General features: G+C 37.6%; 1 protein-coding gene across 1 annotated transcript; it reads left to right on the top strand.

Annotated features, from left to right (window-relative positions):
• The first annotated feature begins 30,348 nt into the window (after positions 1-30,348).
• Positions 30,349-71,353, top strand: ps (RNA-binding protein Nova-1-like protein passilla). Its single transcript, XM_083137932.1, has 6 exons — positions 30,349-30,507; positions 37,625-37,771; positions 40,014-40,168; positions 56,267-56,420; positions 65,740-65,970; positions 68,208-71,353. The coding sequence occupies exons 1-6, from the start codon at positions 30,390-30,392 to the stop codon at positions 69,170-69,172; spliced, it is 1,770 nt and encodes a 589-aa protein (XP_082994058.1). The 5' UTR covers positions 30,349-30,389; the 3' UTR covers positions 69,173-71,353.
• Positions 71,354-72,089: the final 736 nt, after the last annotated feature.

Raw genomic sequence — 72,089 nt, 5'->3', positions numbered from 1 at the left:
TCTTCCAAAGGAAATTCTACAACAAAGGCTAAACGAATATATTTTTCATTATTTAATTTATGTATTTGATAAGTTTCTCGGGGGGGGTCCGGACCCCCCTGGACCCCTAAATACGTTTGATGTGCGAGAGGGTGAATGATTTTTTTTTTTAAATAATTAGCTACGTAGTATTAAATGGCTTGGTAGAAGTTACCATATATTTTTCGCTTGTGACACTTGCGTGTCAAAAGTAAACTAAGATTTTTGTTTTTGTATCTCCATTTATATCACCTTCCACACTAACGTGGAGCTAAATCTAGCTCTTCGTTGTAAAATAGTAACGTTTTCCTAGAAACCCATCTTCATCGCCGCGCAGGTGAAATGTTGAGGCCGAATTGGAAATCACTCAACGTCCCGTGACATGCTATCCAGCTTCTCAATAACGATGAAATAAGGCATAAAGTTCACAGTGCACATCTACAGCGGTGAATAATTTACAAAAACAACGCGAGGAAACTGTGGAAAATGCATTGGCAACAAAAACCTAACTAGTCTAGCCTACTAAAAATGTATTAATAGCAACACCACAGAACCTAACTTGCTCGACGTGAAAGGTGCCGTCATTTGTCTATGAAACAACATAAAAAACAATTGCCCGCTACGCATCAATTAGATTGATTGATTAAGTTAGTGTCTTTAGTTCACTTTAAGCAGAGTAAGGCTAATTGGGACTGGGCCTACAGTTTAAAATGGGATCCGAACCACTATGTGCCTCCACCGGAACGGAAGCATTAATTAGAAAGTGTAGCCGATGCACATTATTTTTGCCAAACTTCAGGGTTTTTATGATGTAGCAAATCAAGAGACGCACATCTTTACAAATACAAACAATAACTCGTCTCTCTTTTATTTTCCAGGGCTCACACAAGACCATCTTGAGGTTCAGAACACAGCGCTCAGTCAAGACGTCATCATCTGGAGGCGATCGTCTTAACGCTGTAAACCCCTTGTCGTAATTTTACCGTAGATAATTAAGGTATATTTATTTCTTTTATGAAGTTAAATTTTGACATTTACCCTCCCGACGAATATAGAAGAAAAATGTATAATATTGAATATTTACACCAAAATTTTCATTCAGGCCACCACAAAAATTCCTACCATAGCACAAAGAAAGAGTTGATAACCGTTAGAAACTTCCTGGCGGAAAAATTTAAACATTGTATATCTTTGAAAAATATTATCGGGAATATTTGTCAGCTACAGTAAAACTCGTAACTGCTTTTGTATGAACTTTTGTATGTAAAATCAATTGATTAAATAAAAAAAGCCATGTTAGGTTGACCGTAACCTTTCCAAGTTACCTAATTAATTAAATTGTCTTTAATTCTACCCAAAACTAATCATCCAGATAAAACAGATATTCTGCTTAGCTATACAATCTCAATACAAAAGATTAATTTCTATATCCTTGCAGCAAAAGCGAAACAAATTGGTACAAGGGCAATGTTACATTTCTGTAAAGACTAAACCTAAATCATTTGTCATATTGTAATTTCGATCCTATTGACTTTATTGAACGAGAGATAATATACAAATTGAATATTTTCATTGTCGTTAGTAAGATCTGTGACAATAACTTAAGAGTTTCATTGAAAAGAAGCAGATTAATATTTCGATCTTAGCGTTCACTTGGGATATAAACATTTGGAATATTTCCTTACACTGTTTTTACATTCTGTTAATAACATCGTGAAGAATGCTAATAAATTATGAAACACTAAACATTATCACTGATTTAATAATCAAAGTTACGAACATTGAAGCTTGACAAAGACAAAAAATAAAAAGCAGTTCATATGAAACAGTTTTATAAAATTTAGTACATTTGTAGTTCATATTAACATAGCTAGGTAACAAAATGCTTTCTGTGTGAAAACATTTGTATTTGAAACATAAGTAATATATTCTTGGATAGTATTTCACACGAATATTTCATCGAAGTTCTTGTTACACATCGCACCCTTGTATTTGAATGTACAACATATCTTCAGATTAGTATAAAGAACCATAAAGCGGGATAAAATAAGAATGTAAATGTACACATGTATCAACTTTACACCGTTGTATAGCGGTTTTTCATTAAGCACATTTTGAAACTGAAAATTTGTGTAAATAATATAAAAATTTTATCGAATGCTTGCATAAAATTTTCACTAACCAATTGCTTTAGTAGACACGAACGTAATATTTTAAACGTTGGCTAAATCTTGAAACAAATTAATTGGCAATCATAAACAATAATATTAACGTTAACCACCGTTTGTAATTCAGGGTAAATTATTTGATATTTCTAAAAACAAATGTTGACAAGAGATAAAACATGACCACATTTAGATGCCTATTCCGTACACATGAAATGTTTACCTCATGAACTATTACTCTTATTTATTTATGAGTATAAAACCTTTGTTACTTAACTTGTATATTTTCGTAGGGACCGAATCACATGGAATTGCCCTAAACATTTCTCATAACATCTTGAAGAAATGTAAACGTTACTCTTACCTTTTTCATCATAATTGCCTCTGTAATTGAGCACACAACACTTATACACCATACCTCTTGCACATTTAAGCATATTTACAAGTCATGTAAACTCGATTACAGTTCCTAAATTTGCATTACAATTCCATATTCACTAAAAAGGTCCATCATTGATTCCGAAGAAGCAAATCAGACATGGCGGCTATCTCGCCTCCAGTTGATGACGATTAGTCACGTGACCGGAGCAAGCCATGAGGCTTTCAGATTGAGAAGGTAATGGCTCACATCGTGTTTTGAGAGTATCTTGTCGGAATGCTGGAGGGTTGCATTGGATTCCTGAAGTGAGTGATCTCAGTCCTCAACATCTCTTCGTAAGCGGCTCTGAGACTCACCCAGCCCTGAATCACTAAATTTTCTGGCATGACCATAGAAATGTACACTGGGATGCACAAGTATTACTCGGCATATTGCTCATGACCATTTTCATTAAATTTTCTCTTGAATCCTACATGGATTTAAGGAGTGGATTTTTATGTGTACTGGCGCAGAGAATCTCAGTAACTTGTATGACATATTGTTTCAATTCATGAAAATTACATTGCATAAAATAAAGGGAATAAGCGTGGTGATGGGCAATTTGCTTGATAATATATATGTATCCCACTGTACAAGCGACTGGGGAGAAGCCCTTCATCACGTGCACAACTGCCGACATTGAATGTTTATTTTCCGTTTAGATCGGAAACCCGTTCTCCATAAGAATATTAGTATCTCAAAGGACACTAGAAGTTTCTTTCCACGGATACTCAACGCCCAGAAGGTGGGCCTTCCCTTCCCTATGGAAATATACAAGTCTAAACACAAGTTAAGGCCGAATCAAACGTAACTGGATTTCAGTAGGATGTCCTAGTTGGCGCTGGACGGGCTTCCTGGCTGAAAATTATGCCTGTCTGGCTGGATGCTAGACTGGTTTTCACGACTAGACCATGCTCTAATTGCACTGGCATTCTCTGCTATAGATTCAGAGGGTCAAAGACAAAGGGATGTGTTCCGAAGTGATATATACGAGGGCAAGAAATCGTGTGTAAAATAGCTGTTTCAAGAAAAGAAGGGATAGAGTGTGAAGGGGATCAGAAACAAAAATAAATGAGTGAAAGAAAGAGGGGAGAAAGAAATGAAACTCGAGAGAAAGATAAATAAATTAGTAAAAGATCTAAAGAGAGGGAGATAGAAATAAATTAAGCTGGAGAAAGAGAAACAGAAAGAGAAAGAAAATAAATATCGAAAAAGAGGGAGGTAGAAATAAAAGAAGCAGAGAAAGAAAAGAAATATCGAGAGAGAGGGAGGTAGAAATAAAAGAAGCTGGAGAAATAGAAACAGAGAGAGAAAGAAATATCGAAAGAGAGGGAGGTAGAAATAAAAGGAGCTGGAGAAAGAGAAACAGAGAGAGAAAGAAAAGAAATATCGAAAGAGAGGGAGATAGAAATAAATGAAGCTGGAGAAAGAAAAGAAATATCGACAGAGATGGAGGTAGAAATAAAAGAATCTGGAGAAAGAAACAGAGAGTGAAAGAAAAGAAATATCGAAAGAGGGTGAGGTAGAAATAAAGAAGCTAGACAAAGAGAAAAGAGAGAGAAAGGAAAGAAACGCGGTAGAGAGAGAGGGAGGGATAAAGGAAGACCAAGAGGAAAAGAGAAGATAGGAGAAAATTAGATAGAAGACTGGAGAGAGAATGAAGTAAAAAGATCATCAAGAAGAGAGAGACAGAGTATGGAAGATGAATTTGATTCGACGACATAGGGAGGAAGGAGAGAAGAGAAAACTAGAGAAGGAAAGCCAGATAAACAGCGGGAAGGAACAAAAATGCAGAAAATTAATAAAATGTAAACATTTAATCCATGTTTGGAAAAGAAAAATGAAATGCCAAAGAAATTAAATTCGGTGTAAATGTCCAGAAATGCATTAGTTGAACGCAATATATTGTATCTATCTATGTACGCACCTTGCAGACACAACATACAGACGTCTCGAAGATGCATGGCCTAGTCTTAATACGGTGAATTTCAAATCTGGCATGGAAAAGTTCAACATACAAGAAAATAAATATTAGAATTCGCTAACTAAAATGTAAAACAGCGTCACAGCAAAAGGACATAAAATAACATTAATGTTAGTCTTGCAGCCCAAAATTTATTTGAAGTCGGAGCCACGCAATGTACATTAAAATAATCGCAATATAACATGTAAACTATAAATTTATGATTTCTGATTTCACAACACGCTGTTCAACTCACCACACCACAGAGGGCAGGCAACAAAATAGTAGTAATTCATAACAATAACCTCCAACAATGAATGCAACGGAAACTTTACACACGATCACGCAGCTGAATATTCAAGCAAGACATATATATGCTATTTTATTTATCTGTTTGTTTATTAAGAACAGAACAGGTGACTGTTCAATTGCAGCGTTCGAAATAAAACAGTCTCGGAAAATCACAAACTATGTACAAGAGCTAGTTCCATAAAATTAGTAAATATTTTCAATTTTCACAAATTGATATAGAATAATGAATTAAAGTTATTAATAAATAATACACAGAACAATAAAAGGGACATAAAGATAATTCAATTAATTTCAAGAAATCGATTAATAATAACATATTAAAGTGGGCATTAATTGTATGGTAATATATCTTAAATATATAGTACATATCTGTACAATACATATTATTAGCTGATATTTCATTCATTTCTTGTTTGTTGTTCGTAATGGAATGTATACTGATAGGGTTTCTCTAAATTATTTTACTCATAGAAAATATGTCAATGCTTTTATTTATAACCAATAAATTGTTATACCTCTTTCACATTCTACATGTTGGGACATTCTTATCATGTGAGATCTTGTTCGTTTGAATTGTTGAATTGTTGTTTTAAGTCCACTTTATGCAGATATGTGCTAATGGAAACGACCTACAGTTTAAAGTGGAATCCGAATCACTGTGCAATGTACCTCCACTGGGTATCAAATCTTTGATTACAAGGCGACGATTAAGTTTAAGAACAAAGTAATTGATCTTTTATTTATTTTATATAACAAACAATAACTTGGAATATTGAAAAATTCGGACCATTTCATATCCACTGGCGAAAAATTATTATTGCTATATACAGCGACAATGAATACGACGCCGTTCAGTGTCCTACAGGAGAATGCAGCGAATCGGTGATAGAATTGTCCTTGAGGTTGCTTCTGGAATTCTTGCGGTTTCCTTTGCTAGATGCATATCATGTTTTCCCCTTACTTTCTCACACGTAATAGCTGCCTAGCTGGTATTATAATTTTTCTTCACTCAGGCTACACCACAAAGACTCCGCCTATTATTACGTCATTATTTTGAACATTTATGCTATTGTCTTTTTGTATTAAATATGCAGAGACAGGTTAATCAGGATTGGACCTAAGTATAAAGTAGGATCCGAACCAGTATGCGCCTCCACCGGGTATCCAACCCGTGACTCCTTGATTTCAAGGCAACGTGAGAGAGCCGAGGTGCTACAGCTGTCGACATTCGTGGCGGAGTGGCTAACACATCGTGCTACAACCCCAGGCGTATAGAGTTCAAACTCTTGGTAAGATGAACGTTTGTGTTTGTCTGTCTTCAATGAAAAAGTTCACAATTTAATCAAATTGATGTGGGGGAAATTGCAGTATTTTTTTATGAAGATCTTTTTTTATAAAAAAGTCTGTAGGGTATCTGACTGTCACGCGGGGGAAACGCGTTCGATTTCCAGGGTGGCTGGTTCCAGGGGGGAAATTTTCCAGCAATGTCCTTGCATGAGAGACTCTGCGGTTCACCCAGCCTCTAATAAATGGGTAACTGAGGGCAAGCGTGGACGTCGGAGCGTGGTGCTGAGCACATAACCTCTCCATATTGCCCATTTTTCTTTTAGTTTTTGTTTTAAGCTATATTTTTATACATATGATACATACATATTAATTCATTGATTGATTTTAAAATTATGTCCACATCACCCAATATGGGGATAAGCCACTTTTTTCACTAAAATAAAAATTGAAGACATGACCCTAACGAACAACATAGCTGCAATATTGAAGTTATAGAAACTTATATTATAAGAGTAGTTATTATTAGGGAAAGGTGCAAAATTATGGTCGGGACATGAAAAAAAAGGTTTTGAAAATGTCTTCAAAAAGGTGCTGATAACATGCCTTTATTCAATGCTTTATTTTTCTGCGCCTTCTGTATATAATGAGCGCGGACCGCAGAGAGAACTGTGTATATAATGCGCGCGGACCGCAGAGAGAACTGTGGTTCTGCCGAATAGGTTTTGTTGAAGTTTGTGTTTTCTCTCGCAGGTTTTGCTGCATTATCTTAAGAACTATTGGGGCTGCAATGATTATATTATACCATTTTATAGCTCTCGTTCTGCTCTACAACATGAAACTATAGGATTTTATGTAGCTGCTCAAGAAGAGTGAATATAATTTATTTTTCTGTCCATTTTTTAACAAAACATGAGGGCCTCCCTGATGGCGCAGTGGTAGCGTCGTTGCCTTGTAATCAAGGGGTCGCGGGGTTCGATACCCGGTGGAGGTATATAGTGGTTCGGATTCCACTTTAAACTGTAGGTCCAAACCCGATTAGCATCTCTGTGCATAAAGTGGACTTAAAGCAACAATTCAATTACAATTAACAAATTATGAAAGAAAAGCAAGGAAAAAGGTGATGAAGAATCAAGGAGGGCGTAAAAAGGTGCTAAATGTGCTAATCTCACGAAAAGGTGCAACAAAGTGTTCATTTTACTTGATTTCATGTCCTAAAATACATATCTCAGACGCTCGGTATGAAAACAGCTATATCTTTGGAAAGGTGCTGCAACTTAAAATCCGTTCCCTTTTATGTGGTTTACTTGGTTGGTGAGCGATGACCCTTCCTAAAATATATTTCTAGATACGTGCCTACTCTTAAGCAATAATTTTCGTCTTGCCAAATTCCTTGGCACGTGCGCCGTTACTAGGTCTAGTGATTCTCCAAAGTCTTGAATAACGCCATTGTTTGTAGAACAAGAGAGCATCAAATACTTTGCCTAAAAGAAGGAAAGGAATTGTTTTTCTTTAACCTGGCGGACTCTTATCTGGTTGTTATTAACGTGTGAACCATTCACCACAAAATGCAATTGTGAAATCAGATATAGGCATGGAACAAAGAAACGAGAAATGAATTACACTCTGTTTCAACAAGGCGAATGGTTTTCCATTGTGTTCGACGTTTTACGTGCTCTGAGAGCTCTGGACAAATATGTGTTTCATTGATGAATCGTGTCAGCTGCAAAGGAACATTGTATTGGTTAAGAATAACATTTGCATGACACAGGATATGGAGCGATAACTTCCAATCAGTGGCGGCAATTAGGAGGGACGAGGGAAGGCAGTTGGCCCCCTTCTTTTTATCCAATTTTTGCAATCACACTATGCTAAACCTTATATACCAAGGGAAAGTAAACTGTCCTTGCCCCCTCCCTCCAGTTTTGGCACCTTGCTCCCCCAGTTTTCGAACCCAATTGCCGCCACTACTTCCAATGGATATCCCCCCCTCCCCCGCCGCCGAAATATCTGTGAGATAGTAGTGCTACAAATGAAACCATGGTGTGCGGCACCTTTTAATTTTCTTCCGCAGCCCTTCAGCACCACTTTTTAAAAACCTACTTTCAACCGAAAACAGTTAACTCTTACAGCGACATATTGTCATATGATAGTCCCTACGTAACTTGTGTCTGAATATTTACACTCCATGACCAATTTATTGGAGTTAAACTCACAATGTGTGGCATTGGACTGCCCTCAAAAAGCTGTTACTTTCAAACTTCCAAACTGGGAGAAAAACGACGTAAAATAACTTATTTCAGTCAATCAAATTTCCAAACATGTGGTTGATGTGGTAAAATCAAGCAAAAATTAAGCAAGTCACTAATATTCTTAACTTTCATTGGCATATTATCATAGATCACAAATGCCTACTATAAGTTGAATTGTATTTGATGTATTGGCTAAAGATTGCATGCGTCTTTCATTTTCCTTTATTTTCAACATTGCACCCCGAAATTTAATTGTACAGTCAACGGCAAAGATAATGGTAGGAAAATTGTCCACCGCTATTTTAATACTTTCTTTCCTACGCCCTGTGTTGTTTTAAGGAATTAAACTATGTTGGTTCGACGCAGGCATTGTTCTCTGCTTATTGACGCCATTATTTCAATTCATTGTCATCACAATGTGTAATACAGACCGAATTAAAATGTTGGTGGACAATTCGCCTACTATTTCTTTCGGCGTTGGGTGTACATCCCCTCAGCATCCCTAGATGATTAATCCTGGCGCACAGGTAAAATTAGCTTCCTTCGTGCAACTTCTGTAATTCGAAATATTTATACAAATTGCAAAACTTACTTTTATTACCCACAGATGGAGTGGAATTGTTCGGCTATATTAACAGCTGACTACACATAGAAACTTTCTCCACTTAACTTTTGACGAAAATTCCTTGTGGAAATTTTGGCACTACACCACTGCCTACATACTATGAAAGAAAATGTGCATGCATATGTGTATATTATGCCTTCTCAATGACCAGCGCGTTGGATGAGATACACATTTCCCTGTGGACCTTTTGAAGTTTCGGTATGACCCAGAGATTTGACCATTCTTCTGTTGCTATTTCTAATTTGGTTATTTTATGACGCTTTTCTACTTCTTAGGTTAATCGTGATGATAAGGATGAATGATGGGACAAAGACAGGGCTCGAAATTGGGACCTCTGGCTTCGTAGCGCATTACATTTACCACTACGCCACGGAGATCAGTGTTTGTCCGTCCATTCTTGTCGGTTTGGGTATGTAAGGATGTTATTAAGTCTTAAACCCGACGGTTTATGGTTGCAGTAACACAAGCCTTCCATCTGTCCCTATCCTGGGTAAAATCAATCTAATCTTTTCCATCCCTACCGATTTCCTTTACGTCCATCTGAACCTTATCCTTCCTTCTTCGTCTTGGCCTTCCTATAGGCCTCTTACCATCAGGTTTCCTAACAAAAATCCTGTAAACCCTTCTTTCTTTTGTAGGGATGCTTTTAGGGGTGCAAATACAAAGTTAACTCTAAATGGGCACAAGTAGTAGGTGATTTATCCACACAAACACCCTTTAACCGCCCCCCACAAATGTTCTCAACACTCCCCTACAATTTTTCACAATGGCCCCCTTGATGATTAGCCTATTTTGGCTCCAAATTTTCAATCGGGCTGAGGTAAATTTATATGTAAGGGTAAATTTAGAGCAAAAATGACCGTAAATTGGACCTGTGTGAAACATTTTGGGAATGTTGAGGAAATTTGGAGTGTGTTGGGGTATTTGAATTAATCACTGCCCCTGGGAGAATGTCGGGGAAAATTTGGGGCAGGGCTATTCGGGGGGTGTGTGCGTTCATATTTCTCGCAAGCTCATCTTCCTGATGACGAAAACATAACGAGGTATTTGACCTTTTGAGAACGTGTTAGCTAAGTCATTGGGTTCACGGAATCTTGGCTTAGCATCAGTAGCTCTGAGATATCAATAACGGACAGGCGAACGAACCCAGACTATCATATTTGCTTATAATTACCCAGAAAAAGATCGCTTTGCCCTTGACCAAAGAAGGTAAAAAGTGTGACTAGGTATATGCATACAAACGAGACGTGACGCATGCTAATACTGCAACACTATCCAAGGTCGAATGACTGGTTGAGCATACGACCTATAGCCCCTGGCGTGAATCGAAACTTGCTGCACACTCGCTCCTCCTGCCTGTACCGTATGGTTTTTGCAGCTGTGGGCTCTTATCGGAAAACAATCCCTGGCTGTTTACAGTTTTACCCTTCTAGCCATCGCTGTAGAAAGCTGCTACCTGGACCACGGGAATAAGTTGAGGACAACGAACTGTTATGAACGCACCCGAAATTATCGTTTGAGGACGTCAGGGTTGGTTTCTAAGTGCACTTTGTGAATGTTACAGGGGAGGCCTAAATTTCAGACCGTAGCGACACGCGACACATGTCGCTTTGGAACGGGCCAATCATCAGCAACGTTTCACAGCGTAGCGGCATGGCAAGCCGCACAAGCCTGTTTTCGTTTGGTGAAATCCTGAAGCGAAAAGATGCAAGCGACAGGCGACAAGGGACATGAGCCCATTCAGTCTAAAGCAAACCATTCACCGCGCATGCGCTAAGAATATCACGAAACGACATGATGCAGAGTAGTGAGAAAACAGCCCAGTCCGAGCGACACGTGCAGCTTGCCGTGTCTCTTCGGTTCGAAATGTTGTATTGATTACTAAGGGTTCGCTGCCAAGCGACACGTGTTGCTTTTCTCTTGTCGCTTGTCGGTGTAAAATCTCCCTAAGGGCCGCCCTCCTTGGGTCGTCAAATCTCTTGAGCAGCCTCAAAATCATATTTCTGATTGTGTAAGCGTTTTAAAAAGAGTTGGCTTTTTGTAGACAAAAATTAATTGAAGATACTCCTGTACAATGGCGTACGCAAAATTTATTTCCGTAGGAGGGCTGGAATTTTAAAGGTGGCTATTACATAGCTGTGTTCTAGGCGGATGGGAGGAATATATTTAGTCTTCGTTTTAAAAGTCATTCGGACAAAAATTGTAATTGGGGGTCATTCTAAGGGGGTTGAACTTACCACTTCTGTTTCTCCCAGAGTTCATTTGAAAAGTTTGATTTTTTTCAAAATTTCGGAGGGCTTGCAGCCCCATTATCCCCCCCTGCGTACGCAAGTGCTGCTGCATAACATATTGCAAAATCATGTAGCAATTTAAGCAGAAATTACTATTATTTTTGTATCATCATGTACAGGGTGGGAAATAACCTTTTGCTAGGGGTCTGCAGGAAAAAGTAACAACAATTAAGAAATTATGGTAATGCCAAATGTTTACTAGGACAATTGTGGTTACAAAAACAAAATTAAAAGTTAGTTCACGACAAAGCACCTTGCTTCAAGGCAAATGCGAAAACCAAGACCTTCTTCGGCGAAGTGGCATTGACTTCTTCAGCAGTTCTGAATGGCCGGGTGCATCACCGGACCTGAATGCAGCGGAGCATTTTGGGGCTATTCTGAAGGACGCAGTTGAGTCCTTGATGATAGTGGAACGCGGACCGGACCGCTATTCCCGGCCAACACTCCTTGCACATCTGGAACAAGTCCTCCGTGACATGGAATGGAATACGGACTGTTTGCGAATCTTCTGAGCTCCTCCCCTGATCGTCTTCGTGCTGTGAGAGAAGCAAACGGCGGACATACTAACTTTTAATTTTGTTTTTGTAACCACAATTGGCGTAGTAAACATTTGGTATTACCATAATTTCTTAATTGTTGTTACTTTTTACTGTGGACCCCTAGCAAAAGGTTATTTCCCACCCTGTATATATCAAAGACAATAAATGTATTCTTTAACAACAACGCTTAAAGTATTTAAAAAATAAGGCTATCATCTTTAATCGTTAAAACTTTAAATATATGTCCATGTATTTTATTGAGTGTTGGAAAGTAGGTGGACCTGTGTGGAAAGTTAGGAGGTTGCAAAGTAGAAATTGGGGCACCAAAAATCAACCTCTTCCGGGTGAGAATTTTATCTTGAGCCGCCCCTGCTGTTAGGCTAATTACGAATGGACCTGCTGGTTAAAGTTCAATTTGCAAAATTATACACATCTACAATGCAATCTTTTCAGAGACAAGAGTAGATTTTTTTTTTTTACACAGATCTTTGGGGTGGTTTCAAAATCACATCAACTGTTGTTGGTTCTTTTAATGTAAGAGAACATAGCAAAAATCTGCAAAACCGTCAATCGCTTGCGCGAAATTGTTTGTGAGTGGATAAATGATATACTAAATACATTTTGCCATTCACAATAAGTGTGCAGGTACGTTGTAAAGAAGGAGCCGGGAGACCAGGCCCATGAAACTACTAGTTGCTTCACCACCCGAAAAAAAATTCCATGTCTCAAACGAAACTTCAATATTGAAAACCCGCCGAATTACATATATTTAGAAAACTTTTCATGTGGATCGCAATCGGTATAGTCTTTTTGAGCTATTGTACGTAGTTGCTGGGATATAGAATATGTTAAATATAAACGCAATAGTAAAATTGTAATAGTTCTTCTTGCAAATATTCGAAAAATAGTAAATGTTTAATTTTTCAATTCATAAAGATAAAGACCCAAATTTCGCTGTTCATGTTATATGTTGTTGAAGTCTTAAATACCATCTTTCTATTTATATATATATATATATATATATATATATATATATATATATATATATATACAGGGTGTCATTTTATTGGCGCCCACGGACCACGGAAACGTATAGAGGACATCAAAACAAACAACTTTTCTCCGTAACATTTTTCTCGTTGGCGCATCGTTTCGGCGCTACAGTCGTTCAAAAAAGCTCGTTTTGCCGCCTGAATGCTGGTAACCACACACAACATTTGATTGCATTTGTGACGTCATATCCCGTCGTGAAGCGATGCGTTCCAGGGTTGCCAGGAACACGCACCTAACAGGAAGTAAACAAACGATACGAAATATGGTAGAAAGAAAATAGATTTCAAGTGGAAGTAGTCATATCGAATTTTGTCTTCGCTTACATATCAAATATTTGCAAATCTAGTTACCAAGTTGGTATCTACAATTTAGTCTATTCACTTCGTCCTTCTGATACTAGTTGTCTGTGACACACTGAACAGATGACAAATTATAACACCATTAAGCCTTGTTTCCATGATTATGAAAAACTAAATAAGCTGACCAAGGCAGTAATTTATTTTATTAAAAACATAAACTAACGTAACGTTTCAACCTTCTAGCAAGGTCTTCGTCAGACTCTGTATCAAGTACAAAAGTAACCAGATACAACAAAAGGGCAATATATATACACAAACATTACTCCCTCCAGACTATTTAGAAAGTTGTTTGGAACTTTCTAGCAGATGACTTTCACTTCCCAACTTTACTTTCACCTAAAAGGCTAAACACAATTACTTCCATAGAATGTGGTTGGACTTTTTAATCTCACGCTCTTTTCCCTTCATTTTTCTTCCTTCTCCTCTCCTCTTTTTCTCTTGTCCTTTCCACTCTTTCCAACATCTTCTTCCATTCTTTGTTTAACTTCAGTCCCCCATTCCAGTTCATAGTGTCTTCTTCACCTTTCTTCTCTATTTCCTTGGCTTCCTTCCATTTTCTAACTAGCATTCTCTTCTCCCTTCCTATCTGCTTAGCCTCATCCCACTCTATGTCATGTCCTGTTTCTCTCGTGTGTTTAAATATTGCATTTCTCTCTCTCTTAAGTCGTACATCATCCCTATGTTGTTTCAACCTGTCTTTCAGCCTTTTTTTCGTTTCTCCTATGTACACACTCTGACATTCTTTACATTTTAACTTCGTAGATAATCCCTTCCTCTTCTTCTTCTCTGTTTTCCTTTTTTCTTGTTAGCATTCCTCGCTATTCCTAAGATGCTTCTCCCTCCCTTCCTGTAAGTTTTAATTCCCGCTTTCCTAAGCACTTTGCATATCTTTTCTGTGGTCTTCCCCATACTCCTTATTCCAAACCTTCTCTCCTCTTTTTCTTTCTCTTCCAATTCTCCCCTGCCCGTTTTCTTACTTTTTCTGTTTATGTCCAGTCTATCCTGCTTCTCATAGCCATTCTTTTACAGCTGTTTCCATAGGCTATTTATTTTGCCTTCTTTTTCACATTCTTTCATGCATATTTTCTTGATTCTGTCCTCCATATTCTTTATAAAATTTATTTTTGTCGCCTCACTTACATCACTTCTTTTGTGGCAGAATACTCCTGCTGCACACTTCTTCTGATGCCAAGCGGTTTCAATTTCTTGTCCTCTTTTCCTTTTCATCAATATATCTAGATAGCTTAACTTGTCTTCTTCTTCTATTTCAAGTTCCAATAATATCCCTCTTTCTTCATCTTGAATTTCTTTGGCAAAAATGTCAAGCTGCCTCTTCGTTCCCTTCCATATGCCAAAACAGTCGTCCACATATCTGCAAAACAGAATCATTTTGTCACCTCCCTTTTCTATCACTTTCTTTTCCCATTCATTCATAACCAATTCAGCCAATGCTGGGCTTAGACTGGAACCTATATTTAGTCCTTCACTCATTAACATTATTTTATCTCCCATTATACTGTAACCGTTATTCCAAATGGTTTCCAGCGCCTTCACTACCCTTTCACTATCCCATTCTCCTATAATTTCTTGTCCCATTCTCTTTTTAATAATGTCCAAAACGTGTCCCCTCTTGATGCTCGGGAACATACTTTTCACGTCTAAGCTAAACATTGTCGTCTTCATCTCATTTAACTTAAGTCCTTTTATGAGGTCTACTACTTGTTCACTGTTCTTAACTGCTCTGCTTTCTTGCTGTGTTACTAACACGTCAATAACTTTCTTTAATTTCTTTTCTAAGGGTTCCAAAATATTGTTTCTGCAGTTCATTACTGGTCTTAACTTTATCTCCTCTTTGTGTATCTTTGGAAAGCCTTTCAAACTTGGTAGTCTTCCTGTCTCCTTTATGCATTTCTTGAAACCACTCCTCCTACAGTCTTTTATGATTCTTTCTTTTATAGTTTGTTCTTCACCTGTTCCACAAATCTCCTCATATCCATTTTCTTTTAGGTCTTCAAACTTCCTCTCGTACCATTCTCTTTCCATCACCACAATTGCTCCTCCTTTATCTGCCTTCTCTATCACCACATCATTTCTTGTTTTGATTTTCTTCATCCCTTCCCTTTCTTTTTGACTCAAATTATCTACTTTTCCTTGTTTTCCCATTTCTTTCTTCAGTATGGCTGCTGTTCTTCTTCTAATCTTGTCTCTTTCTGGTTCTTCTTTTATATGGAGCACTGCTTCTTCAATGTCATATATAACTTCCTCATAATCTACATTTCTTTCTTTAACTTTGAAACCTCTGCCTAGTTTTAAAAAAGCTTCCTCTTCTTTTGTTAGGTCTACATTCCCTATCACCACAACTCTTCTTCTGGTATCCTCTTCTTCTTCCTCTTCTCCTCTTTCTTCTTTTCATCCTAGTCCCTCTCCTTTCCTCTTCAATTTTATTTTTATTTTCTCTCTAAATTTCTCCTGCCAGATTTTCATTTCATGAAATGTATATTCTCTCGTAAAAATGGTGAGACCATCTTCAATAGCTTTTTCAATTCTTGTCAGGTTCTCCTTTATTATCTTTATCTCCTTTCTTCTTGCCCTTATTTCATTCCATATCAGTTCTTTTTCCATTTTCTGAACCAATATCCTCCATCTCCTGGTGTTGGGAAGAAGGGAGTGGTTTGCAACACCAGGAGATGGAGGATATTGGTTCAGAAAATGGAAAAAGAACTGATATGGAATGAAATAAGGGCAAGAAGAAAGGAGATAAAGATAATAAAGGAGAACCTGACAAGAATTGAAAAAGCTATTGAAGATGGTCTCACCATTTTTACGAGAGAATATACATTTCATGAAATGAAAATCTGGCAGGAGAAATTTAGAGAGAAAATAAAAATAAAATTGAAGAGGAAAGGAGAGGGACTAGGATGGAAAGAAGAAAGAGGAGAAGAGGAAGAAGAAGAGGATACCAGAAGAAGAGTTGTGGTGATAGGGAATGTAGACCTAACAAAAGAAGAGGAAGCTTTTTTAAAACTAGGCAGAGGTTTCAAAGTTAAAGAAAGAAATGTAGATTATGAGGAAGTTATATATGACATTGAAGAAGCAGTGCTCCATATAAAAGAAGAACCAGAAAGAGACAAGATTAGAAGAAGAACAGCAGCCATACTGAAGAAAGAAATGGGAAAACAAGGAAAAGTAGATAATTTGAGTCAAAAAGAAAGGGAAGGGATGAAGAAAATCAAAACAAGAAATGATGTGGTGATAGAGAAGGCAGATAAAGGAGGAGCAATTGTGGTGATGGAAAGAGAATGGTACGAGAGGAAGTTTGAAGACCTAAAAGAAAATGGATATGAGGAGATTTGTGGAACAGGTGAAGAACAAACTATAAAAGAAAGAATCATAAAAGACTGTAGGAGGAGTGGTTTCAAGAAATGCATAAAGGAGACAGGAAGACTACCAAGTTTGAAAGGCTTTCCAAAGATACACAAAGAGGAGATAAAGTTAAGACCAGTAATGAACTGCAGAAACAATATTTTGGAACCCTTAGAAAAGAAATTAAAGAAAGTTATTGACGTGTTAGTAACACAGCAAGAAAGCAGAGCAGTTAAGAACAGTGAACAAGTAGTAGACCTCATAAAAGGACTTAAGTTAAATGAGATGAAGACGACAATGTTTAGCTTAGACGTGAAAAGTATGTTCCCGAGCATCAAGAGGGGACACGTTTTGGACATTATTAAAAAGAGAATGGGACAAGAAATTATAGGAGAATGGGATAGTGAAAGGGTAGTGAAGGCGCTGGAAACCATTTGGAATAACGGTTACAGTATAATGGGAGATAAAATAATGTTAATGAGTGAAGGACTAAATATAGGTTCCAGTCTAAGCCCAGCATTGGCTGAATTGGTTATGAATGAATGGGAAAAGAAAGTGATAGAAAAGGGAGGTGACAAAATGATTCTGTTTTGCAGATATGTGGACGACTGTTTTGGCATATGGAAGGGAACGAAGAGGCAGCTTGACATTTTTGCCAAAGAAATTCAAGATGAAGAAAGAGGGATATTATTGGAACTTGAAATAGAAGAAGAAGACAAGTTAAGCTATCTAGATATATTGATGAAAAGGAAAAGAGGACAAGAAATTGAAACCGCTTGGCATCAGAAGAAGTGTGCAGCAGGAGTATTCTGCCACAAAAGAAGTGATGTAAGTGAGGCGACAAAAATAAATTTTATAAAGAATATGGAGGACAGAATCAAGAAAATATGCATGAAAGAATGTGAAAAAGAAGGCAAAATAAATAGCCTATGGAAACAGCTGTAAAAGAATGGCTATGAGAAGCAGGATAGACTGGACATAAACAGAAAAAGTAAGAAAACGGGCAGGGGAGAATTGGAAGAGAAAGAAAAAGAGGAGAGAAGGTTTGGAATAAGGAGTATGGGGAAGACCACAGAAAAGATATGCAAAGTGCTTAGGAAAGCGGGAATTAAAACTTACAGGAAGGGAGGGAGAAGCATCTTAGGAATAGCGAGGAATGCTAACAAGAAAAAAGGAAAACAGAGAAGAAGAAGAGGAAGGGATTATCTACGAAGTTAAAATGTAAAGAATGTCAGAGTGTGTACATAGGAGAAACGAAAAAAAGGCTGAAAGACAGGTTGAAACAACATAGGGATGATGTACGACTTAAGAGAGAGAGAAATGCAATATTTAAACACACGAGAGAAACAGGACATGACATAGAGTGGGATGAGGCTAAGCAGATAGGAAGGGAGAAGAGAATGCTAGTTAGAAAATGGAAGGAAGCCAAGGAAATAGAGAAGAAAGGTGAAGAAGACACTATGAACTGGAATGGGGGACTGAAGTTAAACAAAGAATGGAAGAAGATGTTGGAAAGAGTGGAAAGGACAAGAGAAAAAGAGGAGAGGAGAAGGAAGAAAAATGAAGGGAAAAGAGCGTGAGATTAAAAAGTCCAACCACATTCTATGGAAGTAATTGTGTTTAGCCTTTTAGGTGAAAGTAAAGTTGGGAAGTGAAAGTCATCTGCTAGAAAGTTCCAAACAACTTTCTAAATAGTCTGGAGGGAGTAATGTTTGTGTATATATATTGCCCTTTTGTTGTATCTGGTTACTTTTGTACTTGATACAGAGTCTGACGAAGACCTTGCTAGAAGGTTGAAACGTTACGTTAGTTTATGTTTTTAATAAAATAAATTACTGCCTTGGTCAGCATATTTAGTTTTTCAGATGACAAAATATAAATGAAAGAACTCAAAATTCCAAAAGGTATGCAACACATAATACCGTATAATGCATATTCAAGGCATTATGAGGCAAGTGACAAAAATGGTTGAGAATACAGGGATATAAATAGTAGTAAAACAAACTCTCCGACGACTGTGTTTATCTACGCACCTGATACACATGTAATAGTTTGCAACTGTGAACAGGGCAGTATATTCGCTATTGATTCATCATTAGATTGTTACTGTGGTTGTACGTGTTTTAGCCGTAATGTAACAACGTGAACCTCAGATACTTCCGTTATCAGCACAAAAGTACCACAAGCCATCTGGACACAAACCTGTAGATATCAACCTTGCAACGAGATTTGCAAATATAATTGACATGTAGCTGGGCGTAAACAGCCACATGTAAGTTGTAAGTACAATAACATTTATTGTTGTTGATATTTGACATGTAGGCTGAGACAAAATCCGATAATGACACTTCATATTGAATACGTTTTTTACCATTTCTCATATCGTTGGTTCACTTCCCCCTTCCCCTGAGATGACTGCTGATCTTCTGGCTGGTAGGCTATGGTGTTCAGTTTACTAGGCGCGTTTCTCGCTTCGTTTTACAGCTAATAATGTGGTTGGTATTTTGTCATTTATCACAAAAATTTGTGTGTTCCTTGTAACACTGCCGTGCGCTGTTTCGCAGCAGGAAATGACGTCACAGATACGATCAAATGTTGTGTTGGGTTGCCAGCATCCAGGCGGCAAAACGGTCTTTTTTGAACGGCTGTAGCGTCGAATTGACGCACCAACGAGAAAAATGTTACTGAGAAAAGTTGTTTGTTTTGATGTCCTCTACACGAATTTGTGGTCCGTGGGCGCCATTAAAATGACACCCTGTATATATATATATATATATATATATATATATATATATATATATATATATGAAGGAATGAGTTTGGTTGTAAGTCCACTTTATGCACAGCTAATCGGGACTGGAATCCGAATCGCTGTGTGCCTCCACCGAGTATCGAACCGGAACCCTTTGATTAAAAGGCGGCGACGCTACAACTACTTCGTGAATAGATAAATAGAAAAATTCATATTTATATATATATATATATATATATGTGTGTGTGTGTGTGTGTGTGTGTGTGTGTGTGTGTGTGTGTATTTATATATATATTAATAAAACTTCGCCGTCTCCTGTGGTAAGCACATCGCGCTACGACGCCAGGGGTCCCGGTTTCGAATATTGGGCTGGGCATGGATGTTTGTCAGTATCCATTCATCAATTTCATTACATCATCACTCATCCCCATCTTTGCAAATTAGCCAAATGTGGCACAAAAAGCGAAGCAAAATATAGCAAATCAATCAATTAATAAAACTTCATACGGCACATGTTCAATATATTACGTAATGAATATTATTAATGTATGGAAAGCAACACATAGTTTATAAACCACACTAAGTTTTGCACACATACAGCAATTTATACACATTTACAATTTAGACTTCATTCACAAATTGCTAATTGGGACCGGACCTACAGTTTATAGTGAGATCTGAACCGTATTGGAGCTCATGAGGCTAGAGTGCCACACACGTAAATTTGCCGTTGCGTAGAAACGAATTTTCGTTTCGTCTCCCTCTCTCTTAGCATCACGTGTTCTACCCTGCTCGAAAACCTTCGCTATTGTTGCCATATTGTCATTCCATTCCTGGACACACTCGCGCAAACTTCATTGAAAACAATTGAACAGCGCTCCAGCTCGCGGTTCCCACCGGTCAGCAGGGACGGCAATGTGGCAATATAGCACGGCGTAGTCGTTGCTTCTTTTATGCAGTGCATGTTCATTGGCTAGCTAGTAACTAGTGTTGCCAACTGTAATAATGAAGCACTATTTCTGTCACGGAAGGGGAAAGCAGGTAAAGTGGCGGTGAGTTTTGTTGGATTGGAAGCACCATATTTTTATTTTATACTAAGTATTTGACCGGTTTGACGTTGTGTGCGTGTATTGCGTGTGTGTATGTAAAAGTGTGTGTTTGCTAATGAACGTTAAATTCCATAATGCCTCCAGTTCTGTCGAAGTTGAAATCAAAAACCTTGCATAGCCAAGCTCGGGAAATTCTAAGCAATTCAACTCTGGCTGCGGCAGGTGTTCTTGTAGAAATTGCATAGAGGAGGCTGTCATTTTTGCTGCTTAATGCGATACATATTGTTTTCTGTGTTAAAATTGCCATGCTTTGATGGGTGACCAAGTTCATAGCAGGGCCGGCGGAAGGGGAGGGCGAACCGAGCGGCAAAATTTGAAGAGAAGAAAAAAATAAGCCTATTGAAAACTGTGATCGAGCGAGATATTCTTTTGCGCTGAATAGTATTGAAATAGCATAAGAAGTCTCATTATTTATTTTATATTTGATGTTTTAGTTAGGAATATATTGATTTTCAATTTTCCGTTGCTGCGTAATGACCGGGGGGGGGGGTCGAAATAGAGCGGCATCTACTGCCACCTCCCAGGGAGGCAAAATGACTAGCGCCGGCCCTGGTTCATAACAAAAGAAAAAGCCGCGCAGCTTATCATCTAGTGGCAGTATATGTACTTGTTATTGTTGTCGAAGCCGGCATCCTTTGTAAATGTACAACAAAGGCAACCGACTGTCACAGATCTCAGAGAGGAAATAATAATACTGTTTGAGGAGGAGTGTTATGGTGCAATTGTAGCGGTTTAACACGTTGGCATGTTATTATCTGCCGTTGCAGTTCCATACCAGTGTATACGGGTTTTGGGAGTGAAAAGTTAGAACGCCACCAGTGCATTAATGCAATGAAAAATAATATATACGTATATATTTTTTTTATTTTGTTTGAAATCACTCAAATAAGGAATCGTATGAAGAAGTCTTCTTTGCAGAATTTTTGGTAATTGTACTTATGTGTTAGTTCATATTTTGCGAATTTTTAGTCCATATGTATGTAGCTACATACAAAGCCACTTGTTAGTACATATTAATCCTAGTCCTGGTATAATGCATGACGTTTAAAACTCAACGTTAGATAGACCTGAATTCTCTAATTTTATTGTTGTACGTAACAGCTGTGCATCGGCGCACCGCAGCGATTTTTCTATCTGCTCCATTAGCAACACTGCTTCTTTAGTTCTGTCGCGCATTGCACGGCAGAATTATCTGCGCTGGACTCTACCAAGAGGAAACGAACGATTCAACGCCAGTGCCAGTGAACTTTTCGGTGTGTTATTTTCACCATTTTTGATGTCTACTTGCCTGTCTGTTTTATAGGGATTTAGTGTCTATAAATAAGACATCTAATGATTCATTTTCACTTCAACATTGTAATAATGTTCCACGATTACATTTTTGAATCAAGACTGCTCGCATACTTTTACACTTTATTAAACAAAATCTACTATACAACCTTTAACAATTGTGTTTTGGAGAACAAATATTATATCGTCCCTTTGAGTCTTTCTTCCTGACTACGTTCTTTGAATAATTGAATTAGATATCGTATATAGCGATTTACCAGGTGTGAGAGGGTTGGTCATGATCAGAGTTAGGATTTTTAGGTGCGCACCTTTTTTTCGTAGTGAAAGTGAGACCTCTCTGGAAGGACTCAGTGTGTGAAATGTTGCCTCAACGTGAGAATGGAGCTAATTTGCCAGCACCTTTTTTCACCTTTTTTGATAACCTTTCCCCTTCCCTCCCTTTTCTGGGACATTTATCTATTTTCCCCCTTTTTCGTGTTCTTAATTGCTTTTCCTCTCCTTTTTGTGTCCTTTTACTGGTGTTGTTAAATATATTTCCTCAGCAAATCATTGATTTTTTTCGCGACACTTTTCTCTTTAAGATGTTTACACATTGTTAACTGAAATTGAATGTATTTAAACTGTGCTTGATTGTTGCCTATTTGAAATCAACAATGGAAAGACCGCTACTGATATCCAGCAGATCGCCATTATTTTTTTCTAAGATAGAAGGAACAAGGAAACGCAGTTTGGTCTTGGAAGCAATGATGCAACAATGTGTTTCTGAAGTGGTGGGTTTCACGTTTCATGTGTGCGCAGTGGACAGATATTGTTTGTGGATGTAAGTTCCTTACCTGCTTTTTCACTCTGTTAGATCCTGTTAGTGCATGTACTTTATCATGCCGAAAGTACCCAGATCCAGATTTATCAGTCAGGCTCAAGAATTTAAGCACGAGTTCATAGAAAGTGATGGAACTGTTATTCGATGCACGGTTTGTGATACGGGAATCACATTAGATGAAAAACACCAGAGATCGCATCCAGCAACATATTTCCAGCTCTAAGCATCGAAAGAACAAGAATCTGCAAGGAAGTAAATCTCGGCAGCCTCTCTTAACGCAATGCATTTGAGCAGTGTTCTTCCAAGAACCAAAATTTAAAGGAATTTAATGTTGACTTCTGTGCATCTTTTACACAGGCGGAATTTGCCACTTCCACAGAGTTGCCATTCCGAGTGAATACTAAGTTTGCCCCACTTGTTTCTGTGGATGTAGAGAGAAGCTTCAGCTTATATAAAGATATTTTATCTCCGAAAAGAAACAAACTCACTTTTAAAAATTTAGAAATGCTTAATGTTGTAAGGAACAACAGCTTTGTGTTTTTCCCCGACTCTGGTGAATAACTGTAACACAATCTATGTGTGTGATGTGTACACAGCTTCGAGTGAATAGCTTAGACTATTAAAATAGGAGGGAAAGTTTTAATAAGTAGTATAATTATCAGCACCTTTTTTTGCCCCAATCAGCACCTTTTTGTCCCTTTTTGGGTCTTATTTTTGCACCTTTTCCCTTCCTTTTTCCCAATGAAATTTTCCCCTAAAAATCCTAACTCTGGTCATGATGCTGTGTTTCCGACTCCGCTGAGGGAAGTTTTGTTTCGTCTTTCTTCCTCTTGGTCTTCCTGTGGACACGACGATATCCTCTCCTTCGGGTGCCGCGATCCACAACTGTCGCTTCTTCCTTGTCTCCGGGCGCTGGAACTTTCATGTCCTGGACGCCACGACCTTCCAGAGGGTCATCGGAGGATCCCGGATGCATTGGGGGGTAAACGGCTCATCACGTAAATCCTTTTGCACGCCCCAGTGGCGGAGTGGTTAGCACATCGCGCTACGACGCTAGGGGTCCCGGGTTCGAATCCTGGCCTGGGCATTGTTATTTGTGAGTGTCCATTCATCAATTTCATCATATCATCACTCATCCCCATCTTCGCAAATTAGCCAAAAGTCGCACAAAAAGCGAAGTAAAATAAATCAAATCAAATGAAATGAAACGTAAATCCTTTTCAGCCGGTGTCGTGAACTTCACGCGCAGGTTTCGGGGTTTAGACGCCGGGCCTTTCAGGCAAGACTTCAGAGGTTCCGGCATCTCGCGAGTCGCTGCAACGTCGTTCTCGGCTTGCTGCAAAAACATGTCGTTCATCTTGCTGGATGAATCTAACTGGCTTATCTTGCGGCGTCTGACTGGGCGCGGCAATACTATGTCACGCTACAACCAAGCGATGATTTTGAAATGACTTTCCCTCGATGCCCTCTCTATCAGTTCCCGGCAGTATGTGCCTATTTCTTCGCTATCCGTCTGCGTGGTGAAACTTAAAGCACTGTTGTGTCTGCTGGGATGTGGGACAGAAGCCAGCTCACGTGACTTTTGCAAGTCCATAGATGTGCCCGGTAGGCTTCCTTCCTCCTCTTTAAAATACTCTCGATCGGCTCGTACTGATCCTCTGGAGAGCGCTTTCTTATAAATGGTGGAAAGATATATTTCATATTCCGATGCGTCGACAGATACACCGCCCACAGTATGGTCGCAAGGAAAGAGCCGAGGAATGTCTGCAGAGGATCTTGTTTCTGGTCACAGAAACACCTTGGCGGCGTTTCCGGTCCGTGCCCTATTCCTGCCGTGACCTCAAAAGGAGAAACTAATTTTGGGTATATGCGAGGTAAGTCGTATTTATTGACGACACTACATTGTTCTCTTCTTTGCTTTTCTTGTGTGCCCTTATCAAGCGTGTTCAAGAACACACCACTTTCACAAAATTCACTGCCTTCAACTTCTACACAATCGTTCATAGAAAAGTCACAAGCGACGATTTTGTTACCGTCAACTGCACCACTTTCTATCTGTGGAAGAGGGCAGAACTGTCCGCTGTCGGTGCTTGGAACGACGAGCGTAACTTGACACTTGTCTTCCTGAAGAGGAAACTCATTAATTGGGAGTAACACGGGAGACTGAATAAATGGACTGACTTCTCAGCAGACGTCGTCGAGAGTAACTTCAAATGCGGGAGTTCCCCCGAACGTCTGCTTCTTCCGAGGAACGTCTCTAAGGTTGATTTCAAACACACGATCGCAATGGTCTGTCTTTAGTATGCTCTTTCTTGGCACAACATTCGGTACTTGCGTATGCAGTCTGAGTACATCTGGTGCCACATATGAAAGATCTAGTGCACCACAACCGAATGTAGCTGTGGTTCATCGTATTTGGTGATTAGATCTAAAACAATATAACCTTCAAGGCTTGATTCAAGCCAGGTTTTTGGCAGTACTTCTTCTTGAAGTTCTTTGTACATGTTATTCGCATATGCTGGGTTACACGTTCGTCCTAGAACGAGAGGGTAATTGTCATCATATATTGCCATTGTGTAAAGAATGTCTCTGCGACTAATATCACAACAGTAATGACCGTGATTTCCAGATCCCATGAGAGAAGCTTGGGGTACGACAATGAAACAGATGAACCAGATTGGCAACAACATAGTGACGAAGAAAGTCAGAATGCTCTTTTGTTTCTCCTTCTTCTTTTGACTAGACGGAGCGTCACAGGCATCTTCGTCGGAGCTCACCGATGAGTCTGCTATTTCTTCATCCTCTGATTCACTAATGGCTTCCTGCGTATTTCGGTCTGCCGGTTCGCCGAAAGACATCTCTTGCAACTCGACGGGCAATGAATGGACTGAGTGCGCCGTGTCTTCATCTACTGCTTATGCATGGTTCTCCAACACTTGCTGGACTGCTGCTATAGCATCAGAGGCTTCAGGGAGAAACTTCTTTCTGAGGGTAGCTTTCTCGAGGAGAGTCGTTAGCGTTGTCACGCAGTGTTTTGTGCGTATTTTGGTCAACTGGTTGTCTGAAAGACTTTTCTTTCAGATCGGCGGTCGATGAATGGGCTGAGTCTGCTGTGGCATCCAAGACTTCAGGGAGAGAAACTTCCTTCTGGGGGTAGCTTTCTCGAGAAGAGTCGTTAGCGGTCGATGAATGGGCTGAGTCTGCTGTGGCATCCAAGACTTCAGGGAGAGAAACTTCCTTCTGAGGGTAGCTTTCTCCAGGAGAGTCGTTAGCGTTGTCACGCAGTGTTTAGTGCGTATTTTGGTCAACTGGTTGTCTGAAAGACTTTTCTTTCAGATCGGCGGTCGATAAACGGGCTGAGTCTGCTGTGGCATCCAAGACTTCAGGGAGAGAAACTTCCTTCTGAGGGTAGCTTTCTCGAGAAGAGTCGTTAGCGTTGTCACGCAGTGTTTTGTGCGTATTTGGGTCAACTGGTTGTCTGAAAGACTTTTCTTTCAGATCGGCGGTCGATGAATGGGCTGAGTCTGCTGTGGCATCCAAGACTTCAGGGAGAGAAACTTCCTTCTGAGGGTAGCTTTCTCGAGAAGAGTCGTTAGCGTTGTCACGCAGTGTTTTGTGCGTATTTGGGTCAACTGGTTGTCTGAAAGACTTTTCTTTCAGATCGGCGGTCGATGAATGGGCTGAGTCTGCTGTGGCATCCAAGACTTCAGGGAGAGAAACTTCCTTCTGAGGGTAGCTTTCTCGAGGAGAGTCGTTAGCGTTGTCACGCAGTGTTTTGTGCGTATTTTGGTCAACTGGTTGTCTGAAAGACTTTTCTTTCAGATCGGCGGTAAATGAATGGGCTGAGTCTGCTGTGGCATCCAAGGCTTCAGGGAGAAAATCTTCCTTCTGAGGGTAGCTTTTTCGAGGAGAGTCGTTAGCGTTGTCACGCAGTGTTTTGTGCGTATTTGGGTCAACTGGTTGTCTGCAAGACTTTTCTTTCAGATCGGCGGTCGATGAATGGGTTGAATCTTCTGTGGCAACTCGGCACGTATTTTTATCTTGCTTTCTTAAAGATTCTAAAACTAATAATTATATGGAGGCCCAGGGGGTAAATGCCCTTTGCCACTAAGGATCCGTGCCCACCCGAAAAAATAAAAAATATTTCTATTTTGCTAAATAAAATCCTAATTACGCCACTGACATATCCACAAGTTAGTAAAAATATAAGTTTGAATACCTATATAAAAACAATTGTCAGAAAATAAATACTACAGTTCAAAAGAGTTAAGTAAAAATGTGTGTCCCAAAATCTTTGTGTGGCTTTGTGTATCGTCATCGGCTTGTAATCAAGGGGTATCTGGTTCGATACCCGGTGGAGGCACATAGTGGTTCGGATCCCACTTTAAACTGTAGGTCCAGTCTAGTGGCGGATTAAAGACGTTCTCTCGGAGGGGGCGGGCAGCCATTACGGCGCCCCCCTCCCCCGAACTTTCGGCGCCCAGCACACTTCCCTAACAAACTACAGTCCTACGATGTGTCATAAAGTCACTGTCATAACTAAAATGGAGATCCAGCCGTGTGTAATGTTCTTTTCTAAGGACATAAAATGCATGATAAATGTATTTCGAATATAATTTTTTTTTTTTTTTTTACATGTAACTTATACTGTGCGTCCAATTCCTTGCGAGGCCCAGAGATCGGGGGAAGTGTTGAAGGCGGCGCTAACGGAGATGCCGACATTTTCGACCAGTAACTCCCTAACTACGGATCGGAACTTGGTAAGAGTAAGGAAAGGAGCCATTGTGAGCGAAGCGAGCAAGAAAATTTTACAAAATGTATTTTTATTTGCATAAAATTTGACATCGAAAGGGACAATTGCCCCTCTGTGTCCCCTTGAAGGTGCCCTTGTCTGTCAATATTTACCCCCCCCTAGAATTTTCAAGATTGGCTATCAATGCCTCCCTGCCCCCCTGCGGTTGCGCCACTGATGTAACATGCAGCGACGTGAAATATAAAATACACACCCAACATGTGTAACCTAAATTACATAAATTTTCTCTCAAAAGTGCAGTCTCCCTGTCTTCCAAAAAAATGTTCATGCATTTTAGACAAAATCAATAAAGAGAAGTCTTACTTCTTTCTCTGGTAAATTACAATGCGTTACAGAAAAGAAAATACATTGCGAGAGAAGCGAGAAAAAAATTAGATCCACTTTCTTGCAAACTGAAAACAATATTGATTTAATAGGGCGCAAGTGGCATTCTCTCTTTTACATTTTTTTTCATTTAGATTGTTCGACACCCAGGGCTGACTCCCGCCGCCCCTAATTACGGTTCTGAACTTGATGATCCTAAGAAAAGTATGTATTGCGAGCGAAGCGAGCAAGAATATATTACGAAATTTATTTTCATTTACATAAAATTTGAAACCGGGGGGGGGGGGGCTTGGCCGTCAATGTTTCCGTCCTAGGTTGGGGGAGTAATGCCCTCTGCCTCCCCTGTGGTTACGCCACTGTGTGGCACACTAATCATTCTAAGTTGTTTAACTTCAATAAAATGAAGACTAATAGATTTCTCAAAAATCAAAATACATTGATTTTTGATTCCAATAGGTGTGACTGTCGGGAACAGTGAAGCAGTTTAACCTATGTCTTGCCCCAAACAGACAAGAAGAGCGCTGCTGTGTCACCTTCCATGGTTGCTAATTCTTAGCTCTTGGGTATCTCATAAAATGCTACAATGTTTGATGCATTTCGTTCCAACTTTGTGAATTTATCAATACATTTTTAAAAAAAAAATACCTCTTGTGAGAGACGCAGGAGAAAAATGAACGCCCCCTCGCCAAAGCCTTTAATTCGGCCTTGCACCAAGCTACTAAGATTGATAGTTGTAGTTCGCCTAAATTATTTCCTTGCCACCCTAGTAGCGCTGGGGTATATGTCAGTTGTTCTCTCCCCCTGGCTATGGCCTTTCCACAGGGACTGTGCATGAAAATATGAGTGAGAAGGCAGAGGTGGCGGGAATATTTTCTAGATCCTCTGTGAAGGGGTGATCTCCTCACGATTCCTTTGATCCACCCTAGTACCTTCATCTTAAGTTCTTTTCGTGCTTATCTTTCGTCGCCCCTCCCCCTTCCTTCGTCCTCCTTACCTTTATTCGCCCCCTCTTCGCCTCCTATCTGTCGTCTCCCTCTAATCTTTGGTCTTGTCGGCTGCCATCTTTCATCGCACCCATCATTCTTAATTCTTATCTTTGTATCGCCCCCATAGGCGCCTACTCCATGGGGCTTGGGGGGCTCGAGCCCCCCCCCCAATGTTAACGAAGTGAGGGCAGAGCCCCCAAATAATTTGCTTAAGAGGATCTAATGTATTACTTTGCTTCTCTTTGTAAAGTTTACTCTGAATTGTGCCACATGAACTTAACTTTAAATACACATTTGAAATGTTCTAGACCATCAACGCTGGGGGGCTGAGACGCTAAACCATACACAAGACAATGTGCATGAACTAGGGGAGAGGATGGGACGTTCGGGCTACAAATGGCTCTCACATGACATTCAGAACGAGATCGTTGATATATTAGGGAGATCTGTTGCGCTCCGTGGTAGCAGATATTAAAAGTCGTGAATGTGAACAATTAACATTCTGCATTCCAACTGTGAATGAAAATTTTGATATTTTTGAGGAATTCATGGGCTTTTACGAGATTCCGAACACTGAGGCCAAAACTTAAAAAAGGGAGGGAGTGAGTCATTCATTAATTTATTTCAGTGATCAGAGACCCCCCAATAATTTTGACAAGTCGGCGCCCCTGAGTCTCGTTACCCCTATCTTTGTTCGCCCCGGTCCCCTATCTCTGGCCGCCCCATCCTTCCTCGTTCTTATCTTTGTTCGCCCCCTGTCTCACGTTGCCCCCTTATCATTCGTCGCCTCCAATCTTTCGGCATTCTTATCTTTGTTCGCCTCCTTATCATTCGTCGCCCCTATCTTTCTTCATTCTTATCTTTGTTCGCCCCTGTCTCTCGTCGCTCCTATTTTAGTCCCTCGTTACACTCGCCGTTAAGCTTCCTGCTCCCCATAATATAGTTCTTCGTAAAATACCACAATATTTGCAATATTGAAGAAATAAAATGAGATCCTTAAGGGCCTGTCGCCCCTCCGTCCCCCCATTTCACTCTTGTATGTTTCTTAATTGACACTACGTGTGAAGTAAGTTAGAAGTGAAAATGTAATGGAATTTTTATGTTATAGTAGTAATTGTATTCTGTTTGTTTTAGTGTACTAGATTTTGTGGATTAAGTGGTAGAGCAGCCACAGGCTGAACTTCGCCCATGAATAAAGAAATTCTAAATTCTAAATATTTTTCATTCCAACTGTGTATATTATTTATCAATGTGTGAAAAATAAAATATGTCCTTTGTGAAAGTCGCCCACAACGCTCGCTCAAGGGCCTCGGAGAGGGCGGTCGCCCCCTTTAATCCTCCCTTGGTCAAGTCCCGATTAGCCTTACTGTGCATAAAGTGGACTTAAAACTCCAACTCAACTCAACCCAAAATCTTTGTAATTGAAAGTGTCATTTTTTGAGTAGGTAGTGAGTGATTCATCCATAAAACCCAATTTATAATATTTTATTCGGTTCACTTTATTTATATGTCAACTTGAAAATAAACAGCTGTTGGTGTTTTGAAATTTAGATGTCCGAAAAACAAATGAGTAACGAGCAACATACCACTTCCTTTCCTCCATGGAATCTTTCTGTCGACTGTCGTCAGAAGTGGAATGCAGCACGGTTCAACATGGCGGCGGACTCAGGAATGGATACGTGTCCGTCACCAGAAATGCCCGATTCTAGGAAAAGACCGCTGGACGGTGATGCAGAAAACGGAGCAACTAAAAGATCCCATTATGCAGGAGGTAACAAATAATTATTATACGTAATAGTTATATTCTTGAAAAATAAGAATCAACCATAAGTTACTGTTAGCATTCGTAGGTTCTGCTCTTGCTTAGAATCTCCAGCTTATGTTTATAATAAATATAGTAAATCTGTGAAGAGAATCAACGTCTAGATTTTACAACATAATGATTAATCTTTCTTGTACCAGGCATTGTAAAAAGAAAGAAACGTTATGTGGTTTATTGTAGTTTATGATTCCGTCTGTTATGGCTTGCACGAAGGGCGATCGTATGTGACAAGTGTACGTTTTATGTTGATTATGGGAAATTAATAGTAATATCATTATTATAATCTATTGTAATTGCCACGTAACAACTGATAAAACTGGGATTTACACCTAGTAAAAAATATTGTAATGTGACAGATCTCCAAAAAAATATAAAAAAATGTCCAATTTTAGAGTGTCAAATTGTGGGTTTTTTATTCGTTTAAAAATTGCTCTAGTGGTCGTAATTTTTAAATTAAGTTTGAATTCGATAGATTACCAGTAACAAATTAGAAATATTGATTATTTTTTTCACATACCCAAAAAATGAGGATACCAGCAATTTGGAGGGAGAGGGTGGGGTGTTCGTACAAGTTTGAGCTGGAAATTCATACATTTTTCATTACCCAAATTGACAGGCGTATTTTTTTCTGAACAATTTGAGTTACTGTACGTCTGATAATATAGGGATATTCTCGTTAAGGTACTTGTTTACTATCCTTCGGACAGATTTCGTACATAGCCCCACGAACCATTTCCGGTAAGGTTAGGTTAGGTATGGCCATGCATAGGTTACAATAGTTAAAAATTGGTTTCGAAAAAAAATATTCGTAGCCCCACACACCATTCTCGCATAGCCCCACAGGTGTCCGAAGGATAGTAATCATTTACCCAAGAACATAAAATATTAAAAATAATACAAATGTAAAAAGAAAAAAATATAAATTTGTATGGCACTGCCAACAATCAATCAACATCAATGAGTAATGGAGGTTGTAAACATTTTACTTTCTCAGTTTAGCACCTTATGCTTCATTTCCTTTTCAAAGCATATGCCAGAATGAACTCTTGTTCAAGATGTTTTTGTGGTTATTTTAATTAATTTTGATGTAAACTATATATTCTGTTAATTTGCAAATTAAGCACTACCTTTGCTGGAACCAGGATTCATAAATTAGTAGACACAGGCCTATGAGTAATTCTGTCAAAAATGCAGTACTTTATATTGACACCCTGTGCTCTTAGAAAAGTGATGTGAATTTTCTGTAAAATGCTTTAATTCGATATAAATAAGTGGTATAATTGCAATGTAAACTAAGTGAAAATATTATGAACAGAAATACTACTGATGTTATGTACAGCTAGGGAGGAGCTTTTATTTTTCAATGAAGTGGCCACAATGCTGTTGTGCACAATTTATGAAAGTATTGCAGTGCGTAATGTAATTTTTAACTGAAGTCCATTTTGAGAAGATCGCTATTAAGTGTGTGTAGCATTTTATTGATGTATATACATAATATATATGTATGTATATCTGTTATAAATTAATAATAGGTTAGGTTTTAGTTCTCTCTATTTCGGTACTTGTTTTTATTATTATATTGGCCTAATATCTATGCCACACTGAGGATTCCTATTGTTGTCTTTGTGTTGAGGGGTCAGCCAATCTTGCGATTGGTGCTTTAAAATAGAGTTTTGATTAGGCGTGTATTCACACTCTTCGAGATCAATTTCTTGTACTTGGCATAGTATATGGTTTTGAATGGCTGTAACGCGAGAACATTTTACCTGAGTGAGTATACAAATTTATTACAGAAAACTCATGTTTCTTCGACTTGGTCAAAGACTAATGTATTTTGATTCAAGATTTATTACTAAATTGTCTGCTTCTTAAGGCAGTACAACTTCTCAACGGTTTCTCTCCATTTTTTCATCTTGGATGCTCTTCATCCAATTTTTAACTTCACGATTTTCAAATCGGCTCGTGTTGCGAGTGATTTCCATTTATACAGGACTACTATAAATGATTCATTTTATTTCAAAACCCTGTATTTTCCAAAGTATTGCACATACAAATATGAATGATACATGACAATAACTGTAAACTCACCAAGTTTGCATCGTGACACACCAGTTGGCAGCACGAGTGTAGTGCCTGTACAAAATTCAACAAAAAGGGAAATGAATTTTTGGATGTTGAAATTTACAAGATGTTCATCTGTTATTGCAGTGCAGTGTGCATTCAGTAGAGGGTACAGAAAAGAACCACCATGTAAACAGAGCATTTTGCGGTGGTATCAGCAGTTTAAGGACACTGGATTGCTACAGTGTATCGTGTGTCCAGAGGGGCACACAAAGGACATTTGTAGAATGTGAGGAGAACTTTGTGAGTTTACAGATCAAGAATGGGGGGCCTACCTCCACAACCCCTAAATGGACCTTCATTGCACAGGAAACTTTAATTTTGTAATAGAGCTCAATTAACAAAAAATGCTTTATTTCCCAAATAATTCCCTCTTTAATTTTTTTCATCAGTTGTTTTGTCTCCATTTAAAACTAATTCAAGATATTTAAAGCATCTCAATTCCTCTATTCATTCTTTGTTTATAATTACTTCTTGTAATCTACTTTTACACATTGAAGATATTCATTTTCTGTTCATTAATTATGATAATACACAACGTTGCAGATAAAAGATAACCTTGTGTAACTTCAGACCCTATTTTGAATTCTTCAATAATATTGTTTAATTTAACTGTTGGTTATGGTCAACACAATTAGTCTCATGTTTAGGTGGCACTTCATGCAATTTTACAGCATTAGCCAATTATATTTGTGATCTCAACTTATTGCCTAAAGTAATCTACATGGTTCCAACACATAATACCGAAAACTTCAAATAATTATGCACTATCGGTGATAAGTCTTAGAAATGTGGTACTTCAAAGACTAATTGGCAGGTTTGATGAGCAAAATATCTAAGGTAGTTGTCAGTAATGTAATTTTATATTTTGTATTTAATACATTTTAATACAATATTATATATTTACTTTGTATATATGTATCTGAATTCAAGTACTGTGTTATCTGTTGTTGGTTGCTCAGCACTGAAATTTATGTGCACAAAAAACCAAGCTGATCGGTTGACCCCACCCCTTCCTGGAACTTATTTTGATGTGGAATTTGGTATTTTGCATTATTTACAAATTGCCATAATCGATGAAAATAAATAAATTTCAGTTAATTGGTCCATGGTAGTCAAGTTAGTAGGGCATTTGACTGCATACTGGAGACCCATGTTCAGTTCCCAAGGAGGTGAGAACTTTTTCCAATGTCCATCTATAAAGTATTTTGTGGCTCCTCCAACATCTAACCAATGGAATACCTGGGGGTAAAGGTGGCTGGAATGCAGAGTATTACTTTTAAGTATTCCAGCAGGATAAAAATTAAAATATTGACTCAAATTATAAAATGCACAAACGAATTGAGAACCTAATGTTTTTATATTCTACATCTTAATCCAAAGAATACATTAATTACAGATGAGGATTGCATTGTGTCGTCCTCCATAATCTAAATTCTTTATATGTCTACAAACACATACTAAACAGAAATAATTCTCGAAGATTTCCTGGTGGCGAATGATGAACAGGTTTTCTCAGGATATCATCCATGTGATTTCCGGATAGGCTTCCGAGCTTTCGAGAGCTAACGTCACTCTCATCTTGAAGTGGAGTGACTTCAATCCCTGAAGATGAGAGTGACATTAGCTCTCTGAAGCCTAAGCCTCGGGAAATCACCTGGTTGATATCCCGAAAAAACTTCTTCAACATACTGAACAAGTTTTCTGATTACTTACTACATGGTTTTTTTTTTCCAATTCAGTTCCTTTGTACTTGCATGAGTAGGTTAGGAAAGTTGGGTATGGTTTTCACAGCACAATAATTCCACTCCTTTAGCATTACTATTTACACATATTGAGTAGGTTAGGATTATTCAGTGTGATTTGTCATTTTTATTTCAACACTCCCTTCATCAAAAAGAGTACCTTTTGACAGCAGTGACTTACAAGGACCGTGACTTGCACAAAGTAATCTTCAGGTCATAATTCCAGGGTGTAAGGAGTGACCATTCTGATAAGGTACTCAAATGTCAACTCCTCTTCCACATAGTACATCCTTGAACTGCATTTTTGTAGGCCAATGAGGCTCTGGTTGGCCCCACAGCCAGTAGAGTTATCTATGAGGTTGTGTGCTGTCCTATGTATTGTCCATCCTTGTGTGTGCTGAGGCATTTCACAGTCTCCGCTTTTATAAATGGTGTGGTGATATTAGTTTTTATTTATTAATTTTTTTAACTTGTTTTTAATAAGGATTTTGGGCTAATATCTATGAGAGATGGATTTCAGTTCTTCGTTTTGTTTTATTTGGTTCATTATGATGAGAGTTCCATCCCCAGAATATTTGTGCTTTTAATGCATTGCCGTTATAAATCACTGTGTTCTTTTACTAAGGGGCTCATGTCCCTGTATTAAGAGAAGGCTGCAAATAGCCACAGTACTGATGCACCCATTATAGTTTTTAATAAACAGCAAATTTTGTAATTCCTCGCAAATTAATGCTTTCTGTATCTTTTAAAAAAAATCTGATATAAGTTCCACCGAACATGAGGTTTACTTCCACAATCATTTCCAGTTTTCTGAACTCATTCTTTATCATTTTGTACAACTTGCAAAAAGTCGTTACACAATCAGAACTGTAACCCAACTTTCATTGAGGTGGGTAAAAGTTGTAACAAAATGTGAAATATTTGTATTTCATAGTAATAGTTTCTTAAATATAAAGGAATAAAGGAAAATCTTCCAGATATTCACTCATTTTTTGATCTCAGTAGTAGTCTCGCTCCTCAAGAATCTACTAATACCAATAATAGTTGATAAATAATTGTACTAGTATTACTGGTGCTACAAAAAATCATGGTGATACACTTGCACCACTTCACAGATACTTAGTGCCTCGTAAATTAGGATTCAAAATGTGGAACAGTTCCATGATCGAAAGATATGTTCCCTTGTGACAGTAAATGAAAATTCATCCTAGTCATCGCCATAAGCCAGAAGTGGCAGAAAGACAGTGTAAAATTTTAAAGATATGATCTTTAGCTTCACACTGGCACAATTCTGACCACCTCTTGACTCGAAAAGTAGAATTTTGGTTTTGGAATGTTGATTACATCACCTCCACTGTCACTGAAATTGAGAATGTGTGTGGCTGTGCCCCTAGACCCCTCACGTGCCTTGATGACATGGTGCAATACAAAATGGATTATGCTGCACATGGTATTTATTAGCCATGTAAAAGATCAATTACCCTTGTAATTTCAGAAATACGAAAGATATTGATCTGCAACATTGCATAGGTTCCTACCTCAAGTGGACCTTTCAGTATGGCAAGTTTCAAATGAATCAAAATATGTTAGGTTTGAAAGTACCTCTTCATTGGTTGATTTGACATGGAATGACCCAATACATAACATGTACATCTATTTATAGTTTTTAGTGTACGATGTTAATGCCACATGCACCATAATAGTCACCTACATGAATAACTGGTGAGAGATGTTTACAATACATAACATGTACATCTATTTATAGTTATAGTGTACGATGTTAATGCCACATGCACCACAATAGTCACATACATGAATAACTGGTGAGAGATGTTTAAACATTAAACATTGATGACTTTTGTAAGTAGCAATCTCGTTGAACATTATACGCCAAAACTTAAATTGAATGTGCCTCCAGTGTGCCATTTGCAACTAGTAGTAGACAAATACAAAGGCTGTCGCAGAGAAGGTGAGACTAATTCCTGTATAGGAAAACAGCGACCTCCATTGGCTAACAAATGTACTAGGGTGAAAATTTGGTTCATTAGCTGCCGATTGAGACCAAAATGAGCGCAATAGGTAAAAAAGTCGTGACTGCGTAGCAGTTAAAAGACAAGCATGTACATGGACCCCTCCAAGAATCATTAAAATGAAACAAAAAAATTACAAACCACAAAATTTTTATTCAGAATCAGCCATATCGAGTAGACGTACATCTTTTTCAAAATAGGCACCATTGACAGCTAATCAAGCGTCCATACGCTCCTGCCACTTTGTGAATGTCTTTGAAAATTTGTCGTCAGGTATCGAACTGAAGGAAACTTGTGCTGCGGTGATCACTTCTTTGTTCGTCATGAAATGACGACCACGTAAAGCGGCCTTTGAAAGTGAAAATAGCCAAAAGTCGCATGGTGCAAGGTCCAGGCTGTATGTGGGAAAATTTATATTTTCTCTTCGTCGCATAATCCTGAAAAGCCTGCGCGGTATGCGGGCTTGCGTTATCGTGGTGCAATATGGAGTTCTTCAAATGCGGCCTCTTTTTTGCTACGTGCTGGCGCAGAGTCTCAATAGCTCCTTGGTAATACTGTGGCTCTACTCAGTCTGTCTTTATCAGCATATGCCTGTTGAACATTGCATATATTTCCACAGCACTTTTCCCTAAACGCCGACAAAATTTTATGGCATGTCGCTGTTCATCTTGAATACTCATCGTGAAAAGCAATGTTATACACAAAAACCTGGAGGGGTAAACGAAACACGTTTCACGTAAATCAACACAGTTGCTCACTAATGTGGTTTCGCAAAATGTGACAACTTGCTACGGAAACAGAATGAGTCATCCTACACAATGCGACTAGTGCCGAAACCATAGGCAGTGTTGCCAAGCCAGGAAAAATCTGTCTCAGCTTCTTTGCGACATCCTTTGTATGTCGACTGCAGGTAATGTAGTGGTAGTTCCCTCTTCAACAACCAGGCTGCAAGTGCCTCCAGTGCCCTTTAACCAACATTGCTACCATGTTGAGTCATCCTGGATTGGGATTCTGGCAGTAATATTGTTCACTCGGAATTCATGCAGTTTTTTTTTTTCTCTACATGTAATGTAGTTCCACCAGATTAATTTCTAGAAACAGGTTAGTTATTATTAATATAAGCTCCCAGAATTCTTCAAATGTCTTAATGAACACTTTGTATTTTTTCAGGTGGTGACGGAACGTATCATTTTAAGTTACTTGTACCAAGTGTCGCTGCAGGTGCCATAATTGGAAAGGGGGGTGAAACAATAGCCCAGTTGCAGAAAGATGCAGGTGCTAGAGTGAAAATGTCTAAAGCAAATGACTTTTATCCAGGTAACATATAGTTTCTTACTTTATGAAAGTATTGTGTTGTTGATTTTGTGGATATTGTAACTTTACACATGACGGGCCTTTTTATATGCACTTGTAGATGAAAAAAATATATGCATACCTAAGGACCCATGTTTGTGGTCAATTTTTAAAAAATCTGTACAGTAACTGTCTAAATTTCAGTTTCAAATTCAATATGTAAATATAACATTTCAGTGTTATTGTGGTGAATAAAATCTTAAATGTAATATGGAAACTTTACTCTTGTATTTTTCGTATTTATGTTGCTTCTCTGCATCTTTAGGCTAATTGCAGTGATGATGATGATTGATGATTAGATTGAATTGATGAAGGAACACTTGCAAAGGTCATCAATGTATTCCCGTTGGCACGTTTATCCAAAATTGGCAGAAGAGACACAGTACAAAATACGACTTTACTTTATAATAGGCATATTCAGAAATTTTTATTTACCCTTGTGATGTGCATGGAATAGTATTGTTCATTTGGTTTTAAAGAAGTTATTTTTTCATCCCACATTTTGCCACAGAAGTAATCATTGTTCCAGGATTTTGGATAATTCACAAGAAAATCCAGACTCATAATTTGTAATGAATTTCATTATTGTGTATTTCATTACACATTATTTGGTGACATAATGTGGTAGAAAAATGCACTTTCTTCACTTTGAAATCATAAGAAAGTAACATTATAGTGAGTAATTTCCCATTTTGTGTTTCCTGCCAAATCAATATATGCATACATTTTCTACCTGTTTGCAACCTTTTTAACTTAGCTCTGTAGGTATTAAGTATAGTTCTGCAGAAGTAAGATCAAGAGGGTAGTAACCTTATTAGATGTGCACCGGTTTCCTTGTAAATAATTTTTTAGTATATTTTGTGTTTTGAATGCTAATTTGTTCTTTAGGATGCAAAATACATGGTTGGAGTTGTAATAGTGTCCACGTATAATTACTAAATACACAAAACCCATACTTGTTTCAATTTTTTTCAGTCCTTTAATCTAGTCACCATTGTTGTGTAACACCTATTACCAGTGATGTGCAATAAACATAATTAAGCCTTTTCTTTTGAAGAGTGAGACCCATTGCACATCTAGTTAGGGAAATTGTCACTCAACCACTTTTTGACTACATGAAAATATTTGCGACAACATGCTATGATGCAAGGGATCTCGGGTTTGAATCCAGACCTAGGCATGGGTGTTTTTGCGAGTGCCAAGATATCAGATCGGAATTGTTTGAGGAATACATAGACAGTACTCCTAGGAGGAGGATCAAAAGAAGCAGTAATGCAAAGTGAAGTAAACCAAATATACATCCATTCTGTACAACAAATTCTACTGTGGATAATAAATTTTGAGTATCCTAAACAGTAACTTAAATAAGATACAGCTGACTTTTGATGTTGCAAAATATATTATAATACAGGGTGTTTCAATAAGAATCATCCGATTTAAAAAGGCTATATTTAGGAAACCAATGAACATAGAACCTTGCAGTGAGTTGTAAAATACATGCTGCAATATAAAGTTTTACTTACAGTAGGTTTTACTTTGTTGAGGGTAGGTGCCTTCCTGGTACAGCTCACTCTTTAATTCACGTCAAGATAGCAACTCAGCAACAAAAAACATTCTGCGTGCTCTGCTTCAACAAATGTGAGTTTGTTACAACTGTGTAATGTGAGTTTCGTTGTTAATACGGTACTGCACCACCTACTGCTCACAGTATTCAACGTTGCACAGCTTTAACGAACTCAGATTTGTTGAAGCAGAGCACGCAGAATGTTTTTTGTTGCTGAGTTGCTATGTTGACGCAGACTAAAGAGTGAGCTGCACCAGGAAGGCACCTACCCTCAACAAAATAAAACCTATTGTACGTAAAACTTTATATTCCAGCATGTATTTTACAACTTACTGCAAGGTTCTATGTTCATTGGTTTCCTAAATATAGCCTTTTTAAATCGGACGATTCTTATTGAAACACGCTGTACATTCTTTACTTCCGTTGACCCAAATTCATGGGTTTGGAAAACTTCATACAATACAGGATTACAATGTTAAAATTGTGAAAAGAAAAATTGCAATATGTATTATCTGTCCTTTTTTAACTATTGTACTACATATTCCAGCCTTTTGCAAGTGTTCCTGTCTTATTTAAATGTTGTGATGAATGTTATGACCTGTTGCGTGTCTGATGGATATTTTATTTTTCCTATATTTAAAGGGACAACTGAGCGTGTGTGTCTAATAACAGGAAGCGTAGAGGCCATAATAAATGTGTTAGTGTTTATAATGGAGAAGATTAAAGAAAAGCCTGACCCTAATGCAAAGCCAGCAATAGATTTTGATAGTAAAACAGCTGCCGAGAGGGAAAAGCAAGTGAGTAAGGGTTTTTTGTTTCTTTGAATAGAATGCCAACTGCACAAAAAGTTGATGTGTATATTGTAGCAGAAATAATTATTTATTTACTTATACTACTAATAAAGCAAATGTATTGGATCAAATATATTTAAGCCTGAAAGGGGGTGTATGATTAACCATTGTCGATAGTGAAGCATGGCAATAGAAAGAGACTATATGTCTTATTGTTGATATACAGTAGTAGTTGTAGTCAGTTGGTCCCAGGTTTATATACGCAGTGGTTCGGTTCCAACTGTAGGTCTATTACCGATTGACCTATCTGTTCATAAAACTGGACTTAAAACTCTTTAGTGTTGATATGAATTATGTGGGAATGCATAGTATTTATGTGTGTGTGTGTGTTTAAGAAATGCCTCACGGCTTGTAAAATTGTTACATGGAAAGGGAAGGGAATGTCAGATTATTTTAAATCATTGTGCTCACATTGAGAGAACAGTTTATTTCTCTTTTTTACTACTTCTTTCATGGTGGTATGTACTCTTATCTTCTTCATCCTTGCGTGGCAACTATCAACTACAGTTGATATGTATTAGAAATGGATCAACATGATGCATATAAAGTATGGATGGCCAAATCCGGATAACATTTTGTACAGATATCAAATAATTTTCTATCCAGATTTCAAATATCCAGATATTAGGATTATCCAAATTATCTTGTCCAAATGTGTGTATTACCCAGACAGTTTAATCGTTTATCCATTTTACAGGCTATCCACATATTCTTTGATTTGTCATGTTCATATTTCACTGTACAGATTTCCTACAAATTCTTCATCAAATCTGTTATGTCCGGACATAGGAATTATCCAAATATCTGGATTATCTGTTATGGATAATGGATATTGGATAATTTAAAATCCGGATATTCATTATCCATATTTTGTGGCCATCCCTAATATAAAGTTTTCCAAAACTGAGATCAGATGTTTAGAGGTGCTTGTTTTGAAGATGAAACTGGTTAATTGAGAAATAATTTTCAAAACAAAGGTACATGAATTAAAAAAAAAAAGTAAACTGCTCCCCTGTGCTTTGCACCACGCCATGAAGGTGTATAGGGGATGTGGGGTTAAGGCCCCACACTTTCATGATCTCAGCCGAGCTGGGGGTGATGTGATCAACACGACGCCCGTGGCTGCCTTTACTCCCCCCCCCCCAGAGTTTCCTCCAGGTACCCACTTTATATGATGCTGGGTGGGCACCGGAGCTGCTTGAACAGGTTGAAAAAGTCCCGGTTCTTCCCTCCCGGGGATTGGACCCAGGTGTGTCGCATGGTAGTCAGACGCCCTAATGACTGAGCTACCGCGGCTATCAAGGTACATGAATAATATCTTTATATTCGTAAAAATAACAAAATAGCAGAATTTGTACAAAGTTACATGCTATTTATAGAAATAACAGGTTGGCAAAATGATTGATATGCTGATTTAAGATACCTGTAAGTTATAGATTAATCTTTATTGAATATCTAGTGATTTAGGCAAACTAGTTTATCAGTAAAGTTTCTAAATTTCAAATTCTATATTTCTATAAAAGTTATAAGTGTAATGTTCTGCCATTTATGTTAATGTTAATTCATCTATCCTGACTTTGTAAAGTAAATTGCTAACATGAAGCCTGCTTTTTTAAAGCAAAACCCATCAGAATCAAACAGTAATTTAGGAATTGAATGAGCACAAGGAATATTTGACATTATCAATTATTGAATTGGTTCCCATCCTGAATATATAGAGTGGTCACAGATTATTGAGCACATTTCAGTAATGAATAGTAAAAGAACCTAAGAACTTATCAAACTGTATTATACAAGGTGGCCCAAAAATGGGTAACTGTTTGTAGTCAGTATTTTGGTTACAATTTTTGGGAGGGCCACCATATGCATCAAATTGTAGAGAAGTTAGTAAGTTTTTTTTATACATAATACTTTTAAAAGAATTGGAAACCATTCAGATTTCCAGTCAATTTAATGTGTGCTTTATTTATGACACACACATTATCTGGTTGCTATTCAGTTCTTCATCTTTCATTTCTCAGCAACCACTGTCAGATTGAAATGCATTGTGACAGCGAACATTGTCATGACATGTCACGTGTTTGGAAACGCTGCCGTTTCTTCCACAGAGCAGGACTAAGATGATGCTCCAAGAACCTGTAGTGGCACTCGGCATTCACGTTCTGGCCATGAGGAACCACATGATGGAGTGTGACACCCTCCACATCATATGCCACTCACTTTCACATTCTCTGGTTCATGGAGCATTTTTGGGAACTAGGGGGACAGTGTGTGGCACAATTTGTTGGACTGGTGTTCAGTTCCGGCTTGCAGGATTGAGTCCACATTTTGTGCATGTAGATGATTATATAAAGAAACCTGCAACTTCCATGTTGTTGTAACATGCCAAATGGATGCTGTTGGGGAGCGTAGCCCCGTTCCAGTTTGTAATCCGATACTTTCTGTGGTTTTGCAGGTGAGAGTTTGTTATGAAACTCACCTTATATGTAACACACATTTAATAAACACATAATAATGACTGATTACAAAATCTTATTCCCTAGCAAATGGATAGATATGAAGGGATATTGTTGCACAACAATAAAGACGTCCTGCAGCCTCGAATGCTGCTCACATACAGTCAGTGTTGCCAACACTTTTTTGGCAATTATAGGTAACAAAATGAGTTGTCTGCCATATTGGATCCAACTACATGGTGGAGCCAACATACGCACTTTACATTCAGTCACGGTTGTGCCATTCACCATCTCAATCTTAATCCATGGATGCTTCTCACTTTTCGAAAACATAGATTTACAGTGGTGCAATTTCACACCAACACTTCACAGATCCATATATGTTCGTCTGCACACACTGCACTAGCGAATATGAGTGTGCTGAACAGCTATGCCTTCCCTCTAGACGTACTGGGAACAGCAACAATCATCATATGCAATGTGACAATATTGTTGCCATTCCTTTCTTCCCAACCCTCGTATTTTAACAAATTATGTTTTTTTTTACAATGGAAGCTAGTGCTTTCATATTTCCACTCAAAAAAAAAACTGTGAACCAAGTTATAGTAGCACAAGATTGTCTGGAAAATATCTGGGAATTTGTTTTGGCAGAATAAGTAGAATGATATCAATGAAAAGTAACTTTTAGAACACTGTCTTCATATGTCTTGTCTGTTCATGTAGAGCATGTTATTATTTAGTATGCACATCACTATTATCTACCTGTGACCATAATATATTTTGCTTGTGGTTCAGTACTATTTTTCTCCCTGGTACATTTATTTTCTCAATTTTTTTTTCAATTTTATTCATTTTGAGTATGAATACATTCACTTGCTACCTCTAGTGATTGCCCATTCAATTCCATATTTCTCAAGTTCCCCAACCCCAGCTTTTTGTTTCCTTTTGAAGTGGTATTATTTTTGTTTATTCTATTCTTTTGTTATACATCACAATGCACTAGGAACATAGAAGTTGAATATAGAACATTTCATCACTAAATATTAGCCCAAGTCATTTAACTTGTATGAAAAATATGACATCAGAATATTCCTGATTTATATTCATGCTGACTAAATGTGAACCTTGGCATTTGTGATATTTTTGTATCCTTACATATGAGAGACATTAAAAAAATATATTAGGTACAGAAATACATGAAGGACGCTAAACTGTCTTAACTGTTTCAAAATTGAATTAAAACAGCTTTCCAAATTTATTTCATAAAGATCACATATTTTTATGTTCATTTGTTAAATCATTTCTCATTGGTACGTTGTACCTATCATTCAGAAATAATACATATATAGTGCAGTTACGTGTAATGATTTCTTGGTTTGTATACTTGCAGAAAAAATTAACAAGACTTGCAGGAACAGATCAGTGCATATGTGTCAGTAACGAGCTTGACAAGGCTTGAGATAGAGGAAGATAAAATGCATGCAGTTCAGGAAGGGTGCGCCTGACCCAACCGTACTTGTCGACATATGTTACTATGTGGTTACACTACATGTGTTTATGCAGCCTGTTGAAAAAAGAATCTAATATTTCCTTTACAGAAATGAAATACTTAGATTGAATGTGAGTCAGGTTTTATGAATTAGAAACAGTAAGGAAATTTTTATGCAGTCTACGTATAAATATCCAGTGACCATAACCATTGGATCATATTCCTATCTTTCACTGGGTATTTTTAGATAAAGTGATGTCCACAAAAAAAGGACATTTTTATTTTATCTTCTGTAGATGTATTTGCAGAAAATTACTTTCATTTAAGTGTTGGTTTTATTTTGCACAATTGAAGGTGTAGACAAGATATAAAAGTCAAGTTGGAATAGCTCTAGGTGTGTAATATTATTCTCTGTTGTTGGTCAACAACATGTTTTGATTGCACAGTTGCTATCTGTAGCAAAGAATGAAGGAAATATTTTTGATTCAGTATTTTTCAAAATTGATCAAGTAGTTTTAAACTGACGTGCACAGTTCTTATTTTAGATTTATACTATACACTAATTGATCTTGAAATTTTATTATTGCTTTTTAAATTGTTGCAATAATCACTTATTGTAAACTAGCCATTTCAACAATATACAGGGTGCTCGGAAATTCCCCATACAAGCTCCTAGGGCTAGTAGAGCGGACTAAGTAGACAATATTTGGAATAAGAACCCACGTCCGGAAACGTACATTTCCGTGCTACAACCGTGACAATGTGTTGCATGTGCCTGTGTTGGTATGCAACCGGGTAGGCAGTACATGACGTCAGAAGATCACCTGATGACCTAAAATGTAATCATTTATTACAACCATGTCAAATGAGGTGTTACATAAGGTACAGAATTTAATGACGTGTGAGTCGGTGCATAATACAAATAAATTTATTTGGAAACAAAAAAGAAACTTACTATTCATTGATCACAATAACACTTGTGTCAACTGTGGAACAGAACAATTTGTTTCTGTCTTCTGCACTGGATGTGTCGCATATGGCATTGCTCAAGTACAACAGTGGCTAGATGTGACGACCACCAACGTTGTTGCATACATTGTACAGATGAATCATGTTCCGGTATACTCGCTCCATCACACCTGGTGTCCCATCAATCTCTTGTGCAGCGACCATAACTCGAGCCAGCAGTTCTTCCTCTGTGTCTATAGGAGTCTCGTAGACCATACTCTTCATACGACCCCACAAGAAATAGTCCAATGGCATTAATTCCGGCAACTATGAGGGCCATGCAGTTGGATCACCTCAGCCTATCCTTCTTTGCCCGAATCTTCGGTGAAGACGTCTCCGAACGTCACGTGTAAAGTGAGGCGGTGGGCCATCATGCTGTAACCACAGTTCCTGACAGACGCTCAGTGGCACAGAATCCAAGATGAGGGCCAATACTTCCTGTAGAAAGATCAAGTACGCGGCACCCGTTGGCCTGGCTGGAAGTAGGTACAGCCCGATCACATGACTGTCCAGAATACTTGCACACATTGATAGCAAATATGTGCTGGAATCCCTGGACATGCATCGCATGAGGGTTTTCGTCTGCCCCGACATGGCTGTTTCGAGAATTGAGAACACACTCCCTAGTGAATTTACATTCATCTGTGAACAGAACTCTATGTTGAAACTTGGTCTCGTCGATGCAGCGGTGCAGGAACGACATGCAGAAGTTAACACATGGTACAAAATCAGCTGGTCTCAAAGCCTGTACCCTTTGGTGGTGGTAAGAATGTAGTTGTTGCTCATGCAGAATCTCCCACACGATGCTGCGAGAAACACCCATTGCACGCGCAATTGTTCTCGTACTTGTTGACGGGTCCTGTTCAACGTGCTGCAGTACAGCCTCTTCCAATTCAGGCATGCGGCGTCTCTTTGGAGCACCACAGTCCTTCCTGTCGGCAGTGAAGGTACCTCGTTCTCCAGGCAGGATACCGCGGCAGGGTAGACATCATGTGCTATCAGGTGATCTTCTGACGTCATGTACTACCTACCAGGTTCCATACCAACACGGGCACATCCGACACATTGTCATGGCTTACAGTTTCCGGACATGGGTTCCTATTCCAAATATTGTCTACTCAGTCCCCTCTACTAGCCCTAGGAGTTTGTAAGGGGAATTTCCGAGCACCCTGTATTTGAACACTGACTAATTTTTAAGGCTTTTCCCTTTGGCATGAGAATTATGGGTTAAATCTCAGTTTCTCTAGGGTACTTGAAAAGAAGTAGTAGTGAATCACCTTGATTGCTAGATTGAAATAATTTATGGGAATAATGCCTGGTATTCAGTTCATTGGGACATTGTGTGAGGTTTAATTTTAATTGTGGCATCTTAGAAAATATATTTTAACACTGTACACATTAGAGACGTTAGGAACCAAACATGACTAAAAATAATAAAATCTACACATCCACAAAATAAGAAGTGGATATTCCACAGTTTCGGTACAGTACAGCAACATGACTACCAAATTTAGTAAAAAAAATTGAGCCTTGAGAATTAACCATTTCCATTGATAGTGATGATATTTAACAAATGAGGCACATATTCCAGAATGTACTAATGTGAATAATTGTTGGGCCAGGCTTCTAGTCTTTATTGTCACAGAAATGTTGGCAAGTGCAAAAATCACTATGCAGTGATGTGATGGAAGCAGTCACTGTTCTTAAGCTACATCTGATAAAAAGAAAATATCAGTTTTTAAGTATGGTTGCTCAGGTGTAATTTTATGAGGGTTGTTGAAGTCAAACTGATTTAGAATAATGGAACACCCAGACATATATGTAAAATACTGTACTTATAAGAGACTATTACACTTCGAGAGCTAGAATGGACGGTAATGCGAGTCACTTGTTAAACAAGATGGTAGACAAACCTGTAAGTGCAGATGTGGAACAGCGTATTGGGATGAAATTTCTTACATAAAACTAATCGAGATTCACATACTTCAAGCACAGTATGGTAATGCGACTTTTAGCTGCAGTAAAACGTTTGAATGGTGCAAACTGTTTAATGATAGCCATACATATCTGAAAGATTGCCGTGACCTAGGTTAGTCAGAGCCCACTGCAATCATTATGTGAACATTCAACGAGTGGAACACCGTGTCCTTGGAAATGAACAGATAAGATTGTGCGGAAGAGAAGCATCGTTCTGTATGAACTTTGAACACAATCATTTGTAAAAACCTACAGTTCTGGAAAGTTAGTGCACATTGGGTGCCTGGACAGCTCTCTACCTTCAACCAACACAGATCACAAATTTGCGATGAGTGAAAGGAACGTTTTGACACAGAAGGCCAGTCTTTTCTCAATGGATGATCGACCACAATGAAACGTGGATGCATCGCTTTACCCTGGAACTGACACACATGAAACTCTTAAAGGAATTCCTCTGAGGGCAGCATTTCAGCAGCCATGAAAAGATGAAGCAAGTGGTCTGATCATGGATCCGGCATACTGAGAAATCTTTCTATGCTGCTGGTATCCAAACACTAGTTAAATGTTGGGATAGGTGCATTAGTGTAGAGGAGAATTACATCGTGAAATAAAAATATTTTCAATACATACAATTGTGTCCCATTATTCTGAGAAACAGACGTCTTTTCTACCTTATTTCAACATCACTTTTGTACCACTCCTGGCTGATTGTGTCAATGAAGATGAAATGAAATTGCTGTAAGCACCCTCACAAAGGAAGACTCATGCCGAAGATGCGAGTTGGACATGGATCCGTCAGTAGAGTGTTGATTGCTCAATTACTTAGCCACTGAGGCAACCACAGTAAACATCTAGAGTTCTTCCACTTCACATGGATTATAATCGTTGGCCTAAATACATGATTAGAAGCCATGGTGGTCTAGTTGGTATGGTGTCTGACTGCCATGCGGAAGACCCAGATTCGATTCCTGAGGTGGGGGATCTAAGGTTGGAATCATTCTGGCCTTGTCCCAGCATAAAGTGGTTCTGCAGCTCACCCAGCCTCAAATGAATGGGTATGGGGTGGAAAGGGGGGGTGGGTAAAGGCAGCCAGAGCATGATGCTGATCACTTCACCTCCAAAATGGCCGAGATCGAAGAAAGTGTGGGGAGGCCTTACCCCCATATCATATGTGCTTCATGGCATGGTGCAAAGTACTCCGGGAACTTTACCTTTAATTACGTGATCAGTACATCATATATTAATTTGTATTTTCAATAAATTAAAAATACAAAACTTTGTTACTTATGTGAAATGAGTATCTATTTTATGCAACAACGACGTTTCGGAAACAACCGTTTCTTTCTTCAGGCTCTTTTCTTGGCTATCCAAAATATACCATAGCCTCATCAAATCATGTCATTCGTCAAGGACAAGGAAACTGTACAACTTGGTAAAGGTACAACAAGGAAGATACTGGCAGGCTGCATGGGAACAAAAAGAGGGCGACCCTCCTTTTTAATGTTTTAGTTGTACATAGGACTTTTAGTGCGAAGGTTTTATAGTTTTAACAAATGATAGAGAATATGGGGGAAGCAACGGTTTTAGAATGTTTTCCAAATTTTAGCTTTACCAAATTTGTACAGTTTCCTTTTCCTTGACGAATGACATGATTTGACGAGGCTATGGTATATTTCGGATAGCCGAGAAAAGAACCTGAAGAATGAAACAGTTGTTTCCGAAACGTCGTTGTTGCATAAAATAGATACTCATTTCATGTAAGTAACAAAGTTTTGTATTTTTAATTTATTGAAAATACGGATTAATGTATATAAAGTGAGTAAGTCGCACATATCGCGAATTATGAATTCACTACATCATGTATAGAATAGTTTCATAGCTACAGAGAATCCAACAATGAATAAGTTGTAATGAATTTCAATGTAATTTTATTTTACAGAGCAGTTAAAGATTGTAATTGTATCTTTTTTCCTTTTTGGGTATAACTTTCACTTCATTACATGTCAAGTTAATGGTTAGTAGTCAGTACCCAGATTCTTGGTATTAGCCCATTATTATCGGCACTGTTTGAATAATGAGAAAGCTAAGAAAAGTGATGATAGAAGTTGGCATGCTTAACAAAAGCATCTAGTATATTGTTGCTAGTGATTTGGGAAATTGAGTCTTCACTAACTTTTCATCTTTGCCATAGTGGAAGCAGCAAAAAAAAAAAAAGTTGATTGTGAACTATAGGTAGCTCACAGATATACATTCAGTGTCTTTTGAATGCCTGGCTACACGTTGCAGGTACTAGCATCATTCTTCCGAGATTTTTTTTTTTTTTCAAAATGACTTTTGAATTATATAAAAGATTTGAAATGATTCACATAAAAATTTGAAATGTGTGAAAATGTAAAATCTTGGAAAATATTATAACAAGACTTTATTGGGACCTTGATGATTGGATGTATAATGTAGGAAATTAAGCTTTTGGTTCCACTGTATTGCAAGACACCAATTTGAGGAAAGAAGTTATATTGAATGTTGTGTGCGAAAATTTCAGATGTATATATTTTTTTCAGTAGCTGTTCATCATTAGGCTGGTTAAGTGCATCTTTAGTTCAAGTTCAAAGTAGTGTTAAAAACATCTAAAATTTTACTTTTACCAGATTGAAGACACTAACATGGAGAATAATTTATGTACCTTAAGTTTGCATGATTGTTCTATTATTTTAACTTACCATTTAACTTTTAGCAATCGGGAGGTGTTCAGGTGCATGCTTTTAAAAGTGTACAGTGATGTACAAAATATATCTTAGAAGATTAACTACTAATCATTGAGAGTTGCATGAATTTTGTAGTGAACTATTTCTATCCCCCTCTCAACAAGTCTATTGATGACAGAGGTTACAGGTTTAAATCCCAGCCTAGGCATGGATGTTCTTTGTTAGTTCCCTTTCATCAATTCCATAGTATCATCACTCATCCTCATCGTCGCAGTGAGCCAAAAGAGGCAGAAAAGCAATACTACTGCCACTGCAAGTTGGTTACACCGTCTACAGTGTTGTGTAACAGCTCATGGGAAGTGTTTTGAACATTTAAATTGAATATTGCAAAGAGTAACAAAGGTACAGTCATATTAAATGAGCTCAAACATATTTCCTGTTTTTTTGTGGGGCACCCTGTACATAAAAACAAATAAAACAAGTCTAATTAGAGCATGAAGAATAAATATAAATTTTTCTGAAAATATTAATTTGACAAGCAGCATGGTTGTTTGAATGTGATTAATTGAGTTGGTGCTTTAAGTCCACTTTATGCACACTAAGGCTAATTGGGATGGAACCTACAGTTTAAATGTCCTTGCTCTTCTGCCCAGAATAAATTAAGCATCAATATCTGCTGCAACAAGTTCTTATGTGCTGTTTTCTGCATATCATGATATTTGAGAAGACGACACTTCAATATATTTCTTCAAGAAGTAAATAGCTTTGGACAAACTTACTGTAATCTTATACATACAGAAAGGACAAAAGAAAACATAAATGACACATCAAGACTTCTTCTGGAGAAGTGACGAGTACCAAAAGTGATCAGCTGACATGTAGTGTTTAAAAGTGTGTTTTTTTTATATAGAAGTGCCTAAGTACAAATCATTGGAATTATTTCATGTCTTCAAATTATCTTGGTCTTTGTTGGGTTGGATAAATTAAGTATGTAGACAATAATACTTTTAACACTAAAATATGTTTAACCTACTATTACATACCAAGTGTGCAAAATCACGTTGAAATACTAAGGATGCAGTGTAGCCATCTTTTCCCCCAAGCTTATTTCTATTGTAGGGTCTTATGTAAGTTAGATACATGAATGTAAGTACTACAAAGGAACTCTATTTGAGGAAGCATTACTTTGTTGGAATCTTTTGAAAGAAAATTTAAAAATACAATTTATTCAAGAAAGTATGACCCTCAACTGCTCCCTCCTCCCCCTTTTTTCATGACAAGAACAATTACTTGTCTAGTAAAGTAGAGCAGTTAACCACTTTGAACCAATAACCTTTTCTATGCCAATAATTGAACATTGGAGCAAACGTGTTCAGAATATATTCGATTTGAATTGTGCATCAATCAATCTGCAAGAGTTTTCCTTTAAAATATTCAGTGAATTACATAAAATATGTTTGGAATATAAAGTAGCCAATGTTTAATTATAAAAATTATGCATATTGCATAATGTCCAAAATACAGGGTTATTCCAAATGATTGGAGTGGTTTCATGAGTTTGCCGTAGCTATAATATTTGACATATTGCCATGAAATTTTACAGTAATGTAGAAAAACTCAAAAAGTTGTGTTAAGACTCCTTGGACTACATTACAAGTGCTCGATATGTCTCCCGTTACTGATTCTGCAGATATCGAGTCTATAATCCTTGTGAACCACTTCGTCATGGAGCGTGAGGGCTTGTACCAATTGTAAGCGGTAAGGCTTCTGTTGCAATTGTTTCCGTAGGAGCTTCCAAACGGTTGGTTGTGGAATGTTCAGCGCTCTGCTTGCTCTATTCGTCAACTTGTGTGGGTTACGTGTGTATCTCGCTCGCACGCGCTCAACAGTTTCTTCGCTCACTTGAGACCAACCTGTTGATTTCCCCTTAGAGAGGCATCCCGTAGTTGTAAACTGTGCATACCCTCGCCAAATGGAGTTGACACTCGGTACATCTTTTTGAAATTTGTTCTCAAGTGTCGTTGCACTGTTTTGCATGAAATTCCAGTACAGCATAAGCTTTCTCACCGCCTGTCACAATCGTCACTCACTACTGAGTGCTGCACTCTCCCGACAAACATGCCTACCAGAGAAGAAAACTTTTTGAGTTATTCTACATACTGTAAAATTTCATGGCAATATGTCAAATATTATAGCTACAGCAAACTCATGAAACCGCTTGTGCCTCCCCGTGCCGCGGTGGTAGTGTCGTCGCCTTGTAATCAAGGGGTCCCGGTGGAGGCACATAGTGGTTTGGATTCCACTCTAAACTGTAGGTCCACTCCCGATTAGCCTTACTGTGCATAAAGTTAACTTAAAACTACAATTCAATCAATCATGAAACCGCTCCAATCATTTGTGATAACCCTTGACTTACGCACACACCGAGAGTATCAAGTGACATTTTAGTGGATATTGCAAGATACTCTGAAAGTATCATGTCAAATTTAATTGCCAATACAGGCTGAAAACTCACCAGTTAGACAATATGGTAGAGTGATATGCTATAGTTCCAATTGAAAATTATATTTTAGAATTGATAAATATTCTGTTCTACTTTATATTGTTTCCAATCAACATCAGTATTGGAGGGAATAGGTAAGAATATTGGCATTAGTGTTAGCTGATACCAATACATCAACTCAGCACTAGGCTGTCTTGATAAATAAACACGCGCACATGTGTACTCATGCAAAGTTTTATAGTCAACTCTTGCAAGGTACATTGTTAGAAAATAGGAAGCACCAGCATTGGAAAAGCCATTTTGAGCTAAACACCACCATAGGAGCTCTGTAAGATAAGTACTTGTATTTGACTGGTAAACATTACTCCATTGAAGGAACATGTGCCCTGCGAGGACAGGGCCAGAGTAGGCAGTTTCCTGGAAAAATTGAAGTATTTTATCGTAATTTTCATTTTTTATAGAATCCAACAAAAGTAATATTTCTCAAAAGATTTGTCTTTTGTCGCACTTCCATTTCCATGGGGAATGGTGCTAGAACCAGTTTCTAGATATCCTTTTTCTGTAAGTGACTACTCTGCTTTTTGTAGAGTTGCATATTATAGATTCCGAACTATTTTTTACTTTATTTTTATGAACTATCAATTTTTAACGAGAATTTGCACAAATGTGTATGCAAAATACTGTCACATTGTAGAATTGTTCTGTTCGTTTTGGTCCATTGTGGAGGCCATGTTGAGTTGTCAGAGAAATCTTGTGTACTTTTTGTTGCTGACTACTTGATTAGAGGAAGATGTCACAGTTTCACCTCCTGTGGCAGCCTGATCCTCACCCCTCTCACCCCTAAACAGAACTAACCTTCTTGACCCTGTGACAAACAATTCTCCTGCTATGAATTTTTTGACAATTTATGCCCATTTGGAAAGTGAACACTTGTAAATTTCCCATTCCAAAAGGATTTAGAGCATACAGTTAGAGATTAAATACTTAAAAATTACTGCCATTTCATGCCTACAAATAAAACTGGAACTTATTTCACTGTGAAACTAAGCATGTAGCAAATGAAGGAAGCTGGAAATTACATAAATCGAACTTTAAATATTGTTGACTACCCCCCCCCCTCCCCCTTCTCTTGTATTAGCAGTTGAGAAGCTGCATAATGACAACCAGGTGTTTTGGATTGAAAGGAAAAATTGTTATGCTGTAGTACAATCATGAACATTTATGTGTTGTTAATGAACTTAATGTAGAAAATCTTTAAAAAAAATATTAAACTGGTGGCATTACAGTGTAGCTGGAGAGGATTGGGGGTGATCCTGTGGTGTAACTTGGTAATGGAGATGAGATAGGTTGGGGGATGCTTTGTGTAAATTTTCCTAGCTGGGCTGGATACTTCCCTACCCTTTATCTGAACAAGTGTACATCAACCCAATTGGCAGAAAAGCAACAAAATAAGATAGTTACAATTGCAAGAGAGTACACTGATCCATAAATAAAATGGGATTTTTTCATGGAACTTGCTTATTACATGGACAACACATGGTGCGAGATGTTACATACCATATTCACTCCTGTATGATGCGCAGAATATTTCAGACACCCAACATGAAACTGTACAGGGTCATTCCATGATTTTGGGACACTTGCATTGATTTTTCATGTTTACAGTACCCTATCATGTTATATATCATTGTAAAAGCTTGAATCCTGCAGTTTCTGAATATGAAAACCAGTATTCCATACAATATAACAACACTAATGTGATGTGTGGTTGAAATAAGTTCATCAAAAAATGAAGAGACGTTCTGATTTTTATGGTCCTTTGGATGAAAGAAAACTTAAGGAAAAAGATAATAAAAATTAAAATGTATTAATGGCCAAATAATATGATATACATGGAGTATGTAAATTCCTTAATGGAAGAAATCTTGTGCTGCTAACTGCTATTTGCAAGGTCCTGAATGTGCCTCGTATAAATGTTACATTAGTCACTGAAAGAAAAAGTATATATTTTGAAAAAGAAGAAATGAGCAATTGAATAGGTATGACGTCATTCACTCTTGATCAGCTTAGCAACAGATTTACAACCTGATTGTACTGCGCATTATATACAAGATATAATTTTTTGTCACTTTTACCCATCCAAAACCAGTGTGTGCATTATACACGCATGCATACATGCTAAATACGGTATTCATTATTTTTTTTCTTGAAATAAGAATGTTCATTCATTAAATTCCTACCTGTGATAATCATGTATAATTGTTTACCAATCAGAGTGGAGGAAGATTGTATAGTCTATTTTCATATTAAGATGCTTAAAAATCAACCTCTCATCCATGTAGTATACACTAAATACTGTATTCTTAACCCTTCAGTATACAGGTGAAATTGTTGTTACGTGACTGGACGGGTTGTGCCGGTCAGGCACTAAAAAATTTAATTAAATTTAAAACATATAAAAACTTTTGTAAATAAAATAGCTATTTGTTTGAACAAATAGGTGTATTACTAATTGATACATAATTATGGAAACATGAAAATCATTATTTTTAAGTTCTTTAACACTAGTGTTAACCTTGTTACGTGACTGGATGGGTTGTGCTTATCAGGCACGAAACGCAATTTTCAACGAAGGCTTTGAAAGTCACGCGAGCAGACGGGTTGTGTATGACAGGCACATAACGAGAACAATGCCTTCCCGTTCACTGACAGCTGGTAGACTAACTCCACGATTATGAACAATTGACTCCCGGCAACCACAACAAAAGGTACACTGAGTGACACAGTTGTATCTATCTCCAATCTATTGGAAAAAACTAAAATTCAATTCATTTGTCTTGTTTTGTGCTTCTCAGGCACAACCGTCCACTGTAGTGTTAAGAGCCAACAATGCTCTGGCGCAGAACTCGTACCCAATATAATCCTCTGTGAGGTTTGTGTCTGTGATTGGTTCATCATTTTCATCTATTACCATTCATCCTTATTGTTGTGACCAGTCAAAAGTGGCAAGAAGCAACGTAGACATATTACACAAACACATGATATCTTATCGACTCGGGCATTTCCCAGCTTACTCAGTTCCTGATTGAAGTTCCCTATTACGTTGTAGCCACATTTTTAACTGGTCTTCTGATCTCGTGACTTAGTACTTAAAACTAACTATCTAGCCTTGTTAAACCCAAAGGTTTATTGCTCAACAACACAAGACTTCCATCTGTCCCTATCCTGGGCAAGATCAATCTTTTCCATCCTTACCGATTTCCTTCAGGTCCATCTCAATGTTATCTGTCCATCTTCATCTTGGGCTTCCTACAGGACTTAGTACTTAAAGCAGCAGATTCTGATAACTGGATTCGTAGTCTACTTTGTCATTTATAAATACAAGTTTCTTATTGATCCAGTTATTACACTTGTATCATGGTTATAGGTGCAATTCCTGGAGGAAACTGATTTCTCAAATTATCCGTCCATTCCCTGGATGACTTAAGGAATTACTTGAATGTAAAGAGGCAGTAGTCTGTGGTCAAAAAGCAGGATGAAGTTAGCAGTAAAAATCAACTTGCTTCACAATCATTGCCACAGGGGAAGAGAGATGAAACAAATTTGTTTACTAGTTTTGACACTGACAACACAATTGAACATTTTTTTTTAATAATTGAATTTTTTGCGAGTTCCTCTTGGATCAGATATTACCCATTAATATAATTTGTTATCTGATCAATGGGCAGGAGCACCACAAGTGCGAAAATGTGTTGTTTTGTTCCTGTGCATTAATAAAACCTTCAACTTTGATGACAAGTTTTATCTCTGTATACGATACTTCATGGACAAATGTCTTTGGCACTCATAACTGGTGATGTTCTTTCTGACAATAAGGAAATTAAATTTGTTTTTTTTATTTTTCAGGTAAAAATTTTAGTTCCGAATAGCACAGCTGGAATGATTATAGGAAAGGGAGGGAATTATATTAAGCAAATTAAGGAAGAAAGTGGTGCGTATGTGCAAATCTCTCAAAAAGCTAAGGACCAAACACTCCAAGAGAGGTGTATAACTGTGATAGGTAGGTATTTAAGGAGTGATATAGGTTGAAAAATTGAAATTTGAACAGATTACCATGTAGTGGTGTGTCTTGCATTCAAGCTCAACCAATAACTAGTGGTGTTCATGAAGCAGTAGAAAAGTATCATGAATATTTCATGACATTCAGAGTTTAAAATGTTTTTGGAGTGAATGTAATGGAACTGTGGTAGAAACATCAGCTGCGTGCCAGATCAGTTTTGCGTGGGAAAATTCCAAGATCATGTTGTCCATTTTTGTATTGTTTGTCTTGTGTTTGCCTTTTTAACTAGGACAATTTAATCCTTTAACAACATGTAATTGTACTTGAGAAATTTTCTACTGCTTCCTGAAGAAAACCAATGTTTATGGGTTAAAGTGTTGAATGAATACAAAACACATCACTGTAAGTATGTTCATTAAATTTTATTTTTAATGATGAATGTGGTAATGTGGACATTTGTGAAGAACAATGTTACCTGGTTTACTGCTGGTAAAACAACTTTTTTCATGTGTGTAAATATAAATTCCCAGAAAATTTGAAGTTGTCAGATTTCTATTTTTGTTTTACTTGTTTACTTGCATGCCTGCCTAAATTAGTGTTTTATTTCTGTGATATTTAATTAATATATAATAGATATATAAATATAACACGTAGCTTTAGAATATTTAAAAAATATTCAAAAAACACAAAAAAGTGGTACTTACGTTTTGTGAGTATGTTATTTACAAAACAACGTTTCGAGAATCTACTGTTCTCTTCTTCAGGTCTAAAGCTTCGACTACGAAAAACTTTTCATAGCCACGTCAAGATATTTTAAAAACCAGGAATAAGGATGTGGGTTTGATATGGGTTAGACAGGAATTTAAAAACTATGCCTAAAACTCTTGTTGCCTCCATATTCTGTTATAAATTAACAGTCCCTGAAGTTAAAAGACCCTTTCCATCTAAAACACATATTTCAACATTGAACAATTTAAAAGAGTTTAAAATCGGCTCGCGTAATTTCACTGCCCGTAGTAACCTCAGACTCACAAAACATAAGTACCACTTTTTTGTGTTTTTTGAATATTTTTTAAATATTTTAAAGATACATGTTATATTGCTATTGTGAGTAATTCGCATATTCACAATAAATTCGAATAGATAACTAACGAACTAACTAACTCTCTAGCCTTCTTAAACCTGAAGGTTCATGGCTGCAGCAACACAGGTCTTCCATCTTTCCCTATCTTGAGCAAGATCTATATATTCTTTTCCATCCCTACCGATTTCCCTTAGGTCCATCTCAACGTTGTCCCTCCATCTTCATCTTGGCCTTCCTACAGGTCTCTTACCATCAGGTTTCCCAACAAGAATCCTGTAAACTCCTCTTTCCTCTCCCATTCGTGCCACATGGCCTGCCCACCTAAGTCTTCTTGATTTAATTATTCTAATAATATCTGGACATGAATACAAATTATGTAAAGTAAGAATCACGAACCTTCCGACCCTCTGTAAACAACCGTCTCACTTCGAGTAACGTATCACTCCGCGCCAGCTGTTCGTGAATGGTGCGGCCATCATATGCTGCTCACTCGCAACCTTTAATTTTACGTAACATGGAAAAACGTATTCTTATTTTAACTGATAATCTACACATTGAAGTATTATAAATTTTCTACAAGTGATTAAATACGTGCTCTTGTTCAAGAATGAACATATTTTTCTATGCCAAAAGTCCCATTTATCTGACACTGGGTTAACAGATCCCCCTTCCCCCCTCCTCTCTCAGTATGACAGCGCCAAAGTTATATAAGAGAGTGAGAGATTCGTTTCAGTAAATTCAAGCCTTTTGGTTTTATTGCTTCCTCTTCCACCAAATTATTGCCCAACATTGTTGACATGTAGAGTATTGTTTTCTCCTTTGTGCAACAAATATACCGCCTGTTTTAGCAGAAGCTAAACAAAGATAAGCCGGGGAATAAAAAGAGATTGTTTATCTTTCTCTCGGTTTCTTGTGCACTAGAAAACAAGAAGACGATAATAAGCACATTATTTACGCAAGTCTCATGCAAGTAATGTATTTTCTTACCTTGATTCAGCAGTTCCTTTTTGAACTTGAGGCATTTTCGGCGCTAGACATCATCCTATCAGAGTATGGTCTGTCAAATTTGCTTCCCAAAAAGGAACTCAACGTGGCACAAGAGGCGATTTAACGTCGACTGCTAAAATTGGGGAGATCGCCATCAATCATCACTATCAACATCTTCCCCACAGTGGACAGGACGGCTCTTTGATTGAAAGAATACGAAAGCACCTCGCGTTGTATTGCGCTTATCTCAAAATCAGTGTACTTGTTTATACGAGCAACAACGTGGTTTTTTTTGCGGGTCTTACAACTTGACTGGTCGTTTTCCTTTCTTTCACCCCACCGAAAACACAAAGACGCAGACACACAGTTACACTTGGACACCAACTTCACTGCTTGCTCAGGATACCACTGACACAACGTCACATAAACGTTAAGAACAACCTGCTTGCCACTTTTCAAACGGCTGTATTTCCGAAAGACTACTCTAAAAACACGGGAGACCTTCCTGCACGCATGGAAGTCGCCATGTTCGAAACTGGCGCTATTTGCTTGCTGTTCACGTGATCGATTGTAATTTATACAATAATCACGTATTATTATTATAAACTAAAACCTTTAATGAAAATATATAATCCAACGTAATTTACACGTTTTTCTTCCATTAGCGTACTTTCATAGAACGGACTACATGATGCGGAAGAAATCCGTTATTAGGCTGTTGCCAACCTCAATACTTCTCACTAAGTCAAGTACAGAAACTGAAGTGGTATGTCGAATGTCGGCATATGATAGTGTGATTTCACATTGTCAGTGACGATCCTCCGCGGATGGGGGAGGGGGTGGGATGCAGGAGTCGATCTATAATCCAGAGGTGTTCACCATCCGGATGGTGACATCCTCACACTCCCGAATACTTTTGCGGGTGAAGGACGGCAGGCCGTAGGGTGAGGGAGGTTGATTTAAAATGAACACCTCACAACAAGAGAGAAGAAAAATGTGACAATATTTAAAAATTCACCCCCAAATATGTATTTTATTTTATATGTAGCGTACAATAAAATATGACTGCCTCAAAATATTTCTGTATTCTACAGTCTTCTTTCCCCACTTTTATGCTTCTCTAAGTTTCCGTTTTAGTTTCCCTTAGTGTCTTTTCTGCATAAGCCAGCATTTTTGAACGGGATGAAAAGGACATACGAGTGTGTTTTTGGATGAAGTAACTTTAGAGATGTTGAAGTACACTCTGGAGGATACTGGAATGTGTGACATTGAGGTGTAGATCGACCACGTTGTGACACACGCATTTGTCATTAGTTACGAGACTATGAGGGATAGGTGATATTTGAATTCCAAATTAGTTAGCTGCCCCCGTGACGGAGTGGTTAGCCCATCGTGCTACGACGCCAGGGGTCCCGGGTTCGAATCATGGCCTCGGCATGGATGTTTGTGAATGTCATTCATCGATTTCATCATATCATCATCATTCATCCCCATCTTCGCAAATCAGCCATAAGTGGCACAAGAGGGGAAGTAAAATAAAGCAAATCCATCAAACCAAATTACTTATTTCCATTATTTTTATCTAATTAATAATAAATCATAACACTTTCAAACATCTAATTTCAACATTTAATGAAGAAACCCTGGTTTCAAAACGTAATTTATCTCAATGTGTGTCATTCTTCTAGCAAGGTTTTTTTTAGTAAAATGTGAGAGAAAATTAATCCTTTGGTACGGAACCATTTTACTCCTGGGGGATAAGATGTAAATTTTGTATTTAATTTTTTTAAAGTTTAGCGTTGCTTTTCGTCCACTTTTGGCTAATCCCGACGATGAGAATGAGTGATCGTCAGATGAAATTGATGAAGGGACACTCACAAATAACACCCATGCCGGGATTCGAGCCAGGGAACTTCGGTGATGAGTCTGAAAGTCGGCCACCAGGCAACTTGTACATTTTTAACTTTACTTTTTACATACATTCAATAACTTTCAACAGGTCATCAGTGATACACTGCTTCTTCCGCATCTGTTGACAAATGGAATGTTTTTACACCTTGAAGGCTATGTGGATTATTTTTTTTTTCAAAAGTTTGCAACACTGTTAGGGTACACGTGCTTTTGTTTACAGAAGGTCTAAGTTCTATGATTCTCACTTTAGTTCTAAATTATGTAACCTTCTCCATTCACCTGTCTCCTCATCCCTTTTAGGTCCAAAGATTTTCCTAAGGATCTTATTTTCAATGGTTTTGTATATTTTAACTTTTAGTTTCTTAGATATTAAACGAGAAGACCAAAGTTTATGAAGAGAGAAGTAACATGCATTTCCTGAATTAAGCCTACTTTTTATTTCCTCTTTAATATAATTTTCATTTGTTAGTATTACTCCTAAGTATTTGAATTTGGAAACTGGTTCAAATGAGTTGTTATCAATAATTAGATTTTGATTATTGCCTAACACTTGGTTTCGGCCTGTAAGCATATATTTAGTTTTCTCTTTGTTAACTTCCAAACCTATCTCTTTAGCAGTTTTGAAATTTTTTTAGCATTATTCTTAATTGTATTCACATCATCCCCCAGTAAGTTTACATCATCTCCATATGCTAACAACTGAGTCACACCATTTAATTTTAGTCCTTCTTTAGTTTCTTTTACCTTCCTAACAGCATATTCTAAGGCAAAATTAAAGAGCAATGGAGATAATGCATCTCCTTGTTTTAACCCATCATGAATTGTAAATTTGTCGGACATATTAATGCCCACACGAATTTTACTTTGTTTCACTGGTGCATATTTTTATCATACTAACAAGCTTCTTAGGTATTCCAAACTCTACTAATATTCTATATAATTTCTCTCTTTTGACCGAATCATATGCTTTTTTGAAATCAATGAATAGCTGATGGACATTTTGATTATATTCCCACTTTTTTTCAAGTGTCTGTCTGATGTGAAAAATTTGATCTGTAGTTGATCTGTTACGTTTAAATCCACATTGATAATCACCTATAATTTCATTAGCATATGGGGTTAGTCTTGTTAAAAGAATGTTAGACAATATTTTATATGTTGTTGAGAGTAGAGAAATTCCACGGTAATTATTGCAGTTCATTTTATCACCTTTTTTAAACACAGGAACAATTATGGATTCTTTCCACTGTTGAGGGATTTCTTCTTTATTCCATATTAAACAAATTAATTTATGAATTTGACATATTAATGAATTTCCACCATATTTAATTAACTCAGCTGGTATTAAATCAATGCCAGGTGCTTTGTTATTCTTTAGCCTTTTAATAGCATCTTTAACTTCAGTCAAGTTAGGTTCTGGAACTAAAGGTTCTGCTGTGTGTACTTCATTTACTTCTGATTTATCTCCTACATGGACATTTAAAAGGTCATTAAAGTAGTTCTTCCATCTATTTAGAATATCGCTTGGGTCAGCTAGAAAATCACCGTCTTTATCTTTTATCAAGTTTACTTTAGGTTGCCACCCCTTTCTAAACTCATTTACACCTTTATATAAATCTCTGATATTTTTATTTTTGCTGTTTGTTTCAATTTCGTTAATTTTGCTTTTTTTACTTCTAAACGTGCGGTTAACTTCTCGCTTTATTCTATTATCATTGTTTAGATTTGTATAATCAGAGTTATTTAACCACCTAAGTCTAGCCTGATTTCTTATTTCTATTAGATTATGACATTCATTATCAAACCATGGCTTACTTTTTCTCGGTTTATGGTATCCTATACTTTCTTTAGCTGCTGATTCTATTGCATTACGTATGTGCTCCCAATTCTTATTTATGTCTGTTTCATTTATATTTTCATCATCATTTAAATCCTGCAAAACATCAAATCTATTTGACAGTTTAATTTGGTAATCTTTCTTAATTCTTTTATCAGTAAACTTTCCTGTATCAAATTTTATAACTTTTAGATTTTGTTGCTTATGATTTATCACTGAGAGTCTGTCTCTTAATTTAGCAATTACTAAATAATGGTCACTGGCACAGTCAGCACCTCTATGTGTACGAACGTCAATTATACTAGTATGCCTTCTCTTATCAATGAGAATATGATCTATCTGATTATGAGTTTTACCATCTGGAGAAGACCAGGTATATTTATGGATATCTTTATGTTTAAAAGTGGTACTTTTCACAATTAAATTCTTTGAGGTTGCAAAAGTAATCAATCTTATACCATTATCATTACTTAATTCATGAAGACTTTCTTTATCAATCGTGGGTTTAAATGTCTCTTCTTTGCCAATCTGTGCATTACAGTAACCTAACAGAATTTTCATATCATAGTGAGAAAATTTATCAAAGACCTGTTCTAACTCTATATAAAAATCATATTTAGTATTATCATCTTTATCTTCCGTTGGTGCATGTATGTTTATTAAAATAATTTTACACCACCTACCCTGTAAAACTGCATATGATATCCTATCATTAATAAATTCTACTGTTTTAAGAGCCAAGATAATTCTATTATTTATGAAAAAGCCTGTTCCAAAATTATGATTTTCAGTACCACCATAGAAAAAAGTATAATTTTTAGTTTTACAATTCCCTTCTCCTGGCCACCTAACTTCCTGGACAGCTACTACATCTAATTTATACTTAACTATCTCATTAACTGTACACTGAAATGCCTCAGGCCGGTAAAGGCTCAGAACATTCCAGGTGCCTAATTTAATATCCTTATTCCTAATGTAGATCTTATCCTTAGTCCAGGGACTTCCCAAAGTAGTCCCCGCCCAGAGATCCGAATGGGGGACAATTTTACCTCCGGAATATTTTACCTTGGGAACATCCATGGCCTTATATTGCTGTTTCTTGACATGTCTTTTTACAGTGCAGAGTTGTCAGCTCTACGCCTAACCCCCAATATGAATGGAGGAACTACTACACAAGACAAACACAAACATATTAGACAGCACAATTACTACACAAGACGAACACGAACACATTAGACAGCACAACTACTACACAAGACACACAGAAACACATCACAACTATAACACAATATAAACACAAACACACCACAACTACTACACAATATAAACACAAACAAACTACACACCACAACTATAACACAATATAAACACAAACACACCACAACTACTACACAAGACAAACACAAACAAATTAGACAGCACAACTACTACGCAAGACAAAACAAACATACTAGACAGCACAACTACAACACAAGACACATACATACACACCACCGATACTATCATAATATGAACATAAGAAACCTTAATTTTGAAAGATTTTTTTTTTCGAACAGATATATACAATAAATAAGAATTGTTACAGTAAAGCAGGTCAAAATTTCAGAATACGCCAATGGTGAAGAGCAGTATAGAATCAAGAATGGATTTTCTTGCAGAATTGAAACATAGTAGGCAAAAATTAATATTGTTAAAGAAAAGATAGGAATTAAAATGCGTTGCCTAAATATATTCTTCCCTTCTGTCTTTCTGCTGCCATTTCTTCAAACTTAATAGTGGTGTGATTTTTATTAGTTTTTTTTTTTTTAATGCAGGGTGACCATAAAATTCTGACCATATTTCAGTAAAAGAACATAAGTTTTTGAACTGTGAAGTTTTTTCTTTCATCATTGCTTCTTTCCTTCCCAGTAGCCTTGAGTGAATTGCATTTTCCCGTATCAGATTAGATGTAAACTTTCTAGAAGTAATTCTGTGCAGACAAATTTTCACCAGTAACTCATGAACTCTGTGGAAACTATCTCTTGACATTTAATAAATTCATACATTTTGTAGACTTCTCAATTGTTCCAAATTCATTAAGTAATTGAGTAAAAAATACAGTGTTAACAAGAAGTATCTTCGAAACATGTCAGAAAGCAAAGTACATTGAAGCCACATCAGAAATTCAAAATGGTTGTAAAAACATGGTATGTGCCAAAGTGATGCATTGTTTTTAATTGATTGAATATGTATTTTTGTTTTTACTGTGTTCATTTTTTTTGTTCTAAATGAAGTTTTTAGTTCTGCTGTGATTTTAAAATCATGCAGGGCAGTGCATATTGTATTTATCAATGTTGGTTAGTAATGTATCCGAACACTTATGTGCAGGCATCTTCCATGCTTACATAATTTCAAGGCTAACAATCAGTCTGTCATGAAATGTTGGCTGGCTCAGACATGATTCATGGCAGTGGAGGTATTCATCCGAACAGGTTCCATTTAGTAGGTGTAGGAATCACTGCACTGAGAAGCATCGAGATGCCATATAATACACTGAACTTGGGGGAGCCACACTGGTCTGGTTGATAGGATGTCTGACTGCCATGTGGGAGACCCAGGTGTGATTCCTGGTGTGGGTTAAAAAGGTCAGAATTTTTCTGGCTTTGTCCCCACATAAAGCATCTCTGGGGCTCACCCTGCCTCAATTAAGTGACTACCTGGGGCATCCCTGAGGGATAAAGATGGTGCTGATCACATCACCTCCAAAAAGGCCGAGATCGATAGAATGTGAGCCCTACCACCACCTCCCCCTATATATGCCTCATGGCATGGTGCAAGGTGTACACGGAACTTTATCTTTTATTGAACATGGGATTCTTGTTACGTCTCCTTAATTGCTGTGATTCATGTCTGGACTGAGGTGTATGGGGTGAACTTTTGACAGGGCATCCAAAAGTCAACCTCACTTCCTTGTAACTGCAGTCTGGCAGGCCAACGAGGCTCTGGAATCTGGACCTACAGCTAGTAGCTATATGTATTGTCCCATGATTTGTCTATGTATGTACTGAGTATTGCTTTACAGCCTCGGCTTTTAATTTGGTAAAGAGACTTTGGTCTTCAGACACGTGTTGATTTTATTCATGGTAAGGGACTTGGCCCTGTATAATGTGATGGGTGCAAATTGTCTAAATGCTGATGCACCCACAATTTTAATTTCAATCAATCTTGTCCAAACTGGCAGACTGAGAGACATGTATGTTTGTGTTTGGACCGAGTTAATAACAGACTTTTGTAGATACTATATGCACCACTGTAATTACTACAAAATTCTTGTTGATTTTCTTTTTTTTTTAAGCATATTACTTTGAAAAGTAGTGAACAAGTTTCCACTTCAAGTTCTTCATGATTGGGAATCAGTTCTTTTCTTGTGAATCTTCTTTATGAGGAAAAATATATTTAGTGTTGTGTATTCACTAGGGAAGCCATTAACTTCTAAATCCAGATAACTTTTTTTTTTGCAGGTGAAATGGAATACAATAAGACGGCATGTTTAATGATTTTAGCAAAGGTAGTAGAGGATCCTCAGAGTGGTAGTTGTTTAAACGTCAGCTATGCTGATGTTACGGGTCCAGTAGCAAACTTCAATCCAACTGGTTCTCCTTATGCAAGCACAGGTGGAAACCAGCAAAATGCAATCCAGAATAGTGCTGCATATAGCTCAACAGGCAGCTTGAATTCTGCTATCTCACCAGGTGAGTTAGAAATTATGATGTGATGCTTTCATTTATCTGTACATATGTGTGTATTTACTCAGTATTGGCTGATATACAGTCATATTCATATCAGTGTATTCGTTTATCAGAAAAATTACTGACAACTTTACAGATCCAATATTTCTATAATTAGCCTAGCGTGAAGATTGTGAAGTTTGTTCCTGAATGAAGCACATTTACTAGAATTGTTGCAGACCTCCACACATGCATGGATGCTTCAAGCTGCACTAATTCAGAAAATACAGTATAATTTGTATATATAGCGCAGCATCAAGATGATAATATCTGTAACTGCTCTTATATTGTGATCAAAATTATCATTAACATCTGTAATACCCTTTTTCTGCCAGAAGAACAAGTCCCCCACTAGTCACCATGTGCAATCTTTCCACAAACAAAACACTGCTTTGCCTATTGCGTTCGTAAATTTGCGATGGTTTCCTGAAGTTCGAGACGTTATTTTCATACAAATCATGCATTACAATTTTCAGAATGCATCCATTGTTGTAACTCACTTTGTAGGCAAAATTTCTGCAACTGGCCTAGCATTCTTACGGTGAAGATGACATTGTAGATGTCTTTTTCCCATTTTTTCCTTAACTAACTAGCTGGCTGTAGTAGGTGTTTGTAGTAGTGCTAGTTGACTGTTGATCCTTCAATTTACACATGAGTGAGTGTCCCTTGTGTTGAAAGGGATCCGTGCATGTATCCAGACACATTCCGACATGCTAGATCATATTCCTGAACACTTGTCTCACTACACAATAATCAACATTCCTGATGTATATTTCAATGGCAGTTCTCAGTTCATCCAGTGTGTGGGGATTATCCAAATACACAGAGATTTGCATGGCACCCCCCCCCCCCCCAAAAAAAAATCCTCTAGGGATTTTGCAAGCCAAATAGATATGAATATTATTCTTGTCTCAGAAAACATCATGTGAACTCTTGCACCATCTTGCAAATGTATCCTCCAGTAAATTACATCTTCCATTAATTGAGCAATGAAAGAATGCAGAGTAGTGTTATGGTATCATTAGTGCATTCACAGTTACAGTTAAGAAAATGGGGTGTAAGCGTTTCTCCTTCCACGTAGTGCACCCAATAGTCAACCTCACTTCCACGTAGTACACCCTGGACTGCAGATTAACGAGGCTCTGGCGACTGGCCCCATTGCCAGTATAATTTCGTTTGTGTTGTCCTGTGTTTTGTCCTTATTTGTGCCGAGTGCTCCTTTCCAGCCTCAGCTTTTAACGAAAGTCAGAAGATTTTAATATTTTATGATTTTAGTTATGCAACGTTAGAGTTGTTATGTGTAACGATAAGAGGCTGGACCCCGTATAATGTGACGGGTGCAAAATAGCCTTAGTGCTGACGCACCCAAAATTTTAAATTCAAATCAAATCAATCAGTTAAGAAAATGGCCGTCCCTTAATGTGTTTACCAGATGTTAATTTTCTGATCAAGCTATCCAATGACTAGCTGTTGCTCTCAGAAACTAAGGTTCCTCCTCGTTGTAAATCAGGAAAAAAACTGTTTTTTGTTAACACGTTTTTGTAGTCTGGGTGGAAGTCATTGGAAGTTCACCCTGTAGAACCCGGAATTTTCCACAGCAATGTTAATTTTTGAAAGACAGCTCCGGAACGGGGATGCTAAGAACAGGGAAATGTAATGTCCAGTAAAAGCATAATCAAACAAGTACATATACGTACATGCAATAACATATTAATATACACACATGAAAACATTAATTAACCCTTCACCTTGTAGCTGACCAGCTGTTAATAACACAAAAACCAGTAAAGATCAATCCGATCTTTACACTTTCTTTTTGAGAGAAATTCATGGAACACTTGAATTTTAGCAGTATTCATAAATTGTAAATCTATGCTTCATTGGGTTGTCTTCTGTTGTGTGATGAGAGGAGTTGTACATGTATTTTTGTTAAAAACCACACAAAACATAGACAACATAATACGAAACACACTAAAAGTTTGTCCAAGCTTTCAACTCCATCTCTGAGTCGTCATTGAAACCTTCACTGTGTCTTCTCAATCTCTCAGCCAGCGCTGATGGTGACTCAGAGATGGAGTCGAATGCTTGGATGCTTAAAGTGTTTTGTATTGTACTGTTTATGTGTTTTGTGTGGTTTTCAACAAGAACGTTGCCAGCATGTGACGTAACAAGTTTTTTAATGACAAGTATTTTTCTTTCAGTAAGCAACATGGGAGGAATGATGGGACCAGCCAGTATAGCTCTCAATAGTCATGCAAGCCTCAATCTCAGCTTGAACCTGAATGCTCCGACTGCAGCCAACAACCCTTCAATAACAGCCCAACTTCTAGATCACATCAAGGTAACCCTGCGGGGCAGTGGTTACTCCGAGCAAGCAACAAATGAAATAACAGCCGCCATGAGCACGCTAGCTACCTACGGAATCCTCGGAATGGGACTTGGGTTGACTGGCCCTGGAGGACTCGGCTCCGGCCCTCCTCTTGGAAATATGAACAGTGTTCCGCCAGGCTCCTCTCCAAACATGCCGCAGCAAGGAAACGGATTTAGAAGTGGGGGAAGCCTTAGTGTGTCCCCCATGGATTCCACACCCTCTCACCAGACACCCAATGGCGTTGGCAACCATGGGGTGTTCGGCCCAATAGGAACTGTATCTGGCACGGGATTAGGGTCAGGACTTGGGAACTCATCTCCTACGCAGCGATCTGTGGAAAGGTACGGGGGGTTGCAAAACGAAGGTCCTGGGTACGATCCTTTTAGGCATCAACCTAGTCCAACAAATATAGGTTCTCCAATTGCTGCCCCTCCCTTGTTAAATAATAATTCTTTCGGTCTAGGAACGCAGCAGCCGATGGCTGCTTTGTGTAAAAGTCCAACACCTTCAGAAATGAAGGGGGACATGAAGAAGGTAGACGTTGAAGTAGGTGAAAATATTGTTGGTGCTATCCTTGGGCCAGGCGGCAAGGCTCTTGTAGAAATACAGCATCTTAGCGGTGCCAATATCCAGATATCTAAAAAGGGAACTTTTGCCCCTGGCACTAGGAACCGAATTGTTTCGATTTCCGGAACGCCTAATGCAATTAGTACAGCTCAATATCTAATTGAGCAACGTATTAGTGAGGAGGAGGCGAAAAGGGCACGGCACAGTGTGCTAGCGGTCTTACAGTAAATACCTTATGTGCATTTACTTCATCTCAAATTTTTTCCTTCGGTTTTTATGTTGTCATTAGCATTGCTACTTCCAGCACATACTCATTCATAATCATGTCTCCAATTCATGATGTAGCAACGTCATGACATAGTTAACCATGCATGAATTCGTCACAGACCCATTGTAAATATTGACTTGAGCAATCATCACTATTTGTTTATATTTTGTCACTTGAGGGGAAAAATCGGATTAATTATATGTGCATTGTTCATTATTAGGTGTTCACCTACAAGGCTTCACAGTGAACCATTGGCTCTTTGTATTCTCTCTCCTTTAACATTTGTGGTCATCTGTGTATTTGCAAATATTGCATAGTGTATAATACTTCTTAAATCTCGTGTAACATATACATTTTTTTTTTTCCTGCGCTATTGAGCAAAGGGGAAATTTTATCATGTTTCATAACTGTATGTGTGTGAAAGCCCTTACATTCAGTTGCCTTGTATCCATCATACTTGTTCTGTGATAAGCGGTTTGCTGGTATGTGACAACATATGAATTTATCCTATTCATAAAATACACTTCACTCATAATTGTTGTATTTGTGCTGTGTGGAAAGTTGATGGTCTGTATTATAAGAAAACTAGTCTTTCAGAACACTGAATGGAATATATAAATATATATAAATATTATAAATATATAGTTATATATATAAATCTCTACACAAGTAGTTTTCGTATGAGGGTGCGTTCATTTTTTTTGGTGAAATCCAGGGACTATAGTGAAAGTGCATGCGTGCTTCTGGCAATGCCGTTCACACAGTGGATATAGGGTTCCTCATAACATATTCATTGGTGACATGTGATATTGTTATTTCATGGTTTCTACTATCATTGTTTATGAAGTTACCAGTGCACTTATTGTGCTGCCATATAATAATAATAATATTTGATAAGTGACATAACCTCCCAGGGAATCTGCACTTTGGGACTAAGGAAGGAATGGAAATCTGTACTAGCTGTGGTGAAGGGCTCACAAGGAATTTTAAAAAATAATTAAATTTGTTCCTAGCCAAATTTTCACCCAAAGTATTTTGTTGAGAATTTGGATTGACGGTGAGAAAAATTTATAAAGTCATTGTGATGTTAACATTCTCTTGTTCATTTTTTTTTCTTAAAAAGAAATGTCAAAATTTAATTGTGTACATTTGAGACTTCACATTTCGTGTTGTATGACTGTTGATGTAGTCCAAAACTGCAAAAGAATTTGTTCTTAAAATTGCAAAACTTGCTAACATTTATAGCAAATTCCTGTAAGTTTGTACAGTATATTTAAGAGTAAATTGCTTGTTACCCAAGCGTAATTTACATTTGGATAGCTCAAACGTAACCGTGACATGGCATAGTGTTGCTCATGTCCTAATGGGCGATATGCATTTGTGTGTAAATGTCACTTTTTCCAACTCAAATTGAGTTAAAATGATTCATGATAGGACACATTACGGCTGTCCCCCTGTGTTCATACACAGATGTTGTTACTGAGTTGTGCTCCACGTATATATTAATATTCTAATTTTTTCTCTGCCATGAACTTTGAAAAGACTGCTTCTTTATCCTATTTGATGGCAGCCTTGTAAATGTTTTTGTCTCCTGCAAATGCATCTGTTATTGTTATTTCTAAAGTAAGATATTTGACATTGGTGCGGTTATTGCAGCGAATGTTTTGTGTCACAGTAACCTTTATTTTCCTACAGTAAGAGACGTTATAATGAAATTATATGTGTGTAATTGTATCCAATGTTCCAGGCATCACATTCAGATTGAATATTATTTCATTCCTGTATGTTAGACTTGAAATTTTTTTCAAATTATTTTTTTATCATTTTTTCACAGGGTTATTATTTCTTTTTTAAATGAGTTTGTCTGCTCTTCCCTGTAAATAGATTGTGATCCCAGTAAAAATGTTGCTGTAAAGAGTTCCTTTTTTTATATCTGAACTTTCCCTAATGTTAACAAGCACAGTACAATAAAATAAGTTATAAATGTTGTTTTTTTTTTTTGAAAAATTGAGTGTGTATTGTTGAGACGAGACTATTCAGTGGAAGGACAGACAGGCATGGCCTAAATGCTTACTAGAGTTGGTTACTACAGCAGCATGTGTACCATCGTGATTCATTCTCAATAAATCCATGGCATAGCATATGTTTGTTTTGTTATTATGAAACTGCACCCTTTTTACTAGTGATGTGATGAAGCAGGAAATTTACTGCATCTGATGCACCCGACGATAATTCTTTCGGCCAATGTATTAGGTCGTTGCATGGGAAACGTTGAATTTTGCGATGACAAACTACTTGCACTAGTGATGTCTGACCCTTGTCAAACTGTAAGGGACATGGCAATGACGTTGGGTGTACATTATTCCACAGTTTCCCAGCACTTGTGAGAACTTAGAGAACTCAAGAAGCTGGATAAGTGGGTTCTTCAAGAACTCTACGAACAACACATGATTCGTCAGCTGGAAGTTTGCCTTTCTCTGTTCTTCCAGAGCCGAAACATCCACTTTAGCACAGAGTAGTGACATGTGACGAAAATTGGATAGTATACGATAATCATCAGCACTGCATAATGGCTAGATGCTGATGAGGTCCCAAAACTCATGCCAGAACTGACCCTTCGTCTGAGGACAATAATTGTGACTGTTTTGGTATGGTGCTACTATTATTCACTACTTGTTCTTGAAAACTGGTGAAACAATGAATGCTGAGAAGTAATTCACCCAGCTTAAAGAAATGCATAAAAAATGAAAGTGTTAAGTATCCTAGATTGGTCAACAGAAATTAAGTTTTAGTGCTTCACGACAATGGCCCATGTGGCAAGAACAGTGCTAAAGCTATGCATCTTGCACTATGATACTCTTCCGCATCCACCATACT

This window comes from Lepisma saccharinum, chromosome 16, assembly GCF_977018435.1.
Source record: "Lepisma saccharinum chromosome 16, izLepSacc3.1, whole genome shotgun sequence".
NCBI lineage: Eukaryota > Metazoa > Arthropoda > Insecta > Zygentoma > Lepismatidae > Lepisma > Lepisma saccharinum.
Note: the sequence above shows the minus strand (reverse complement) of the source record. Positions and strands in the feature narration are given on the sequence as shown.

What these genes read in the sequence shown, in the direction of transcription:
- ps (XM_083137932.1), top strand. Translation starts at nt 30,390, where the DNA reads ATGGCGGCGGACTCAGGAATGGATACGTGTCCGTCACCAGAAATGCCC. An exon ending in AGCAAATGACTTTTATCCAG is followed by an intron (nt 37,772 to 40,013) that starts GTAACATATAGT and finishes CTATATTTAAAG; the next exon opens with GGACAACTGAGCGTGTGTGT. An exon ending in CTGCCGAGAGGGAAAAGCAA is followed by an intron (nt 40,169 to 56,266) that starts GTGAGTAAGGGT and finishes TTTATTTTTCAG; the next exon opens with GTAAAAATTTTAGTTCCGAA.